This window comes from Mesocricetus auratus, unplaced genomic scaffold, assembly GCF_017639785.1.
Source record: "Mesocricetus auratus isolate SY011 unplaced genomic scaffold, BCM_Maur_2.0 Super-Scaffold_100004, whole genome shotgun sequence".
NCBI classification, from domain to species: Eukaryota; Metazoa; Chordata; class Mammalia; order Rodentia; family Cricetidae; genus Mesocricetus; species Mesocricetus auratus.
The window spans coordinates 77,280,250-77,352,338 of NW_024429189.1; the positions used below are offsets into that span (position 1 = coordinate 77,280,250).

The 72,089-nt window shown below is 38.8% G+C and overlaps 1 protein-coding gene across 2 annotated transcripts; it reads right to left on the reverse strand.

Annotated features, from left to right (window-relative positions):
- Positions 1 to 4,450: 4,450 nt before the first annotated feature.
- Bbox1 (gamma-butyrobetaine hydroxylase 1) lies at positions 4,451 to 55,497 on the reverse strand. Of its 2 annotated transcripts, none has more exons than XM_021231233.2 (8): positions 55,146 to 55,497; positions 47,032 to 47,285; positions 45,526 to 45,640; positions 29,329 to 29,527; positions 15,091 to 15,196; positions 10,038 to 10,234; positions 7,720 to 7,886; positions 4,451 to 5,191 (listed from the first exon to the last, which is right to left on the reverse strand). In XM_021231233.2, exons 2-8 carry the CDS (start codon positions 47,248 to 47,250, stop codon positions 5,031 to 5,033), a joined length of 1,164 nt encoding a protein of 387 aa, XP_021086892.1. In that variant the 5' UTR covers positions 47,251 to 47,285; positions 55,146 to 55,497; the 3' UTR covers positions 4,451 to 5,030. The 2 variants fall into 2 exon arrangements, with proteins under 2 accessions (XP_021086892.1, XP_005064863.1); XM_005064806.4 differs by having other exon boundaries at positions 47,032 to 47,288.
- Positions 55,498 to 72,089: the final 16,592 nt, after the last annotated feature.

Here is a 72,089-nt window from a genome sequence, read left to right on the forward strand (position 1 = left end):
TCTTTTGTCTAATCAGGGCTTGGCCAACAGATCCCTCTGTCAGCCCCAGTAAAATATTTCTTTCTCAGCATCTGGCCTACCTCATGCTTTCTTTATAAACTAAATCTTTCCTGGAAGCACTGGAAATTATTGTGGTAAAACTTTTCTGTATTATTAATTCTCTGGTTTGTTTTCTTTTTTCCTTCATGGGTAAACATATGGGCATTTGCAACATCATAGTCATAGTGCATTGTGTACATGGTACCAAGCTGACATATGTTGAGGAGTTGCCAAATAAACAAGCAAAGCACAATTTTGGGGTACAGATCTGTTTCACTTGGAAATTATCCAAACCTTGCAATTGCTAAATAGAAGAGAATGAATTTTCCTATCTTTTTATTCTTGGAGAAAGTGATGTTTCTAGTGTTCATCCTGTTATGTGGCCAGATGTATACTGGTTATAAATGCTTTCAAATAATTGAAATCAGTATAATGAGAAGACATTAGCAGTGAGTACAAAAATATACTAAGGGTTTATTTTATTTTTTCTCCCATATGTTCCAACCACAGTTTATCCTCCCTCACTCTTCCCAGCCCTCTCACCCCCAGATACACTCCTCCATTTTCCTTAAAAAAAGCAGTCCTCCCAGAGATATCTACTGAATAATGCTATAACAAGTTACAATAAGACTAGGCAAACCCCTCATATTAAGGCTGGATGAGACAACCCAGTAGGAGGAAGAGGGTCTTAAGAGAAGGCAAAATAGTGAGAGACACCCCTTTGACTCCCCCTGATAGGAGTCCTAAAAGAACACTCAGTTACACAATTATAGCATATATGAGAGAGCCTAGCCCAGGCCCATATAGGGTCCATGATTGTTGCTTCAATCTCTGTGATCCCCTATGAGCCCTGCTTAATTGATTCTATGGGCTGCGTTGTTGAGGTGTCCTCAACTCCTCTGGCTCCTACAATCCTTCCTCCCTCTCTGGTTTTGTTTATATATAGGGTAAGTGAAAGTTTGAGTTGAACTTCTCATTCTCAGGGAGTCACACTGAAAATAACCATTGTCACTGATGCTTTGTGAGCTAAATTATCGCTGTGCTTTCCCCAAGAAATGTCAGTGTACTGACCCAGCTGCAGAGGCTTTGTACATACCTGCAGATGTATGTACAAAGATTGGGTGTGTCTTCAGGATAGCTATAGGGTTTTGCTTTGATTTTTGGGAAGAAGAAATATTACTTGCCATCAAGGGTGGCCTTGAACACACAGAGATCTACCTGCCTCTGCCTCCCGAGTGCATCCAACATTTAAATACACAGTCTGACATCGGAAAGCAAATGTACTAGAATGACATTGAAATTCTTGTGACAGCTAGCAGTAACTGATGTCTGAAAAGTCTTGACCTTGTTCCTGATCAAACCCAATAGCTATTCTGAAGACACTACCAATCTGACAGGAATTCCTGTAGGAATTACATACTAAAGAAACAGAATCATTACCCAATTCTAAATTTTCTTAGGTAAGAGAGTTTTGGATATGATTTTCTTTCATTTGTCAGTTACCATTTATTACATAGCTTTTAAAAAGCAGTGAAGCAGTCATGTCACAAATAAGATAGTTTAGGAGACATCATATTTTCTTCACTCCCTTGTGGAAACTTGGATAGGTACCCACAAAAAATGTTTAGGTCTGGAGGATCTGAGGGCTACAGTTAAGAACTTATATTGACACAGTGGATCAAAAGGAAGAGAATAATTCCAGACAGAGGACCACTACAGCACTCAGTTATCAGAGTCTGGAGATGGATTAAAAAACAAAAATGCCAGTGACTAATTTTTGTGATGAATGTAGATGAAACTGATTACTAAAATTCTTGTAAACTGAATTCAAGAACTTCAAAGATCATACATGAAGACGGAATTGGTTTTGTGTGGGATATGAGGATGCTCTCAACATACACAAATTGATAAAATGTTAAAGAAGCACACAAATAAGCTATGGCAGGAAGCCCACCATCAACTTAATGAATTCAGAAAAGAGCCTGTATATTCCTTCATGATCAAAAGCTGGAAGAAACTAGGAAGAGAAGAAACATATCCCCACCTATTAAAGGCCAGCTGTCACAACCTATAGCTAACATCATACTTAATGGAGAAAGACTGGAAGATTTCCTCTAAAATCAGAAATGAGGTGAAGGTTCTCAGTGTTTCCAATCTTACTCAACATAATGCTCAGAACCTTAAACAGCAAGACAGGAATTGAAGCAAGACATCAAGGGAAGCTAATGAAAGTAAGTATGTATTAAGATGATGTTACTACAATGAAACTCTCTACTTTGTATGCTAACTGAAATTAATTTTTAAAAAGATCCTAGAGATTGCTCCAGCTAAGACTCATGGCAGCAGTAGATGCAGTGTGAAACAGCCATCCCCTAGTTGTTGGGTTGTCAGCGGAGAGAGCCTTCATCTAGTGACTGCGGGAGGCAGGTTCAGAGACCAGTGGCCAAACATTGGGCAGAAATCCTGGAGTCCTGCTGAGGAGAGGGAGGAGGAATTGTAGGAGCCAGGATAGGGCTGTGGGAGTGTGTGTGTCAGGGACTTTGGAGGAAAACCCACAGAAATGTCTAGCGTGGCTCATGGGAACTTGCAGAATCTGAACCAACAACCAGGGAGCATGCATGGGACCAACCTAGGTCCTCTGCATATATGTGAGTTGTGTATCTGAGTCTCTTTGTTGGACTCTTGGCATTGGAAGTAGTGCTGTTCTTGGTACTTTGTCTGGCTTTTGAGAACCTATTCCTCATGCTGGATTGCCTTGTCCAGCCTGAAGATGGTGGTGGGAGAGTGCTTGGTCTTACCACAACTTGGTATGCCATGCTTTACTGATACTTAGGGGAGGCCTGCTCCTTTCTGATCGAATATAGAAGAGGGGTGTATGGGGGACTGGGAAGAAGTGGGGAAAGGAATAGGAGGAGAGGAAGGAGGGGAGGTTGCAGTCAGGATATAAAATAAATGAATAAGTTTTAAAAATGTCTAGAAAAAGAACGTTTACAGATTCAAATGCACACAAAATGAAATATGTTGGTGATACCAGAATCTCAGAAATCAGAATGTCAAAGCTGCTTTATCCCCGTGGAATAGGAGGTTTAACAGACTACAACTTTATGCTGCACTATGACATCTGGGTTCCATCACTAGGGTCCTTAGTGGTCATGCAGGAAGCTGAGATCAGTTGGTGGGACTGTCCAGAGGTGAGTAAACATCTTGTCCACTCAAGTAGGATGTCTGCATCTTTCAAGAATTCATGAGTTGAAGGCAAGGAATAAGGAGGAATGATCTATCCTTAGGTGACAGCAATGCTGAAAGTCTATGGGAGGCTCTTCTTTTTTATTTTTTAATCTTTTTTTAAATTTAAATTAGAAACAAGCTTGCTTCATATGTCAATCCCAGCTCCCTCACCCTCCCCTTCTCCCCTGCCCCTCCAATCCACCCCAATCCCCACTCCATTCCCCAGGGAGGGTAAGGCACTCCATGGTAGAACTCCAAAGTCTGTCATATCATCCGGGGCAGGGCCTAGGCCCTTCTCCATGTGTCTAGGCTGAGAGAGCATCCCTTGATGTAGAATGGACACCCAAAGTCCATTTGTATGCCAGGGATAAATAAATACTGATCTACTGTCCAAGGCCCCATAGATTGCTGAGGCCTCCTCACTGACACCCAAATTTAGGGGTTCTAGATTGGTCCCATGCCAGCCTCTTAGCCATCAGTCTCGGGTTCAAGAGCATCCACTTGTTCATGTCAGCTGCCTCTGTGGGTTTCACCAGCCTGTTATTGAACGCCTTTGCTCATCACTCTTCCCTCTCTGCAACTGAGTTCCAGCAGTTTAGTTCAGTCTCTAGCTTCTGCTTCCATTAGCCACTGGATGAAGGCCCTAGGGTGACATATAACGTAGCCATCAATCTCATTATTGGGGAAGGGCATTTAAGGTAGCTTCTCCACTATAGCTTAGTTTGTCAGTTTGGTGTCCTTCTTATAGATCTCTGAAAATCTCCCTAGTGCCAGATTTCTTCTCAAACCTATAATGACTCCCTCTTTTATGGTATCCTTATCCTGCTCTCCTCTATTCTTCCTCTGACTCAACCTTCCTGCTCTCCAATGTCCTCCTCTCCCCTCCTCTTCTCCCTCTCTCTTTTTCCCAGCTCCCTCTCCCCATGCTCAGGAGATCCTGTCTCATTCTGCTATTCTGGGGAACCATGCATATCTCTCTTAGGTCCTTTGCTGTTTCCCAGACTCTCTGGCAGTGGGATTGTAGGCTGGCATTCCCCTGCTTCAGGTCTAAAATCCATATATGAGTAAGTACATACCATGTTTGTCTTTTTGTGACTGGATTACCTCACTCAGGATGGTTTCTTCTAGTGCCATCCATTTGGGGAGGCACTTCTTTAGTCAAGACAAATTTACAGAGACTACATTTTTTTTTAAAATCAGGCATACTTGGGTTTATTATCATAACTCAAGTATTACAAACAATGTCAGGACTACCAGGTGAGTGGGGTCTCTGTTAGCACGGACAACAAAGTCTTTTAAGATGCGGGAATAAAAGAGATCTTTTAAAATATAAAGACTTTTTCAAGCATACTAAGGATCATGATTTGCAGTCACAAAAAATGAGACCATGTAGACAACTGAGCAGGAACATGTTTTAAGACCTTTGATTTAAAACACAAACTTTGTTTACATATACAAAAGCTTTGTTTGTCAGAAAGATTTGTTTGATACAAAACTAACTGTAGGTGTTCTGATGATGCTCACGAAGCAAAGGAAGTCAGAGCACATGCGACACAGAAGGATGCTTTAAGTTGGCCCCTATCATGCCATCCAATACGACATTGAATGTGATCGCAAGGGAGACTACTCTGATGAGAGAAATTGCATGTTTATATTTAAAGAAATTGATACGTAAATGACGTTGATCATCATATGAGAATAACAAGTTTGTAGCTAGTAACTTTCAGTCATTAGACTTGCACTAAGATTTAAGGACAGGAAAGTCAGTTCCCATTCTTGACATTCTGTCTAAGAATACGCAGCCGTGACATCACTACATCCCAGTCAGCATAAGCTCCTTCCAGATGGCGGGATATCTCAGTTCCTGCCTCATAACTACGGCGTCCATGGAGCAAGCGCCAGTTGTCAAAGGTAATCACATCACCTAGTTGGGAGAAAGTTTCAACATGAATAATTTGTGTTAAAGTGATTTACAAAGATAGAGATTATTAGTTACAGGATAGAAATTATACATTCTGGTACAAATAACAAAATCTCCATGTTCAGATCTGTTGCTTACCATAGTGGCTATAGTAAGTACTGTATTCATTAAGAAAGCAAATATCAAGAAAATGTAATATCCGAGATGTCACCCCTACTCAGTTCACACCAAGAAATAGCACGTTTCTCTTGTAAATAAAGTTACAAACTTATGATTTTTTTAAAAAAACGAATTTTGTTACTGGACAGTTTTTACATGTAGATAATGCATTCTAGTTACTCTCCCTCCACTCTCTCATATCTCGTTACCATGTCTGCCAGTGCCTCTCATCACATCCAGTCCCTTTCCTAGATCCTTGACTGGATTTTTTTTGTGACCCCTCTAATTTTTTCAGGGTCGTCCATATGACTATTGGGCTGGAACTGTGCACTGGAACTTGCTAGGATCATTTGTGGTACACAGCTATAGGGAGCAGTTCCCATATGCATCAGGATATTTGAACTTCATAGCTTGATGGGCAATCATGGGCATGGTTATATAAAACATTTTTTTGGAAAAGCTTTTGTATTGTTCTACTTTTGAAAAATCAGTAATATAAAAGCTTCCCAGTTTAAGAGCTTCAAGTAACTATAAGGATAGTGTTGTTTTTGTCAGATAGTCTACATTCTTCATATTTCACATATATTTTTTAAAAAGGGAAATACTGAAAAGAAAGCAGTTACTCTGCCATTAAATGATGAGGCTTGGATCCCAACTCCTACTATTATTTTTTTTTGTTTATTTTTTCTCATGATGTTTGTTTTATATGGTGTTACTCCTAAAATCAAGCTGCTCTGATAGCATGCTGAAGGTTTTATGGAGTTATCAAGATCTATTTATCTACTTTATTATGTCAAAGAGGATTTCTAAAAACAACTCAAGTAGGTGTGGTATGTGTGTGTGCTTGTAGTCCCATCTACTTAGGAGAATAAAGTATGAGTTAGCCCCATCTACTTAGGAGAATAAAGTCTGAGTATTGCTGAAGTCTGTCTTGGGAGCTAAAGATGAGTTTGTGTGTGGGGGAGGGTGGGGGCTTAAGATCTGGAGAGATGGTTCATCAGTGAAGAGTACTGCTTTTCCAGAGGATGCTTGTTCAATATCCAGCACCTACATGTTGGCTCACAGCTGTCTGGAACTCTACCCCCAGGAGATGCAATGCCCCTTTCTGTACTCTTAGGGAATTGTATGTTTGTAGTGCATGGAAAAACATTCAGGCAAACCCTCATACACACAAAAAAGAGAAGTAAGGGGTCAGAGAGATGGTTCAGAGGTTAAGAGCACTGGCTGCTCTCCTAGAAGTCATGAGTTCAATTCCCAGCAACCACATGGTGGCTCACAACCATCTATAATGAGATCCTGGTGTCCTCTTCTGACAATAATAAATAATTAAATTTAAAAAGAGAAGTAAATAAAGTCTCAAAATTAATTCAAATAATAAAAAGAATGTTCAAATAGACCAAAGCAAGAATAAAGAGAAATTATGCCTTTTTATTGCAAATAGCAAGCAAACTTTCATGTTTAAATCTGATGCTCAACATGGCGATTATAATTAATAAGGATGTTCTGTAATTATTAAGAAGGTAGATCTTATGTGTTCCCTTAATGAAAACTGATAGATATGTAAAATAATGTACATTAATAATTAACTCAAATTAGCTATCTCATAATACATACATATCTGAAAATATATACATGACAAACCCAATTTTATTGTTAATTGAAGACAAAATGGCTCAAGTTTGGTGACAATTTAGTCAGTAGAGATTGTCTGGAAACATTATCCATGTTTCCTTATTCTTTTCAAGTCACTGGGATAGACTGAGTCCAGCTTGTTTTAGTATTACTCTTTTTTGTAAGTTTTATCAATAAACATTACTCATGTATTTTGAAGTAGGAATTACAAAGATATTTTTGTTTAGCAAGACAGAAGAATTTAAAATAAACTTCATTTGCACTTCCTATATACCTTTTTAGGACTGTGGGTGATTTTCACATTGTAATTTCTATACTGTTTCTTAGAACCTAACTTGTGCTCATGATACTTAATGTAATACAGAATTTGGTGTAAGAGAAGATAGCATCCTTTCTTGAGTTTGAGCCATGATGGCTTTAATAAAATAAGGAAAACCACACAGATGACAAGAATTTTCAAAAAGCTTATTAAGAAGGTGACTATCAGGACAGAAAATGTAAAACAGTCTTAAGATTAGACATAGGTATCATCTAGTATCTCTTTTAAGTATCCTTAGATTGAAGGCTCTTAAATTTCATAAGCTAGATTTCCAAGATAGCTTGCAAAAAGGACTTTTTTTTAAGTCTGGGGAGTCTACAGCCTAGAAGTGGAGATGGCAGGAATATTCTATTTAGGCAAATCAGCTGCTCATCAATAGTCTATAGTAGTACCAGTCTGGACATCATTTTCCTCTACTCACCTGGATTCATCTTGAAGGTGTACTTGTATTCTTTGCTGTTCATGAGGTCAACAAACTCTTTCAGAGCAGAGTAGAAAGGCTGAACTCTTTCAACGGGGACATCGAAGACTGTGTCTCTGGTTGCATTGTTAAAGTTGATGCGAACCACTTGGCCTTTATCATCCAACCTGTTTTATTCAATAGGCAAAATAAACACCAAATAAGGGTCAATTTCTCTTAGAGGTTTGTTGTAAATACAGCATACATGAAACATATAAATTAAACATAATGGGGTGATGTGATATTTAGATATATGTATAATTATGCATATTGTGCCGAATAACATTTTTTAAAAGTAGTGTTTGAATTTAGCTGTCAGGTTATAACTAAGATACTTGAGTTGCTGTACCTGCTTGTGGGAAGTGTGAGGCATGAGTATCTCATGCCTGAATACAACATGAGTTGTATAAAGGTACCATATCTCCAAATGGGGAAATTTCTCATCTCACAAGTCACCAAAGAAGCACCTTAGAGATTTATTTTTATCTAAAACTTATTTTTGAAACTTATCTTTTCTCCACATTTTCCATCTAACTTCTTCAGAAAATCATCTATTTCTACGCATAAAATATATGTATGTTCGGCAGTTTGCTGAAGTCTGTCAAGAATGTTTGACAATGCAAGTTTCTTCCTTACAAAGTCGGTAGAGCTACAAATCCCTGTTATCACAAAATTGAACTCTGCTTTCCTTTGTTTTTGGAGCATGTGCATTCTATTTAAACACTAATTATAACTTGGCTGAAAAATTTACCCCCCACTATCTAAGTTCTATAAGGCCAGGGATCTTTTTTTTTCTTTCTCCCATTGGTGCTTCCCAAGTACTAAGCAGCAACACACAAGGCAATTTTCAAATGAACAATTTAATCAGTGCCCTTTTTATGTTCAAGAAAATCATGATTAAATAATGTTAAAGGAAAAAATAGGGTGGGGGAGATACCTCAGATGGCAAAGTGCTTTCTGTTTGTGAGGCTCAGTGAAAGACCCTGTCTCAAAAGAACAATTGAAAAACATACTCCAGCCTTCACATGAACACTCACATATATACATCTATATACACAGATACATACCTACACACACACACACACACACACACACACACACAGAGAGAGAGAGAGAGAGAGAGAGAGAGGGAGGGAGGGAGAGAGAGAGAGGGAGGGAGGGAGGGAGGGAGGGAGAATTTAAAAAAGAAAAAGAAAACAGAAGAAAGTATCCTAATTAAGAATTAAGGACCAACCCTGTCAAGGAGAATAATGTTTCTCATCATGTACTCACATTGAAGTTAAAAAAAGTATAAAACTAAATAATCTATGTAGCGCATAATTATGATTTCTGCTGACTTAGCACTCTCTGAGGGATGTTCCATTCTTAGTCCATGTGGCTAAAATGAGACAGATTCTGCTCCAGAGATGCACATGGGATCCAGCTATGGCCAAGCAGCTGGTAGGTCATACTGGTGATTGTCTCATGGACAGACGTAGACAAGACTGGGCAGGGAGTCGTCCAGATGTGCCATAGTTTTTGAAATACAAATACTAGCCTTGTGCTGTGGTTGCTAGCACGAAGGATGATGAAAAACTTGGAGCTTGGGAGATGTATCTTTGAAAATGAAGCCAAAAATAGATGACAAAGCTAAGAAGAAGAAAACAACGGTTCCTGGTTGACAGGGCTTAACTCCTGCATTTATATTCTCTTTTATATTCTTTCACTTCCAGCTGTAAACTTTCTAACAGTTTTAATCAATCTCATTTTCAAGCAGAGTTTATACAAAAAATGAAATATGTATGAATTCTTAGGTACCCAAAAATTTAATATTGATTGAGAAAAAATTTCATGTTGTTTGGTGATTTTTTAAATGGCATTTTTCTTCTAGCAACATATTAAACCAAAGCTTTGGACTTAAAGCTTTCTGCTTTTTAAACCTGTTTCAGCGATAGGGAATTTATAAGACTACTCACTCTATTATCTTGTGTTTAGATTGCACCGAGAAATCACAGTAATCAACCCCAATGTCTGTAAAATCCACAAAGGTGGAGGACAGAGTGTGGAATGCCTGAGGGTTCTTCTCCTTGAGCTTTTTAAAGCTGTTTCAGCGATAGGGAATTTATAAGACTACTCACTCTATTATCTTGTGTTTAGATTGCACCGAGAAATCACAGTAATCCACCCCAATGTCTGTAAAATGCACAAAGGTGGAGGACAGAGTGTGGAACGCCTGAGGTTTCTTCTCCTTGAGCTTTTTAAAGCTGTTTCAGCGATAGGGAATTTATAAGACTACTTACTCTATTATCTTGTGTTTAGATTGCACCGAGAAATCACAGTAATCCACCCCAATGTCTGTAAAATCCACAAAGGTGGAGGACAGAGTGTGGAACGCCTGAGGGTTCTTCTCCTTGAGCTTTTGGCACACATTAAACCCATCCACAATTTCAGAATCTCCTCCTGTGACTGTTTGCTTTATGCAGTGCAGAAACTGAACCTGGAAGGAGAAATGGAGAAATAGGTCAAGATAATGGCACCCACCCACTTCTAAAACTACGATGTTAAATATTTTAAAAAGATGCAAATAGGGAAGAAGTCAATAAACTTAAAAACATCTATTTTCTGATATCAATATTGAGGGGAATTAGGGAGATGAAATGTTGCTTACAATAATGTGGTATAATTCAAGGCTGCTGCAGTTGAGGCATACAAATAAAGTTCACAGATTACACCAGTTGGAGGCAGGGAGCACAGCATGCTGCTATAGGCAGGAAAGGCAACAGTGGAGCCAGGTTTAAGCTGGCCAGAGGACTATGGTTAAGACCTGAGTTGCATAAAAGAATTAGAATGAAAAGAGGTGGCTGTAGTGATGTGTTGTTTGTAATCTAACAAATAAAGCTTGCCTGGTGATCAGAATGCAGAGCTAAGAGCCACTCGCAAGCCACACATCTATTAACAGTTAAGCCACTAGTTAGTTACACACACTAAGCCATTAGTTAGTTACACACCTAAGCCACTAGCTAGCCATAGAGGACAGGCAGTGGTGGTGACACTTTTAATCCCAGGACTCAGGAGACAGAGGCAGATGGCCTACAATCCCACTTGTTTTACCCCCAGAAACAGCTGATTTGACAAGGATTAGCTCTTGAATCCCAGACTGATGGCTGGGAATGCAGCATGGGACTGATCAAGACCCCCTGAATGTGGGTGTCAGTGAGGAGGCCTAGGTAGTCTATTGGGCCTTGGGTAGTAGATCAGTATTTATCCCGGGTATACAAATGGAATTTGGGTGCCCATCCAACGATGAGAGATGCACTCTCAGCCTGGACTCTTGGGGGGATGGTCTTGGCCCTGCCCTGGATGAAATGATAGACTATGGACATTCCCATGGAAGGGCCTCACCCTCTCTAGGGAAATTAGGGGGTACTGGGGGGTTGGTGGGAGGGTGTGGGAGGAGGGGAGAGAAAGGGAGAGGGACCGGGCATTGATATGTGAAGCAACCTTGTTTCTAATTTAAATTTAAATTGAAAAAAAAAAAGAGAAATCCAGTCTTGCTGGGCATTGGTGGCACACACCTTTAATCCCAGCACTGGAGAGGCAGTGGGCAGATCTGAATTCAAGGCCAGCCTGGTCTAAAAAGTGAGTTCCTGAACATCCAAGGCTACACAGAGAAGTCCTGTCTCAAAAAACCAAAAGGAAGAAAATCCAGTCTTACGTGTTTATGTAAATATGCACAATTTCCCAATGTTGGAAGATATCTCAAACAAATAAATAATGATTCAATATTTAAATGGAGGTAAATTTTAACCTTGAAAAAATATATGCATTTCTTGATCAAGCCAGTATAGAAAACTCATTTCAGCAGGTCAAAGAGAGATCAGGCAACGTGATGAAGCAAGAGAGAAATTGACATGTCAGCTGAAAATCTACAGAGTTCCAAAACACACAACAAGGACACAGCTCTGTCCCCAAGAGAATCATAGCAGCTCAATTCTTTTGGATTTTGCTGTCGTGAGCTCGCTGATTCAAATGTTGACTTTAAATAGGCCAGTAGATATCTTTTACATATGACTAGGCCAAACAATGTCTCCTTTGGTCTGGTTATATTTTAATACAATCTTATAAAAGAAAATAGATTATGAAGTCTGACAATATTTCCACCACTAACCCAAAAGCTCAGTATACTCCTGTCATGTATAAAATCCAATTTTGTTTCACATAAATCATTCAGAATAAAAAAATTCCTTTCTAAATCTTTCCTTATGGAAGCATGTGACTTTTGGTCCAGAGACAAAAGTTAGCAAAGTCACATCTGTGTATCATTTATGTTATGCCTCCTCATCCTGATCAAGTTGAACCTTCACTATGAAACTCATTTTCCAGATCATTTCGAACATACTGAAAAGGACATTTACCTATTCTATTTGTTAAAGAAAAGATTAAACTTTGGTATTAAAAACTTTTCATAATTCAAAATGGAGGCTGCTCAATAAGACAGATGGTCTATGTGTGTCCATCTGTTAGAATGAAAGCATGTCAGGGGTCATTATTTAAAGACAACCGAAAATAATTGGCCATTGACACCTCCTTTGCCATACTTCACTCTGTGGCTTCTCTAGAGCAGCTCTCTCCTGCCTCTGTTTGTACAGAAAATGCTTTATGTTTTGAGATATAAAGAAGTACAAGATCCAGTTACTGCCCTTGAAGAGTTTTGTAAAATATGTCAATGTCTACAAATGACTTATCAAATCACAGATTACGGAAATTAGTAACTCAGTTCTGGAGCATGCTGGTGTGTCAAAAATCTAGGCAGAGATGTATGTTCCAGTCCAGGTTCCTCGTTTGTTAGTAGTAATCCTAGAAAAACTTTCTACTTTGTGTCCTCTTCTAAAACTGCAGGGCAAGATCAGGCTTGTCAACCTTAAAGGACTTCTAAGAGAGATCATGTAAATAAATGGAAAACTCTGAGAAAGCATAAAATATTGTATTATATTTTAGGTATATTTAGGGAGGCATTTAATATTTTTCTTAGAGTTTTAGTTTTAACTTAGAAACAAACTTAAATTCTGAAAGAGTAAAACACAATTTAAAACTTCAAGCAGGACTTCAAGTTATTCAACTCCATTTTTTAAGTCGTTCTACATTTGATCTCCAAGCAATTGTTAGCAGGTGGAATGCATTGGGTGGTTTGGTGGCACTGTACCACATTCAGAACAAGCCTCATTGTTTCTCTTCTCTAGCTCCCAACCAAACAGGTGATCACAGGAGTAATCTCTCTGTCATGATTTGGTTCAGAGAAGCAATATGGTGTTTTACAATCAATATAACAGTTTAAAACATATAAAGCCCAACATTAGACCAACTAATTCTGTCAAGCAGGGCACAGAGAAAACACGTTTAGTTAAGATGATGACCAAAAGGAATTAATTCTGATTTTTGGCTCATGACAGGAATCTCTGTATTGTTTTGGAGGCTGTCCTGGAACTCACTCTGTAGACCAGACTGGTCTCGAACTCACAGAGATCTGCCTGCCTCTGCCTCCTGAGTGCTGGGATTAAAGGCGTGTGCCACCAACGCCCGGCTGGCACATTTATTCTTAATTAACTCAAGACTTGTCCAACTTCTGATCTATCTCTGAAGATACAGATTTGTATGTGATTGTTTCAGTTCAGTTCAATTTAGACACTCTTTAGTCTCCTGACCGTCTACTTTTTGGTTTAAGAAAATAATGATTTTGTAAAAATGCATTTGGTTTGAAAGCTGATGATATGTAAAGATGGAGAGACAAAGTCAGGAATCTCCTCGATAAAACTGTTATGCACGATGCATCTTCTTTGGCAAGGAAACTTGTGGGTAGGATAGGAGAGGGCTTCCAATACTAGCATGGTTTTTCTGCTCCTTCTGCCGATACCCCTTTACAATGCATTTTTGCAGTTTTTCATGTGAGCATCCCACTTTATTATCTCCTCATTCTGGGCTAGGCTCATTAATTGCTTTGATCAATGAAACATCACTGAAGAGACCTTATGCTAATTACTGGCCAAAGTCCCAAGGACTCACGTATGCTTTGGCTTCTCCAAGGAAAGTGTTGCCAGCTGCCTGTTGAAAGATGTTGCTAGGCTAGCCTGTTGAAAAATGATAGACTAGGGGGAGCAGAGGAAAACCATCTCAGCATCATCTGAAACGAGCTATTTCCTAGGCAACTTAGCAATTGACAAGAGCCAGATGACCGAAAACAATAACCGCTGGGCTGAGCACAGTCCGATAGTAAAAACATATGTGCTGCATATTTAGTCATCTATTAAAATAATAATAATAAGCATTCAGTATTATTCTTTGTCACTATCAGGGATTGAATACAGAGTCTCATGTATGCAGTGTCATCATTGAGCAACACACACAGGCAGTATTCTGTTAAGTTTTTAATTTCACATGTACTGTCCATCAGTTCAACCTTGTGTTTGTGTGATGCACACGTGTGATGTGAAGGTGTGCACATGCCCATATGTGTGCATGAGTAGACTCAAGCAGGATGCCAAGTGGTCTTCCTCTATTGGCTTTTAAGCTGCTAAATTGGGTAGGTCTCTCCCTCTCCCTCCCTCCCTCCCTCCCTCCCTCCCTCCTCCTCCCTCCCTCCCTCCCTCCCTCCCTCCCTCCCTCCCTCCCTCCCTCCCTCCCCCCTCTCTGTATGTGTGCACCACAAGTCAACACTGGTATCTTCCTCAATTACTCTCCACCTAATTTTAGAGACAGAATCTCTCACTGAACCTGGATCTTACCAGTCAGTCTCACTAGTTGACTGGAATGCCCCAGAACTGGGATTACAGACACATATACTCACCCATACCTTTTTACCTGGGTGACAGGCATCTGAATGCAGGTCTTTTATGTTTGTGCAGAAAATGCTTTTATCAATTGAGTCAGCTCAAAAAACCCCAACTTGCAAAGCTTTAAATTCATCTGCTGATGCCAGTGATGGACATGTGACTTCCCACTGTGTGTCCATATTTCATTCTTTTTCAACTCTCATGGGAGTGATATATGTGCAGAAACATCTCAAGATATATTGCTGTCTTAAAAATCTGTCTTGGCAAAGCAAAATGCTCCAATAATTATTTCCAAGAAGAAACAAAGAACTGATTTTTTAATAAGATGAGTGAAAAAATGTCCCTTTCCCTTTAAAAAGTGAGGATGTTCAGGACTTAGGCATGAGATGTTTGTGAGCTCAGATTTTGTTTCAGAAAAGAAGATGCACATAAGACAAATCCAGTGGTTAGCTACATAATCTAGACAGTTCAGGAGAACATTTTTCCTTGGCCTGGCCTGTGGAAAATGTGTTGAAGCTCACCTTACCCCAGGTGGATGATGGAGGGCTGGGTAGTCAGTGTGGAAGCTGAGCTTCCCAGTTGTATAAGCCACATTGTTGGCATCAATCTTGTCCTGCACTTGCCAAGTGTGTCTGCAAAATACAAGAAACATGTGTTTTAAAAGTTTGACACTAAGCCAGAGGAAATGTGCTATAATGCATTTGCTCTGTGAGGGGAAATGGAAACTTTCCATTTTATGAAACAATTAACATAATGACTAAGAGCCAGAAAAAGGAGTTTAACCTTTCTTTCTCTTAAGTGACTCTTTCAGAACTGGCATTTCTGTATTTCTCCTGTCAGGACACAAAAGAACAATACACATAGTCTGTCCTATAAAATTGGTAGGAGATCACATGACTTGCTACAGAAAATTCATACAGAATAAAGTGAACAATTTAAAAATGAACATGTTTGTGGCACATAGTACGTCCAAATGGTAGCAGCACTACTCAGCATAGCGAATCTAAAATTATTTGGCCATTCATAGCTAAAACTGTTTAGGGGTTTGAATGAGAATGTCCCCCACAGGCACAGATATCAGAACAGCTGGTCTCCAGTTGGTGGTGCTACTTGGGAGGTTTATGAGGTATGGTCTCACTGAAGGAATTATTCTACTGGGGTAGCTTTTGAGAGCTTAAGGTCTTATTCTACTTGCACTTTTCTCTAAGCTCTGAGCTTCCTGTTCATGATACCATGCCTGCTGATGCTGCCACAATGGATTATTATCCCTCTAGAAATGGAAGCCCAAATAAACCACACCTTCTGTAAGTTGCCTTGGTCATGGTGTTTTATCACAGCAATAGAAAAGTGACAGTTTAAAGCTCTCACCTAAGTGTACAGTTTCTTCTCACTCTGTTCTCTTCTAGATCCTTGAGAACCACTGATACACTCTCTGTCTTTATGTATTTACCTATTTTGAATATTTAACACATGAGAGATGGTACAGTGTTTGTCCTTTTGTGCCTGACTTTTTTCAATCTGCGTAATGTTTTCAAAATCCATTCATGGTGTTAGAGAATATCTTATCACAGCACTTTGCTTTATAGTTGGAACATCCTACTGTGTTCTGCTGGGTGACTAAACCCTGTTTTACTTGTATGGAGAGAACACAATGTGCTTATCTAATTTTCCTTGGTGTGTCCATTCGGGCTGCCTCTGCTTTTTGGTTGTTACACGCAGTGCCAGTCTGGACACATGTGTACATGCACTTATTTAAGCATCTGTTTCTAGTTTTTAAAATATATCCATACAGCACAATGGAAGGTATGTAACTGTTCTGTGTTATATTTTTGAGGAATGGTCAAACTATTTTCTGTAACATCTGTACCATTTTCATTCTGAGTAGCAAGGTTTGGGGCTTTTAAGTCACTCTCACCCACACGTAGACTTTATAGTGCCTGGTTTTATTAACATTGTTATCATAGCATACCCAGTTAATGTTGTATTGTTATGTTTTTGATTTATATCTTCCTAATGACTAATTATATTGAATATCTCATAATGTGTTTGCTGGGTATTTTTGCATCTCTGTAGAATTATCTGCCCAAATTCCTTATTTTTAGATTGAGTTATATTTTTTTGTTGAATCTTAGTAGTTCATTATATAGCTAGGATAGCAGACTATTGTCATGAATCTGATTTGTGAAAACTTTCATGTATCGTATAGATTCTTTTTTCATTTTCTTGTAATTGTAAAGAAGATTTATTTATATTATGTATATGTGTGCATTTCTGAGTATGAGCACCATTTGCATGTAGTGCCTTCAGGGCCAGAAGTGGACATCAAGTCACCTGGAACTTGAGTTACAGGTGGTTGAGAACCTCCTAATGTGAGTGTTGGGAACTGAATCTGAGTCCATGGCAAGAGCTGCCAGTATTCTTAACTACTGTCCTGTCTCACCAACCCCATGTGAATGAATGTCTTTTGATGCTTATAGGTTTTTAATTTAATTTTTTGTTTTTGGTTTTTCAAGACAGGATTTCTCTGTGGCTTTGGAGGCTGTCCTGGAATTAGCTCTTGTAGACCAGCCTGGTCTCAAACTCACAGAGATTCTCCTGCCTCTGCCTCCCAAGTGCTGGAATTAAAGGCGTGCACCACCACCATCTGGCAGTTTTTAATATTTGTGGCCTCCAACTTATCTATTTTTCTGTGCTGGGCATACTTTTTGTATAGTAGTTACAAATTCATTTTTCAAACCATGATCATTAAAATTTACCTGCCTTTTTTCTAAGAATTTTATTGATTTTTAGCTTATTGATTCATTTTGGTTAATTTTTGTAAGAGATTCTGAGACAGAGCATCCAATTTCATTTCTTTGCCAGTGGATACCAGTTGCCAAGCACCATTTACTGAATACAGTTATTTTCATAGTAAATGTCCTTGATATCTCTGATGAGAATCATTTGGCCATAAGGAATAGGTTTATTTCTGAACTCAATAATTCATCTGCTTTACCAGTAGCATGCCATATTGATTACCAAAAGTTACCTTTGTCTACTTGTAGCCCCTTGTAATTTATATGAACTTGGTTTTCAATCTATAAAAGAAAAGGGCAATCTTGGTGGAGAATTCACTGACTCTGTAGGCTGGCCTGGGTAGAATTAACATCTTACTACATATTTCTATAACATCTTTAACATCTATTAACATCTTACATATTTATATAAGAACATAAGGCGTTCTTTCATTTATTTAAGACTATTTCAATCATGCTTTATATTTTAATTGTATGCTTTTTACTTTCTTGATTGCATTTATTATTTGATACTTTATTCACCCAGATTCTATTTGAGGTTTCAGTTGTCTTACTTTACTTTTCAGATTGCTCATTGTTGGTATATATAGCTACAGTTAAGTTTTACTTGTTCATCTTGTGCCCTGCATCTTTGCTTATTTGAATTATTAGTTATGGTAGCAGAAAGAAATGAAAGAGGACACAAGAAAACAGAAAGCTCTCCCATGCTCTTGGATAGGTAGGATCAATATAGTAAAAATGGCAATCTTGCCAAAAGCAGTCTACAGATTCAATGCAATCCCCATTGAAACACTGGCAAAATACTTCACAGACCTTGCAAGGATAATAATCAACTTTATATGGAAAAAGAAAACACCCAGGATAGACAAAACAATCTGTATAATAAAGGAACTTCCTGAGACATCATTATCCCTGACTTCAAACTCTATTATAGAGTTATAGTCCTGAAAACAGCTTGGCATTGGCACAAAAATAGATAGGTATACCAATGGGATTGAATTGAAAACCTTGATATTAACCCACACACCTACAAATACCTGATCTTTGACAAAGAAACTAAAACTATACAATGGAAAAAAGAAAGCATCTTCAACAAATGGTGCTGACATAACTGGATGCTGGCATGTAGAAGACTACAGATAGGTCCATATCTATCACCATGAACAAAACTTAAGTCCAAATCCATCAAAGACCTTAACATAAATCCAGCCACACTGAACCTCTTAGAAGAGAAAGTGGGTGGTAGCCTTGAACAAACTGGTACAGGAGACTGCTTCCTGAACATGATACCAGTAACACAGACACTGAGATTGACAGTTCATAAATGGGACCTCCTGAAACTGAGAAGCTTCTGTAAAGCAAAGGACATAGTCAACAAGACAAAACGTCAGCTCACAGAATGGGAAAACATATTCACCAACAACACATATAACAGAGGACTGATCTGTACAAAGCTAGTCTCCAAAACACCAAGGGATCCAATTAAAAAGTGGAGTACAGAACCACAGAATTCTTATTAGAGGAGTCTAAAATGGCAGATAGACACTTGAGAAAGTGCCCAACACCCTTAACCAGGGAAATGGAAATCAAGACAACTCTGGGATACCATCTTACTCCTGTTAGAATGGCTAAAATAAAAAACACCAATGACAGTTTATTCTGGAGGGGATGTGGTGAAAGGGGAATACTTTTGAAGTGCTCATGGGAGTCAACTAGTACAGCCATTTTTAAAATCAGTATCGAGATTCCTCAGGAAGATGGGAATCAGTCTACCACAAGATCCAGCAGTTCCACTCTTACGCATATACCCAAAAGATGCACATTCATACAACAAGGACATCTGTTCAACAATGTTCATAGCAGCATTATTTGTAATAGCCATAACCTGGAAGCAACCTAGATGCCCCTCAACTGAAGAATGGATACAGACAATGTGTTACATTTACACAATGGAGTACTACTCTGTGGAAAAAAACAATGGAATCTTGCAATTGGCAGGCAAAATGAAGAAACCATCCTGAGTGAGGTCACAAAAAGACAAACATGGTATGTACTCACTCATATATGGATTTTAGACATGGAGCAGGTTAATGCCAGCCTACAATCCACACCACCAGAGAGTCTGGGAAACAGGGAACACTCTAAGAGAGACATGTATGGTCCTAGGAGAAAAGAAGGGGACAGGATCTCCTGAGTGGATTGGTAGCATGAGGGGGAGGGGAGAGGAAACTGGGAGCAAGAGAGGGGGAGAAGAGAAGGGGAGATGAGGAAATGGGGGAGCAGGAAGGTTCAGCTGGGGGAAGAATAGAAGAGAGCAGGATGAGAGATGCCATAATAGCAGGAGTTATTATAGGTTTGAGGAAGGATCTGATACTAGGAAGATTTTCAGAGATCTCCAAAGATGACACAACTGGTAATCTAAGCAATATTGGAGAGGCTATCTTAAATGCCCTTCTCCGATAATGAGTTTGATGACTACGTTATACGCCATACAGTTGCTGATGGAAGCAGAGGCAGACACCCACAGCTAAAGACTGAACTGAACTCCTGCAACCCAGGCTGGTGAAACTCAGAGAAACAGCTGACCTGAACAATGAGGTAGCTCATGGACCCCAGACTGATGGCTGGGAGGCCATCATGGTAGTGATCAGACCCCCTTAATATGAATGTCAGTGATGAGACCTTGGCAATCTATGGGACCTCTGGTAGTAGATCAATATTTATCCCTGGTGTACGAATGGACCTTGGGAGCCCATTCCACGTGGAGGGATGCTCTCTCAGCCTGGATAAAGGACAGGGCCTAGGCCCTGCTCCCAATGATGTGACAGACTTTGGGGATCCTCCATGGAGGGCCTTACCCTCCCTGGGGAGCAGAGGGGGTAGGGTGGGAGAGTTGATGGGGGTGGGGAAGGAGTGGAGGGAGAGGGATCTGGGATTGACATGTGAAGCAGGTTTGTTTTTAATTTAAATAAAAGTAAAATTTAAAATGTTAAGTAAAGAGGGCTACAGAGATATCTCTTTGGTGGTTAAGAGTACTTGCTGCTCTTGGAGAGGACCTGAGTTTGACTCCCAACACCCACATCTCATGATTAACAACTCCAGTTCTAGAGGATGGCAGTAAGGAGGGCTGAATGCGTGAATTCATGTTTCATGGGAGTCCCAAAGGAAGCACTCAAGACCAAGGAAGAGAGCAAGTAGAAAAGAAAAAAAAATAACTAGAGATTTTAAAGGAAAAGTTGCCAATGCTCATTGAAGAACTGACCCCAGAACAACACAACAAAATGTGGTATATGAAATGAGCAGACTTCAAAAAAAATCCTCTCTCTATCCAGGTAGAGATATCACATTATTTACAAGGAAACAAAATCTGATTATCAATAAAACTCTCCCGACTTGTTAAACATGCATGAACCAAGAATTTTTTATTTAGCTAGGCCAATTTTCTAACAGAAGGAGAAGCCTTAAGTTGCTGTCAACATTCAAGAATTCAGAGAATATTGTTCCCATGGGTCTTTCCTGAGAAATTTACAAGAGGCTGGGGTTCAGAAAAGCAAAATAAAAACAGGTTCAATGACAAAGATGTTGTGCTAAGCAGCAAATTTATATTTACTTAGACTAATGACATTAGATAAAAAAGATAACAAACAAACAAACAAAACAAGGAAGTTGAGAAAGTGAATAGTAGTGCCAAGGAATGCACACATGGATTGACAACACTAACCCAGGACATCAAGGAAGCAAACATTGTGGTCCCTGAAGTCTGGTTTTGCTGAAGACATATGGATGGGGTTTGAGGTGGTTGCGGTGTTCTATTTTTTGACCTGGACTGTGTCTAAGAACGTTTGCATGGTGATAATTCTTTCAGCTGTGCATAGATTTTATGTGACTTTTCTATGCCTATGTTACACTATACCAAGTGAACTCAGTAATGAGGAGTAGGGCTGGAAGGAAGGGGGAGACGTTGATTAAAAGAACAAAACTGCTGAGCAATGGCTCAGCAGTTAGGAGCATTGGATGCTCTTGTGGAGAACCCAGGTTTGCTTCCTGGCACCCCCTACCTCCCCCACACAGTCTGGCACACATGCAGGCAGAACCTTGCACACATAAAAGCAAACAAATAAATGTAAAAGTTGAGTACAACTTTTCAGTTGTAATAGGTTTGCAGTATTTTCACTACACATGTTCATGTGCTGTGTATATGAAACTTGCTGAGGCATAGACTGTCAAGTATATCCAGCTTGCATGTACACACTGACACCCCCAACTATCTGAAAGGTGGTGAATATGGAAATTAGTTTCTTGTATTAACCATTTCAAAGTGTATACATTTTTCATTACATATGCTAAATTTATACATTTTAAAAGCTGTATTACAATACAGTTGGGAAAAAATAAAATTTCATAGTTTTTTTTTGTTATTTTGAGACAGGGGTTCTCTGTGTAGCCCTGGCTTTTCTGAAACACACTTGTAGCCAGGCTGGCCTTGAACTCACAGAAATCAGCCTGCCTCTGCCTCCTGAATGCTGGAATTAAAGATGTGAGCCACCATCTCCTAGGAGATTTTGTTTGTTTGTTTGTTTAATGAAGATAGGTAGGCATAGAAAGTGACTTGTCACCGCAAAATTTTGTAACTCTACAAACAGGAATTACAAAGACTTATTCCAAAGGAATCCTGAAAGGCCTTCTTTATCAAAGACTAAGAATTCAATGCACTGCAAAACAGAGTAGCTTATGTGTGTGGGTATGTGTGTGTGTGAGAGAGAGAGGGTGTGTGTGAGTGTGTATATATGTGAGTGTGTGTGACAGAAAGTGTGTGTGTATAAATTATGTATGAGTGTTTATGAATATGTGTTTGTGTGAGAGTGTGTGAGTATGTGAGGGTATTTGTGTATATGTGTGTGGGAGTGTATGAGTATGTGAGAGTATGTGTGTGTTTATACATGAGAGTATGTGAGTGTGTGAGAGAATGTGTGTGCATGAATTATGTATGAGTGTTTGTGAATATGTTTGTGGGAGTATGCACGTGAGAGTATGTGTGTGTGTGTTTATGTGTGAATATGTGTGAGTATGTGAAAGGGTGTGTCTGTATGTGTTAATGTGTATGAGAATGTGTATGTGTGTATGTGAGAGTGTGTGTACATGTGTGTGAGTATGTGAGAGGGTGTGTGTGTGTGTGTGTGTGTGTGTGTGTGTGTGTGTGTGTAGGTGTGTGTGGTGGCCAGAGGTCAAAGTCAGGTTATCACCCTAATTACTTTCCTCTATTTTACTGAGACAGGGACCTCCATTAAACCTCCAGCTCAAAGCTACAGTAGGACTGACTAGCAAGCAAGCTTTGGGCATCCTCGTGCCTCTGCCTTTCCAACACAAGCATTACAGGCGTCGCTTTCATTCTTGGGTTTGTTATGTGGGATCTGGGGATCTGAGCTCAGGTCCTCATGCTTGTTCAGCAACAACTTTACCACCTCCCCAGCCCCAGAAACCAGATTTGACAGCCAAAAATTCCAGCAGTGCAAACCATTCAGGAAACCAAACTGCCATGGTAGAATGTTGCAAAGGAAGACATGTGGGCTGTTAAGGCAAGCAACCCTGCGTTTGCAACACAATTTGTATGTCTCAGATTCTTACTTGTAAAACGGTGATAATAATAATTACTAGATTTGCGAGGACTCAAAATACTGATCACACAGAACCGAGTTTAATACTTAAATGATAAAAACACTTAAAACAATCATTTATCTGGCCTCAGCGACAATAGCTTGTCCTGGCTACATAGACAGTAACTGAGGTGGCCATGGGCACCAGAGGACCTATGCAGAAGTGACTGCCTAAACAGACTATCTCACACATTTCCTCAAATGATTTCTAAGGAGCATGAGACACAGAAATTACTTTTCCTTTCATTCATGAGATGACCTCATAGTCAAGTGGTTTTGCTGGCAGCAACATTAATTGCTGTGAAATTTAATACGACAAAGGGAACCCCAGGGACTGGTTTTTGGCAAATAACATAAACTAGGGGTCACAATGGCTGTAGGAACAGAACTCATTGTTATCCTGCCTAAGAAACTCTAGTACTCACTAGAATACTCATTTTCAAGGCTTTCCTCCTACTCAAATGCTATAGTCAGTGCTACAGTTAAAACAACTCATTATAAAGTTCCAGTGGTTCAGTTTTTTTCCAAGTAGGATAGGATTACAACTAAGTTCAGAACTCAGACAAGTATTCTGTTTCTTCTGTAGTCAGAATCACTTCTAGAGTGGTTTCCATATCCCACAAACCATTTTTACTCAAGACAAGCCATGTAGCCACCCCTACCCCTTGCCCAAGTTGTTTCCTGGACAGAAATTTCAACAGAATGGGTTAGCTCTTTTTTCTTTCCCCATTTCATCCCCACACTTCAGAATTTTTTCTGGTAACATGCATGTCAACCAAGTAGCTGCTTCAATGTCAGATTTGGAGGCTGTGCTAATGGTGGGGAAGATGTATAAGGGAATGGATGCCAGGGGCTGGGAATGTCTCACTTATACATCCACAATCCCCGTGTGTGAAATGTTGCTGGGCTGGTTTACAGATGTCTTTTGAAACACCAGCAGAAGTCCAGTGGATGCTGGGAAGGTTCTTCAGTTGTAATCCCCAGATGCCATTTTAGTGTTCTCGTTCTTAGCTGCTCTGACTGGTGTCCTTGATAGCCCACTAGAAACTTTTTTATGCTTGGTTTTATTCATCTGATGAGGTCTGCCTGCAAGGCACTCTTGCAGATGTGAAACTGGGCAGTACTCGCAGTGTTTTATTCTCTTTCCTGCAAACTTTCATCCTAGGATCTCAGACGGCACAGTGGGGATTAAAACACTCAGCAAATAAGAGGCAGAGATGAGAAATTTTATGACAGGCTTAGCTGACTTCCCATTTACAAGTAGCCCTGAGCAAATCCGTGATTAAATTCTCTGTTTGCTCTTGGGAGAGCTCTTTGGGAACTAATTAATATGGATGCTCCCGAGTGTTCGGGCCTTTGTTTGTAAAGTCTTTGGAGAAAGTATTGCAAAGGATTTATGTTTTTTGACTATGAAGGACCATTGTAAGTGTTATTTAGCAATAAGATAACATTTGACAAACATCAAGGTCCTGTTTATTTTACCCCGTTTCTCTCTGTGCCTCATCTTCTTAATCGTATTCCTGAAGTTAACTTCAGAATGTTTTCATTTTCAGGTCATCGGTCATGCAGTCTAGCCCGTTATGTGTGCTATCTGCTCATCCCAGCAAATAGTTTTAGAAAAACAAAAATCAACAACTATAAATCTCCAATTCTGACTCCACTCTGGAAAGAAAGTAGTTTAGATGGCTATGGTTGCAAGCCTTTGCCTTTTCTGCTCTTTCTCACAAAGAGTTACTATGAGGAACTCATAAAGTTAACTTTTGAATAAAGACATACTGATGTCAATAATGCTAAGAAAGAGGTTTTAAAGTCTTGATGAAAGTCTTTAGGATCAAAAACACACTTAGCAGAAGCTTGTGTGTCAGACATTGAATTGTTACTAGTGATGTGACCCTGATCAGGTCACCATTTTGACTAGCAAGGTGTTCAATATGAACAGTGCAGTGACATCTACACCTTTATTTCAGAGGTGACCCTGACTAGTACAGTCACAGCAGGGTGACTGGCTAATTGCTCAAACTGAACCACTTTCCCTTTACTTAATTATTTTCCTCCCTTGCTTTGTGACATACAAATGCATTCATGTAAATAGTGATAACCTGACAGACACAGCCAGTCAGTGTATGTAGTCAAACAATTAGTAAGAAAAGGAATTTAGAGAATTTGATTTTTTCCTTATATGAGATCATTCAGATTTCTCAGTGAATAAAATTATAGTTTTAAACACTGCACAAACTAGCAAATAATCAATAGGGATAGCTTACAAGTGTGTTCATTTTCTTTTATACTGGTCTTGTTATAATTATAATCAGGCTATTCAACAAAAAAGAAAAAATATTTTATGTTACAAATTAATGGAGGAGGGATTTTACATTTTTTATTTTCTCATTAGCCACTGAGGATACAAAATTTGTTTATTTGGGTGAGAAATAAATAGATGCTTTTTTCTATCACAATGCCTGGAGTTGGGAAGAAACTACTAGTAATAATCTCACAGAGCAGAGCTTGGCTGAGGGAGATACCTTCCCTGCAGCTCAAGAGACTTCCAGATCAAGGAGCATGCACCAGGAATAGTTGTTGGAAGGGAGGATGGAAAAGCTTAGTTGACTAAGTTAGGAAGAAAAGAAGAGCAAAATCAATCAAACAATCAAACAGCACCACTAAACCAAGCACACATAATGTAACATAAAACAAAACCAGCCCTAAAGGGCTTGGCACAAGTGTCTGTCAAGAGCATAACAGAGAGGGGATGGAAAAGCAAGGTCCATGTTTCATGTCAAAAGAGTTAAGAAAGAAGGGAAAGAAGCAACTCTGAGCAGAGAACTGGCATGGCTACGGCTGCAGTCATTCCCAGAGGCTATCTGCACGATGGACACTAGGATGCTCCTAAAAACCAGACCTTAATTACCCACCATTTTCGTGGTCAGGAGCTCCGAATGACAGTGGCAATAAGATACATATGACTTAGTTTAGTCTGTGGCAGGCATGAGCAGGAATGGGATGTGTCTGAATCAGAATAACGTGGGGTGAGGAAGGGATGACACATATCATCAAGTGGTCAGTTAAATAGGTACTTATGAAAGCCATACATATGTATATATGGTAGCATACATAAATTAAATTAGGAGTATTTGTGCGTCTGTGTGTGGGCTTGTGCACATGAGTACAGGTTTCCATGGAGCCCAGAAGTGACTGTTGGATTTCCTGAGCTGGAGTTACAGGTGGTTGCGAGCTGCCCAACAATGTAGGTGATGGGAACCAATTTCTGGTACTGTTCAAGAATAGTAACCATTAAGCCATCTTACCACCCCTTAAATTTAGTTTCTTTAAAGGCTATTTTGTTTCTATTTTGATTCTACTTTGGATTACTTTGTACTATGTTGAAAGAGCATTCATTCCCCTTGGAATATCAATTGAAATTGAAGTCTGATCTTTGGGATCAGTAGGATTTTTATTTGTTTAGATTATTTAGACAAAGATAGCTGAAGTGCTTATATTAACCTATGTATAATAACCAGCATACATCATTTTCTATAAGATAGAACGTCAAGCCCAGTTTAGAAAAAAATGCCTAACCTAGTTTCTTACACACACTGATATTCAAGACATTCTGTTTCACTGGCAGCAATTGTTTCTTTTGGATTTACCATGTAGGATACATTCTTCACATTCTAATTTGTAATCATGGAAGATGGCACTATTCAGGAAACATATAGCTTAGAATGACTGGGTAAAATTACATCATAAAGTGAAAATAATTTCTTCATATATCTCAAAAGGGCTTCTGTGAGTTCAATATTTTGTTTTTGTTGGTATGGGAGGAGTAAGAATCTTTGTTTCTATTCCCTATAAAATGAATTGCTTTTAATCAAGATTTAAATTTGAAAAGATAACATCCTTATTCTTTATTCCAGGAAAGCTTTCATCATTGGGGCATTAGTGCTGTTGAATATTGCACATGGTTGCACGAAAACTATAATGTCTAGAAGATGGGCTGGCAGACTGACTGACAGAATAATGACAAGCAGATGAGAAAATGCAGATGTAGAAACTGACATGTGCTTTGTCCTCAAATTGATTACAATTTTGATTTAGTTCAATGTAAGTTTATGATTATAAAATGCTACAACAATTACTGTATTCCTCTGCTATTCAGTAGCTCTTTAAAACATCTAGGCATGTATTTGTCCATTAAGCATTTATCTCCACCTACTATATATGAAGAATGCATAAAAAGCTGTAATCTATTGCTTTTTATCTTACAAACCTAGAGCTAAAACTAGTTATTCTCAACATTCTCTAAAATAGCTATTCTAAGTGTTTCTTAAGCATTTAAAATTCTCCATGCTAGTAACTTACTTTTAATGGAAAAAAAACCAGGTGGGTACTTATTTCAGAAGAATATAATAAGGGACTTCTGTTACATAAGGCTGTGAGAGTTCAGAGGCTGCATGGTACTCAAAGTTATACTGTGTATGTCTAGAAGAGTCTTTTCCTCTCATCCAGAAGTTCCCAATTTGATTGCACATGGGAATCATTTGCTGAGTTCTTAAAGACCCAATGCAGAGGTCAGATATCACTAATCTTAAAGAAAATCTCTGAAGATAGGACCCAGATGTCTGTAGTCTTAAAATGACCTACCCCAATACGTTGCTCAGGCTGAACAATACTATTTTAGGTGCCCTTTAGAATGCTAATGAAAGACTCATGTCACCCAAACTTCAATATCTCTTTCCCACATTCCTGAGAAAGGAAGCAGAAAAGAGGATAACGTCAAAGAAAATACTCAATTTATCCTGTTCTCTTAACACCAATAATAACATCCAAGTCCCAAATAGGCAAGTAAAACAAAACCAGCATGACAACAAAACCCCGTGAGAGTTATTGAGTTTAGAGATTTAAAAATTTCAGAAAATGTGGAGGAAAATCTGTGGGGACAGTTGTAGAGTGGCAAGAAAGGGATGTGGTGAAATATATGTATTACGAGAGATCTTGGGAAGATTTGGTCATCCTGGGAGGCTGTGGTTGGATAGTATAAACCACTCTTACTGGGTGGGAAGGTCTTGGTAAAATGGAATCAGGTGGTGTACCAGGTCTGATTTGTTTTGACAACGGACCTTTATTATTTATTCCAAAAAATTTCACAATATTAGATCAGTGGCCAAGTTATTAAGTCCCTTTATAGGATCTGTAGAAACAAAACAAAACAAATGTCAAACCATAAATCAGGATTAAGATTCTGACCGCCAGTTAGATGGGTGAGTGGTTTGGGTGGAGCTAGAAACCTCTGAAAAGAGCATCCAAACTGATCAGTATTATGAAATTGTGACGTTCATTGGAAAAGACTCAAATATTTGTTGTTCATGAATGAGAACTAAGAAAAATGACTTGCAAGAGATTTATTTTGAGATGTTCTGTTTAGCTCAGTCTCAGCACCTTTTCATGTATTTTCTTCATGTCATTAATAGCGAAGAGGAAAGCCTACATTTATACTTTGTCTCATGTGAATTTGGATGACAAATTATTTTTCTGAGCTTCATACCTCCTTCCTACAACCTGGAGGATAATCTCTATTTCAGAAACGTTAAAGAAATTAAAGAAAAATTTACCAGAGGCTCTTAGTAATTTCAAATATTTCTTCTCATTCATTGGTCTATGGTTATTGCACTCTCCACAGCAGCATAAACTTTGAAGATGAAAAGACTATATACATTTATATAAAGCAAATCTACTAATAGTGTAAGTAAACACATATGCTAAGGAATGGGAATAGGTTGTCTATGTACAAACATGACATAATGTTTTGCTATGATAAAGTCACTAAAATGATTGAGGGTAGATGGTTAAATGTCCCTGATTATCTGTGCATCTTATTCTCCATTAGAGACAACATAATTCTGTGATATCACAGCACTGTAGGTCTGCAGAGGGAGAAGTCTTCAGCAAATGATGCAAGGTGCAGTCTGTTTATGCTCAGTAGATTTGTGGAGATAGGTTTGGGCTGTAGTGTTGTTAGATCAGGCTTTTCAAGAAAAGATAAGTCTACATAAATTTCAGGCTTCTTAGTTTTAAAGTGTTGATAGCTAATTCTATTTTCTTTCTACATCTTACAGGCCAAACCAAACACAACTGAGTAAGACTGTGTGCTACTGGTGTGTAAATGTTGGCTTATGAAGGTCTCTTTCACTTCTCAGGCTCTTTACAATGTAAGCACAAGAACGGTTGCATTTATCCTATAATCAAAGCCTACCCCTATCTTGGAAATAGATCGAACTGTATTTGTGATGGCAGAAGCCAATCCATCTGAAGACTCACCCATAGAATGTGAGGTACAAGAAGCCAATCCTTTTCCCAAGTTTTGTGATCTCTCCGCATTTGTCAGCTGCTCCAGTGAGTCTCACGATGCCTACTTTCTTGAGGCTGGAGAGCCATTTGTATGTGTGCTCATCTTCTTTTAACACATCTTCAAAATTCAGAGTAGGTATCTGGAGCTCCGAGCCCCAGTACTGACACTCTGTGTATTAAGAAAATAAAAAATCTAGATGATCTCATTTTCAGAGAAGATACCAATCTAAAGGAAAATGCAGTTCATCAGAGTTGATCTTTGATTTACTAAATGTCGGGCATATCATAAATTCTGGTCACTGGGCCCTTCTACCTTGGGTTGTTCCTATTATATGCCTCTTGTTTATAATATGTCTGGCCTAAAAATGGTATTCAGTATTCCCTATCTATTCAAAGAATGTTGGTTAGACAGGAGGGCCCTTGATATCTATATCCTTAAGACTTCTTAACCCAGGCACTGCTTAGAAACAACCATGAAATACTGTGCGCATAACAGGCAGCTTACATCATCTGATTCCTAACAGTGATAAAATTGGGTTTCTGCACTAGAACATTATGACTACTCTGGAGGGAGGATAAGTACAGATTATTCTTCCTCTTATTTCTTCTGCTTTAAAGCTGTCTTGTAACCAAGTGTGTCCCTGGAATTCATAGAGCCTTCGGTGGCAGTGCCAAAGGAGTGAAGGCCAGATGAAATGCTTGTAAATATGTTTTCTTGAGAAAGCAGAAAGGAAAACACATAAAAAATTATAGGCTTGCAAACCACAATTTCCTAAAGGAAGTAGAACTCAGAGGGATTGCTCGCTGACCCATTCATGATCTTTATTTTAAAATTAATATTTATTTAAATTAAAAACAACCTTCTTTTACATACCAATCCCAGTTTCCTCTCTCTACCTTCCTCCCATCTCCTCCTACCAGTCCTCCATCCCAACCCCATCCACTCCTCCTCATAGAGGGTGAGGCCTCCCATGGGGGAGTCATCCAAGTCTGTCACATCATTTGGGGCAGGACCTAGGCCCTCCCTGCCACCCCTATGCTTTTTCTTTACTGGGAAGAAAATAGCCGTGGCAGAGCAACCCTTCCTAACAAGTAAAAAGATGAGAACTCAGAGTCTCATTGTCTTCATGAGCAATGCCAAGTCTCTAACTAGGGAATGTGTTATATATGGAAGCCATCCTCAAAGCTTCCAGTTTAAGAATGGAGAAAGGGTCAGTGGTTGTTTCTTACCGTAGGTCTAGACTAGCAGTCGTTTCCTCTTTGAGGTCAACATGGCTATTTCTATTGTGATAGCAAACTTTTTAGAAGATAGTAGCTCTAGCTGTGAGAAGGCATACACAGATGCAGAGACACTTGATGCTCCTCCAGAATTTACAGGAGAGTATTTGCAAGAATGGGCCACCTGCATATTTAGGAAGACCAAATGATGCTGCTAATGTGTTCATTGTCCAAATTTCTGGTTATTAAGCACAGCAGCATATATATTGAACCAGAATTTCTTTTTGTTTTGTTTTCCTTCCTTTTTTAAATTTAAGTTAGAAACAAACTTGTTTCACATGTAAATCACAGCTCCCTCTCCCTCCCCTCCTCCACATCCCTCCTCACCAGACCCCCCCAACCTACAACCAATTTCTACTCTGATCCTCAGGGACAGTGAGACCCTCCATGGTGGATCTCCAGAGACAGTCATGTCATTCAGGGTAGGGTCTAGGACCTCCTCAAGAGTCCAGGCTGAGAGAGCATCTCACATTGTGGGATTGGCTCTCAAAGTCTATTGGTATGCCAGGGATAAATACTACCCAAGGCCCCATAGATTACCTAGGCCTCCTCACTGGCACCCACATTCAGGGGCTCTGGGTTAGTCCCATACTTTCCATACAGCCATTATTCTGGGGACCAAGAGCTCCCCCTTGTTCAGGTCAACTGTTTCTGTGGGTTAAACCGTCCAGTCTTAACTCCTTTGCCCATCAGTTCTCCCTGTCTGACACTGGATTCCAGGAGTTCAATTCAGTGTTTATCTGTGGGTATCTGCCTCTGCTTTCATCAGTTGCTGGCAAACCAGAATTTCTAAGAACTAAATTAAAATTATGAATTGGATGTGCCTAGTGGCTGTATTAATTCTATTAGACCATGTAAGTATTATTTAGTATGAGTAGGTTGTGGTGGTGTATGCCTTTGATCCCAGTTCTCAGGAGGGATGTCGACACAGGTAGATTGTGTAAACAGAAGGCTAGCCTGGTCTGTATAGTGAGCCCCATTATGTGGCTACACATAGAGAGACCCTGTCTTGAAAAAACAAGTAGAAATATTTGACAAGTACTCTACCACTGAAATATTTTCCTGGTCCTCCCCTTTCTCTTATCTATTTATTTGTTTGTATTTATTTATGTTTGAGGCAGTGAATCATTCTACTGAATCTGTTGCTCTCCAATTTCAGTTTCTGGTGTAGCTGGACTTATAGGCCTAAGCAATCAGACAGTCTTTAGGATCAGATGGTATTTCTTGAGTGTATTACATTCCCAGTAGCTATTTGTTAGTTTTTTTTCTTTTCTTGTGATATTTTAGAATATCACAAGATACTTTCAAAGATCTCAGAGTCTATGGAGAACTTGGATACTGGTGATTTAACACAGTGTAGTTGAAGTGTGTTCAAGATACTGCAAAGGATCTGATCTCATCTCTGTCTGATACTTTCTATGATTCCTAATGATGTTTCCCAGCTCGATTTCTTATGCGCCAAATATTCTAAAACCAAAGTTGGCTCTGTGTGAAAGAGACTATTTGCAAATAAGCAATCTACTTGGTTTTGTTTTGAATATTGAATTATGTAGCTATTTGTTTGGCCATTATCATTGTTTATTGCATTTTAAATTTCCAGACTATAGTAACTGAGAAGTCTCTGGAAAGAGAGTGATGTCTGTCATTAGTATTGCACAGAAAGACCATTTGGTTTTCAGTTAGAAGGAAATTTTCCAAGGTAAAATAATCAGTGTTATGGGCATAGATAATGAAACTCACCTGGATTATGTACAGAAACTGAGAATAAACACTGAAAACTCTTTAAAGCTTGTTGAGCCTCAGAGGGAAATCAGGGAACTGTAGAAATATCAGCAGTTGGTGAAAGTAGAGACTCATTGGATATTTTCATATTGATTTGATATTACTATTACTACTCAACTATTTCTATCATTACCTCAACTACAAGGAATGATTCTTCTAGTTTCAAACTCTGTGGAAATTCCCACAGAGGTTAAGTAATTTATATATGAAGATGTATTTTAATGTTTAGAAAAAATGTTTCGTATTGTAACTGGAGCAGCACAGGCAGATGCTACAGCATGACACTGTTCAGTAGAATGTTCTGAGTGATGGAAGTATCTGTGTGCTCCAGTACCAGAGCTACATGTTCACCCTTGATATGTGGGTGATAGAATAGGAAACTAGGTTTTCATTTATCTGCTTTTAATTTTTAGCTAAAAGTTGAACCCTTGTATGAAACTTGTATTAGACAGGGCATGAGGGGGAGGAAATGGAGGCAGAATGGTCTGCTTTGAATCATTGTTCTTTCTTTTATCAGCTCGTTCCTAGGAGTCTGAGTTTCAGCTTAATTTGTTAAACAAAACTGTTAAACTTTCTCTGCAGGTTATTTACAACTGTCATGAGAATGTACAGAGACTCTAACTCATGGTACACAGTAATTTCTAATGATAATGTGGCAACTATTTGCTAATAATTTCCAGGAGTTATACAGAAGGCTTGAAGCTTTACAATTTTATTTCTTATAATCTTCACAACAAACATGTGGGATAGATGATTTTAGTACTAACAAATTCTAAAGAAAGGGAACTATAGCCCAAGGCATGCAGCTAACAGTTACAGTTAGTAAGATCCAGGTGACTGATCCCAATGGTTATGAACATATAACTTGATGATTTGAAGTACTATCACTGTGAACATTTTTTGAGGTTATAATTACATTTCTGACATCTTTTTCCTCCCTCCAAGATTTCCCATTAAGCCCTCCCTGCTCTCCTTCAAATTAATGGCCTATTTTTTAGTAATTATTATTGCCTGCATTTGCATATATATCTACATACATATATATTCTTAAATATAATTTGTTCATTCCATATAACGTTACTTGTATATGTGGTTTCAGGGTTAACATTTGGCACTGGACAATCAATTGGTATGTTTTTTCTTGCGGATGACCACCTCTTCTATTCCCAGCTTTCTTTAGTTGCCTATAATTCTTTGTGTAAGGTTGAGACCTCATGAGCATTTTTATGTTGTCTATTGGAATGTCCATAGACTATCCTGTTCTTTACAAGGTAAATCTAATAGGTAAAAAGGGAAGCAGTGTAAGTTATACTAAGGAACAACTTTGTTTGAACTTGTTTAAGCTTGGGCATTTAAAGATAAACCTTGGCAACTAGTCAGGATTTTAGATGCAGAGAAAACATTAGAAGTAGGGCTCAGTTTCACAATATATAATGTCATTCTTCACTTTGGAGGAAATCAACAGAAGTTTTTCATGTTTAAAAATAGTTTCCCAGAAGTAGGGATAGGATGGGAGGTTGGGAGGGATGATGGGGATGTGGGAGGAGGGGAGGGAGAGGGAACTGGCATTGACATGTGAAACAAGCTGTTTTCTAAAAAATGTAATAAAAAATGGAAAAAATAACTTCTTTCCTGTAACTCCTACCAGTAGATTCAGGCCTTTTTTATTGTAGTAAACGTTAATATCATGCTCAGAAAATTTCAGTTATTATGTGAAAAGAAAATAAAACTGAAATTAAAATAATTTTTACAACTCTGCATTTTGATTGGTGTTGTTTTCTGTAATGGTCTATGTGCTGCAAATAGAAATTTCTTCAATGGAAAGGAATGAGGTTGACACTTATTTGTGGGTATAAGAACAAATATTTAGAAAGTACTTAGGGATTATGCTGTTAGTAAAGTAGCAGTTGTAGCAAGCTCCATGACTTTATTAGCCCTAGTGAGTTGGCTAGGTTTCAATACCTGGCATGATTTCCCTCTTTTTGAATAGGTCATAAATCCAATTAGAGAGCTGTTGGTTACTGCCAAGGTATCCATGCCACTACTGCACTCTTAGGATTATTGTGTTATATTGGTTATTGTTGTAGTTCATCTATAAAACATCTCCCACACCTAGGGCTCAGGGATCATTGCAGAAAATGGGGTGGAAAGGCAAGAGCCAGAGGATAACTGAGTTTGCTACAAGATTGTGTCTCCTAGTAGTATTAGAAGCTATATAACTTCTCATCAATAAGAGCTAAACAAGGACAATAACAATAGACATACTGAAGTGGAAGGGGAGAAAGACCATGAGGCCTCAGAACTTCAGATAACTAAGAGATGCTGAGGGCAGGAAGAACAATCTTCCCTGGGAAAAGCAGATCAATTTGTTACCCAGTACCTAGTGGTTATCCCTGAAAACATCCAAGTAGCATTATACAGACTGAGCAGGTAATTTTTTTTCTTCCCTCCCCTATTTCAAGTTGTTCTGCTATGCACTCTGATGCAAAGCTCTCGACTGAAACTACCATCTTTTGCCAGTTAGATCTAGTTCCTGGTAATGTTCCTTCATCCCCTTTCTGCCATTCAGTTATTTGATTGGGTTTAACCCAGGGGATAGCAGACTGTATCCCCGGGACCCCTTCTGCCTGTTGCCTGTTTTTGTATTACATGTGAATAAAGAATAGTGTTTCTATCTTCAGGAGTTATGAAGATTATATGAACTTTGAATTTCAGTGTCTGCAAAAAAAGCCGTATTGGAATATTACAGATCATTGCCATTTACTTCTGCATCATCTGTGGCTGCTTTCATGTTAGGGCAGTGGAACCGAGTATCCACAGTGAAAACCAAAGGTTAAAGTGACTGTGGCCTGCCCTTCATATATAAGGGTTGCTAGAGCAGGTAATTTTTATATGTGCATAAATATGCATATGAAAATACAGTTGTGTATATAACAACAATGAATAAAAAAGGCTATGAATTTGAAAGTGAGCCAAGAAGTATATATGGAAAAGTTTGGAGGGAGGAAAGGGAAGGGGGAAATGATGCAATTACATTGTGATCTCAATAAATAAATACTTGAAAAATTTTCCATAGATATAAATTGTACCCAAGAAAGATTTATTTAGGATACATTCTATATATATTTAAAGGATGTTTTAATTCGAATTTATTTTTATGAGTCATTTTCCCATTATAAACATGTACACTGCACTGCTGGTAAGCAATACAGAAAGCTGTAGATTCTTGTAGTGTTATTCTTGATAAGTGCAAAATTAACTATATTTACATAGAGGCTGTAATAAAAGCCCATTGTCAGGACAACACCCAACACAGCCAAAGCTACAAAGAATTTCTAGTTTCAAATTTTTATTATCATAGTGTGACAATTATTTTTCTTCATTTTCTGTGGTGCTGAGATTGAGCCCAGAGCTCTTGTAGGATAGGCAAATGCTCTATCTAACATTTAAGTTCTACAGATTTAAAAATTTTTAAATCAGATCTCTCATTTTGGAGTGCCTACAATGCCTTCCTGAAAACAGAGACCAAAGACCAAAAACCATTGCAGAATGGGCAGCAGAATATAAACCATTAACATACTTCACTGTTCAAAAAGTGACTTGTAGCCGGGTGGTGGTGGCACATGCCTTTAATTGGGAGGCAGAGGCAGGCAGATCTCTGTGCGTTTGAGGCCAGCCTGGTCTACACAGTTTCAGGACAGGTTCCAAAGCTACACAGAGAAACTCTGTCTAAAACCACCAAAAACTAATGTGACTTGCAAAGATAGTTCTTTGAATAGCTGATTGCCAGATCCAGCCTGTGATCTTGAATATAAATTACTCTAATTATCAGTGAGAATTAATACTGTGTTTCACTAAACTGGCCTTACAAAGAATTCTGTGATGTCTGCAGAGAATATTAAATATCAACATCCAAAGAGTGATTTCAAAACATGTTCCCATTTTCCTTCAACTGCAAAAAGTAACTATCAGGGGATGCAAAAGAAAATACATTTGACTAGAGTAAAACATTTGTCAGGAGAATACATTAAGAACAAATTTAAGCTTCACACTTCGGTCTGGATACATAAACAAAATGGAAATGATGGAATATGTAAGGTATGGCCACCCTTTCTTATTTAACTTATGGCCTTACTAATGAATACTTCCTCAAACATGTGCTTCACACATCATAAAATTTATGATCAGGCTACATGCCAGATTTCAAGGAACTGTTTGTGTAAGGGTTCCTACTGAGGGCTAAACATCACATTCCTGGGCCCTGAGTTATATTTCAGAAAGGAAAAAGACACAAAGAAGGTCTGTAGTTAAAGATTCATGAGCACAGAAAGCTGGTTTTCAAAGTGTTGTTTAAAAAATTTAGGTCCTCGCGTCTACCTGTATCATGCTGGGCTCTGGCTCTGAAATGGCTTATCTAATATACCCGGCATCAGTTAAATTTTTACTCTTTTCTTAATATCTTCATAGTATATTAATTAAATTTCCTTTTATAGTAATTAAATATGATTACCATTTTATTATATTTAAGTTTTTTATTATGAATGACTTTAAGGTCTCCACTAAAACCTAATTCTGATCCCTACTAGAGGAGAGAACCCAGAGGAAAGAAACAGGGCTTTGAGTCTCCTTTCTTCATTGGATGGATGTTGTACTCTTTTATCTCTTGTCTGGTGAACTCTACATGTCTTTTAAGATTTTAGTCACTTGTCCTCTCTTAATGTTCAGATGAGATGAGGATTTGAAGACAAGACATGTGTATTGGAAACCCTGGAAGCAGGAAGAGGGCAGAAAGTCTCTGGAAGAACTGTTGGTGTATGGCTCACTGCTGTAGGTAATGGTGTTGTTCACCAGTGTGGGACCTTTTGAGATACTCCAGTACACATTTTAGTGTCTTGATATGGATCAAAGAATTAGAGGGCATCATACAACTCTTCATTGAAGGCTGCTTTTTCTGGCATCCACTACTGAGTCTTTCTAGTTAAGACTATTCCTTCACATAGGAAGGGAGACTTGCAGTTTCTTGGTTCTGGGTTGAAATGTGGCAATAACCTCTGAAATGACCTTCTTCTGGAAACATGTTGGGTCTGTTAAGCAAGGGGGAGGTGTCTCTCTTCTTGACCCAGCCTTGACAAAACCACAGTGCTTATCTCTTCATGTTGACATCTTCTTCAACATGTATTTGTTGAAAAAGACTACATTCATGAATAAAGATAGGCATTATGATTGAATCCCCTATTTGGAAATTTTGGTAGATAGGTAAAGAAACAAGCACAAATACATGATAGTAAATTCTTGTGTCAAGTGCTTGTGAAGCTTGTGGCAGTGATAAACAGCTGCTGGGAATGGAGAGGGAACTAGTTCAGACTCAGCACCTTATCTCTGCCTCTCCCACTAGATAGCAACAAACAATGGGTTTCATGCTATTTGTTTTTATCTCCCTACTAATAATGACTTTTTATCCCTCTCTCCCCCTAATAGAAATGCCAGGGATAGCACAAAGTAGATTTTACAGAACAAATTGCGCTTTACATCTTAAATATCTCCTTATTTACTTTAACTCACATCTAAGTATTTATTTTCAAGACTTATTTTTATGTGTAGAAATGTTTTATCTCCATATATGTAAGTATACCATGTATATGCCGTGCCTGCAGAAGCCAGTTGAGGGCATTAGAGCCCCTAGAATTGGAGTTACAGAAGCTTGTGAGCCACCATGTGGGTTATCAGAATCGAACCCTGGTTCTGTGGAAGAGCAGTCAGACCTTTTAAGCACCAAGCCATCTTTCCAGCCCAACTCTGAAGTCTAGAATGAATTGTATATGAATGTATAATTGAGGCTTCCAAGCAAGTTTAAGCTTCTTAGAAGAGAAACACATTTTCATTTTTATGATGCTGGAATATTCTATGTTAATAGACCTTTGACAAGAATGGCTACTCATATGGAGAATGCAACACAGAAAGCAGTAAGATGGCATGTGTAAGATGTTGCACTTAGGATTCCAGGGACTCTTCTAAGTTCTAGACACTGATAATTCATGGAACCCTTATAACAACTCCATTATGTATGTCCTATCATTGCTCCTGTTTACAAATATGAACATGGGAAATCAGAGCCTAGATAAGTGCCCAACATCACACAGCTAACCTGTATCTGAACTGGAACACCCAGTCTCTGACCACAGACACAGAGGAGAGGAGTTGTATACGAAAGAGAAATCAACTCCAAAGGATGTAATTCCACCTCACTCTTGACTCATGATGCTGTGACTATCCTAGAAGATACTCACAATAAAGTTACTGAACACTGTCTTGTTCTCAATTTCCTGATACGCATATATACACATATATCTATGGAGCAGCTAACTGCAGATAAACACTAAATTTCTCAAGCTTCCTCCTTTCCTCCTTATGTGGAAGCATAGTTAGTTTGTCACCTTTCTTTTAAAGATGTGTGTGTGTGTGTGTGTGTGTATGTGTGTGTGTGTGTGTGTGTGTGCCACATGTGTATGGCGACCCGCAGAAGTCTGAAGCAGGTATTTGATTCCCGTGAGCTGGAGTTACAGCTGTGAACCGTTCAGCTTGGGAGCTGGGAACTGAACTTAGGTTCTCTGGGAGAGCAGGAAGCACACTTGACTGCTAAGCCATCTCCCTAGCATTGCCACCTTTCTTTTAAAACTCCAGTTGTACACTTAGAATTACAAAGAATACATACATCCTAGAGATGTCATAAAGACAGCTGTTACGCTCTTTCTCTAAGGTGACTAAGCCCCTTTCTCTCCATGCTGCTATGTGGTTTGTGAGACCCCCACTCACGACCTTCTCTGTTTTCCTTTGGATATGGTGTTTCAGTGTGTGAAAGTCCCCTGATTTCCTCAGTGGAATAGAATTGTAACTGGTCTGATCCATGCCTCCTTAGTTAGCTCACTGCTGTATTTTTTTTTTTTTTTTACTAATGAGCTCATATCTCTTTTGGCAGCTTTAACTTCATGGCTCATATTAGCTCTCCTGTTAACCAGAAAGATAAGAATTGAATGTTATCTGAGTTTTCTCCCCCTGTTACTCACATGCTGCATTTATGAAACTGGTTCGTTGCAAAATTCATGAGTTTTCCTAGAGATAAGGATGCATGTCTCATCTGATAGGGACCTTTTGTCCTTATGTCAAAGCTAATGACTTGAGATTTGAATGGTCAATTTGGGTTCAACGCTTTCCAACTGCATGGGCTTTGGAAAGCAAGAAACTCTCTGTTCAGCCTCTACCTGGATAACAGGGCATGAAAATAACCTACCCAGCTATGAAAACAGAATGCGGTAACGTCAGTGAAGAACACAATGGCTCTGCTGGTTTTACTGAATCTGCCTTTGAGCTGTTCATACTGAATGGGTCTCGACGAAAACAGACCAGAGTGATGACTTTCAGTCAATGGCCATGAATCTATAGTTAAAAAAATGCACAAACTCTTCTAGCCATTTCTCACATTCTCTAGTCTCGCTTCCACACTTCCTCCTCTATTTTCATCTCAGATGATTTTCCTCATTTTAGTTTAAAAAATACAAGAACTCAGAAAAGAAATCTCATCTACTGTCACCGCCACACTCACCAACTTGCTTGTGTCTGTGTGCTTATTACTATTTGAGGAAATACAGATAAGTCTGCACAATTTTTATTTGGTCTCTTTCACCACAAAAATTTAAATGCCTAAGGTCCAAAGCCTTTTCCCATTTTGTTCCCTATTGTGTTTTCAACCCCAGGGTATGACTGTGTTATTCAACAGTCACCTATCAGGATGATGAATGAATAAATGTACAATGTTTGGTAGTATTTAGTCAGCTAAGTCAGTGACTGAGATGGCTATTTCTCTAGATTTAATTATCTGGTGGAGCAGATAATGACTATTTAATGTAACATGGGTAGTGTCAGATGGGTGCACACACAGAGATCACTGTGAGTACAGAAATCAGGGTGTCTATTAGTACAGATGCTCTTTACTCAGTTCTTGGCTTTCCTACTCTTTGGACTAGATTTAATTTTTTATTAGCCTCATTTATTGCTGGGATTACATAGGCCAACACTTAATCTCACTGATTTGCATAGTAAATGATTAAACAAGTGACTATTAGGAGGTGTGGCCTTGCTGAAGTGGATGTGGTCTTGTTGGAGGAAGTGTGTCACTCTGGAGGTGGGCTTTGAGGTCTCATATGCTGAAGCCATGCCCAGTGAGACAGTCTACTTCGTTTTGCCTGCACATTAACATATAGCAGCTCCTTCTCCAGCACCACGCCTGGCAGAACGCTGCCTTGCTCCCCACCATGACGATAATGGACTAAATCTCTGAATTGCAAGCCCCCAGTTCAATTAAATGCTTTCCTTTATGAGAGCTGCTGAGGTCATGGTGTTTCTTCACATAAATAGAAACCTTACGACAGAAACAAGTAATAAGAATGAGAAATACACAGGTTCCTATATATGCTGATACTATGTAGCATTTCTTTTTCTCATTTTATGTCTGTCAGTTAAGTCTTGAAAATTTCACAGCTCACAAAATAAGAAAGAATAATTATGTCAAATTTTATGTGGAAGTTAAAGTATTATTACATAAAAGCTTTATTTTTTAAAATTAATCTTAAATTTATTATTATTTTGTGTGTACATGCTATACATGTCATGTGTGTACCACAGTGCCCTGTGAAGGTCAGAGGACAGGCTATAATAAAAGAAGAGTCAAAGAGTAGGAGGTGTTCACGGACTTGGAGACACTTATGATAATATATTAATGTAATCAAAAGCAGGCAGACAAACCCAAATGTATACAGTACAGAGGAAAAACTTGCAGCAGTCATCTGAAACCTGTAAAGGTCTTGAATTAATTTGTTTGGTTTGCCAACAGAGAATCAGCTGAGAGATGACTGGAATGGTATACTTGAACTCTGTGTTGGAAAAAACTCATCCTTGTCTTCAGTCTGTGGACAAAGCAGTGTATGCAAACTAATTCTTACTTTGGCCTTTGACATCTCCTCTGTTGCTTAGCAATTTTAACTTTATCAACATCTAGCACACTGTACTTTCCTGGATTTCTACTTCTATTTCCTACTTTGTGGTTTTTTGCATGCCCTTTTCTCTGTGAGGATTTTCCTTTTTCTGCCTCTGCCTGACAAACTATTCCTTAAAAAACTCAGTGAGATCTCTGCTTCTATTTCCACGAGCTTCTGGGTGAAGGCTCTAGCATGGCATTTAAGGTAGTCCTCATTATAGGGGAAGGGAATTTAGGGTAGCCTCTCCACTATTGTTTAGATTCTTAGTGGGGTCATCCTTGTGGGTCCCTGGACATTTCTCTAATGCCAGATTTCTCTTTAAACCTTTAAAGGATCCCTCTATTGATTTGTTTCTTTTCTTGCTCTCCTTCTTTATTCTTCCCTTGCCTTTCCCCTTCTCCAGGGGACCATCTATGTCTCTCTTAGGGTCCTCCATGTTTTCTAGCTTCTCTGGGGTTGTGAATTATAGGGTGGTACTCCTTTGCGCTATGTCTAATATCCACTTATGAGTGAGTACAAACCATGTTTGTCTTTCTGGGTCTGGGTTACCTCACTCAGGATAGTTTCTTCTAGTTCCATCTATTTGCCTGTGAATTTCAAGATTTCATTGTTTTTTCCCCTTCCTGAGTAGTACTCCATTGTGTAAATGTACCACATTTTCTCTATCCACTCTTCAGTTGAGGGGTATCTGGGTTGCTTCCAGGTTCTGGCTACTACAAATAATGCTACTATGAATATAACTGAGCAGATGTCCTTTTTGTATGAATGTGCATCCTTTGAGTATATGCCTAAGAATGGAATTGCTGTATCTTGAGGTAGACTGATTCCCATTTTCCTGAGGAACTGCCATACTGATTTCCAAAGTGGCTGTACAAGTTTGCATTCCCACCAGTAATGGAGAAGCATTCCCTTCTCCACATCCTCCCCAGCATTAACTGTCATTGGTGTTTTTTATTTTAGCCATTCTGACAAGTGCAAGATGGTATCTCAGGATTGTTTTGATTTGCAATTTCCTTATGGCTAAGAACGTTGAGCAATTTCTTAAGAGCCTTTCAGTCATTTCAGACACCTCTATTGAGAATTCTCCATTTAGTTCTGTAGCCCACTTTTTTTTTGTAGCCCACTTTTTAATTGGATCCTTTGGTATTTTGGAGACTTGCTTCTTGAGTTCTTTGTATATTCTGGAGATCAGCCCTCTGTCAAATGTGGGGTTAGTGAATATCTTTTCCCATTCTGTGGGCTGCTGTTTTGTCTTGTTGACTTTGTCCTTTTCCTTACAGAAGCTTCTTAGTTTCAGGAGGTTCCATTTATTAATTGTCAATATCAGTGTGGTGCTGCTGGTATTATGTTCAGGAAGTCGTCTCCTGTGCTAATTTGTTCAAGGGTACCTTTCCTTTCTTTTCCCTATGGAGGGATACTCTCTCAGCATAGATATACAGAGGAGGGCCTAGTCCCTGTCCCAAATGATGTGACAGACTTTGATGATCCCCCATGGGAGGCCTCACCTTTACTGGGGAGTGGATGGGGGGTGAGATGCAGGTTTGGTGGGGGGTATGGGAGGAGGAGAGGAAACTGGGATTGGTAGGTAAAATAAGATTTTTTAAAATTTAAATAAAAATTTATAATAAAAAAGAAAACTCCGTGTGAATATTATCTTCTCATTTTTATATATTCTTTGATTCATGTCATCGTTAACTTTCAGCACATGGTCTTAATGAACTCAGTGTATGTCCAGGCTTCCCTTTTCACCTTGGTATTTCCTTATACCTTGGTATTCCCTACACAAAATAGATGCCAAATGTCTGTGCATCTGAATGTACATCAATGGGAGAAAAGGTCATTCTCTACATCTTTCTTTCAGCTTGGAGGACAGCTGTCATTTATCGTTTCATTTTGTGTTTGGCCACCTGTGCCAAGAGAAGGAAAGTGGTATGCATCTGGACACCAGGTTTTCTAAGCACCGTAGCCCTCATTCCAAGGGAGAAGCAGTGGAGGGACATTGCTATTGGGGCTGAAATATTGGGGCTAAAGAGCAAAGTGCTTTCACCAATGGAGCTCACTTTGTTTACATGCTTTGGAGTAGTAATGTTTGAAAACACACATTGGAACAGGCAAAAAGCCATCTAACCATTACTGTAGAAATGGCCTATCAATTTATTCTTTACCCATCAACTGTACAACTTGGGAATATATTTTAGAAATGAATTTTAAAGCATTAAAGTATTTTCCAGTGTCTACCTAGCAGCCAGTTTTCTTAGGTCATTCATGCTCACAAGCTGTCATTGTGACCAGCTTTTTCCACTACTTAATGGAAGGTACTATCATTTCCATTTTGCTACTGCCTGATAGTACTGAGGAATGTAAGTTATAAAAACTTCACTTTTCAGGATATGTTAATGGTGAGGTGTGGCTGTTCCTCTTCCAGCATTTAAAAGCTTAAGCTGTGATAATAAAAAAGTTGACTTTTGCTTCCTGAAATGACACAGAGAAGAACTTGAAGGTAATGAAAGCCAAATCCAAATGGATTACAAAACTAGGGGAGAATTAAAGAAAAAAAAGAATATCAGAAAACACATTCAAGATACTGCCACTTGACCCAGACAATGTCTGTGAAATTATGTTATTGAAGACAATGCAAGGAATCCAGAAATACATTCTTTGAAGGAAAGTAGAAAGAATAATTTCTCCTGTATACTCATCTATCTTCGACCACCTACCAGAGCTAGATAAAGGGGAATGAATTTTTGGTTCAGACACAGCAGTGGAACAAATCCATGTCAGCTGTCACAGTGGTGAAACCAAGCACTTAGAGGAATTTAATTCTTAACAAGTCTAGTCTGTGCTTAAAGAGAAAGGGAAACTATGGTACTTTGTTATTGACGTCCACAGGAAAATGGAAAGCTGCCCAGCAAGTTGATTAATAAGTAACATCTCCACTTCCAGTGATCTGTTGTAAGACTAGTTTTAAAATCCTAGACAGTTACCGTATGTGAGGTTTGGAAGGAATAAAGAAGAACCACTTTTAGTAAAAGACTTTAAGTTCTCCAAAGAGGTGGCACAGATTCACCCAGGTGGCCACTTCCTCAAAGGGGTGGTGGTCTGATAAAGGTTGACAGTGGAAAAGAAGATTCAGGGAAATGTTCCAGGCTAGTATGCTTGTGGAAGTCAGGGTTCCAACAGACAGGCAAAACTCATGTATAGTAGAGTTTGCCTTTGACCTGCACAATCATATATAATGATCTGTAAAACAATATAAAAGAAATCTCTGACCTTCCCACCCTCATCAACATTTCTGCTTGGTCTGTGTTATTATACATTTCTTAGAAGTTTTATTTTAAATTACCTATTTGTTTTCCACATTTATTTTACTTATTATCTGAGAGACAAGGTTCCCCTTTGCCACTGAATCCATCTTTTGCTATCTCTAAACATTTTCCTACTCACAGATTCTTTGGGGATCCATGTAAATGCTCTCTAGGGAAACAGGATTGCATTCACACTCATGGGCAAGTTCATCTCTGGGCTCATTGTTTCACAACTTCACTCACACAATCTTTCAATGGACACCAGGATAGGAATTTGTGATTTATTGATTTCGTGCTGTTCTGACTTCAGATGTTGTTAAGAAGGACAAGCTGTCTCTGGTTTAATCTGCTTCTTTGTAAAGCGCATGGGGGGAACTTCTTGAACTCCAGCCCTAACTTCAGAGGAGAAAGATTCAAGCCTACTGTCCTTTTTCCTGCTAGTGCTTTAGAGTGTTGACATCTGCTCTGATATTCTTTCCAGTTTTGCCCAAATGATCTGTGTCACTAACATGGTAAGTATTCCTTATAAATTACAATATTATTTTAACCAAGATATAAGGGTTTGAATTTTCTCCTTCACAAATCATAAGAAAGTGAGAAAGAGATATGAATACTGATTACATTGGTTTCATCATTTTGTAATACATGTGTGTATAGTCAGATCATTAAATAGTGTCCTGTAGATACATCCAATTCAAATAACAGCATTTCTTTTCTAGAAATTCTTTCTATAAGATTTTAGTGTAGATGGAAGATGATGAAAATGTTACCTGGTAAAAACAGTTCTCCTTGGAGTCTTGATCTGGCTTGTTGGGAAAAGCATCTTTTCTTCAGCCAATTAGCTTCGAATTCACTGTAATGCTCATTGGGCCACGTGATATAAACCTTATAACACAGAAAGCAATTATCATTTATTTGCACATTGCACAGCTCTACACTTCTGCCTTCTGCAGTTGCTTTTCTTTTGAATGTTATTTAAAATGACCAGATAATTCAATTAAACATTACTCTCCCTTTCCCCCACAAGCCAAAGGTCTACTTCTGGTGCCTAAGGCTGATGAGATGATATGTAAGAAATAGAATTTTGCTAACCTGACATTTCTGCTTTACATACTCTAAAAATGTGATCCTCAAACGTCCTATGAAAGGGCATGACTACCAAGACTGAGAATTGGGAACAGAGAACTCAAGCTGAGAGAAGGACAGAATAACTGGGAAAGATGGGATTTCTGATCACATTTGTTAATCTGATGAGAATTTGAAAATAAGGAAGACAGAAAGATGATTGATGCCACATCTGGTTGATTTTGAGAGTGACGCTCTTAGGACATGGCTTCTTATAGACCTGCACACTAGTTTGGGCAAATAACAATTATCAGCATAATTTCTGAGTGAGTACTCTATGCCAAGCACTATGAGAAACATTTCCACCCAGATTATCTCACCGAATTCTGACATTTGTGTGAACAACTTCTGTACTTTTTTAGCTTGATGGAGGAGTAAACTAAGTACCAGATGCACTACTTTTTTTTCAGATGCACTAATTTTATGATACAAACTATATGATTGTGTTTCAAGGCTGCTAGCCACTAAAAGCAAAAAGGCAAATTTGCATATTTCATTAAATGGTAGTAGCAATAAGCAAAAAATTTGTACAAAACCTTGAAGAGAAACCAGAATATATCAAAAGGCAGTATTTCTATATTTATATGTACATAAGTAAATGTAACAATACTAAAGAAAAATAGACCAACAGTTTGAGAGAGAGGGAGGGGAAAATGGGAGGGGTTGGAGGAAGGAAAAGGGACGACACAGGTGACATAATTACATTTCAGTTAAAATAAGCACTATGCTCCTGGATGAAATAACAGTTACTGGAGATCCACCATGGAGGGCCTCACCCTCCTTGAAGATGAGAGTGGAGATTGGGTGGGGGACTGGGGGACGTGGTAGGGAGGGTGGGGGAGGAGGGGAGGGAAAGGGAGTTGGGATTGACATGTGAAACAAGATTGTTTCTAACCTAAATAAGAAAATGTAAAAAAAAATAAGCACTATGCATATTAAAAAGAAAAAGGAAAAGGAAAACCCTGAAGCCATGTTAGCAACAGCAGATTCTTCCACTGAGTAAGCCTGCTCTGAACCAAACATGCTACAAACATGTCCATGGAGATGGTTTGTTATATATATGATAAATTTAAAGAAAATTGATTCCATTATTATAAAGTAAGCCTTGATTTAACTCAAAATAGAAGGGAAAGACTGCTAGAGATAATTACCTTCTTCCTGTCAAATGACAAGTCTTTGATTCGAATGTTCACATCGAGAGCTTCCAGGAGAAGTTTCCGAGCTTTTGCAGAATGCAAGTAGCATTCAGAACACTGGCAGTTGTCTCTCAGCCACACTGCTGGGTAGAGGGATTCTGTCCCATCGTGCCAAAAGATCTGCATAAGATGAGCGCCATCCACCGCTTCTGCCTTTAGCATGGCACAGTGCATGTTTCTGGTCTTTGAAGATAAATCTTACCAGCTACCTGCTATGACAAGTCAATGTTAAAAGTATTAGGAAGGCAGATTTTACCTGAGCCTGACCTCTGCAATAATGCAAGTGGACTCTGGCCTCTGCTATCCGTTCAGCAGTGTAAGCCTGTGGTGGTTTGAATAATGCTGGGACCTTTGTTCTGATTAGAGTATTTCACATGTTGTAAACAGAAACAGAGTGACTAGCTTTAAGATAAAAATGCTACATCAGAATCCAATGGAAAGAATTTCTTGTTCTTTTAACAGAAACTTTAGATGATAAAGTGAGAACCAATGATACACCCATTTGTATAACCATGTTTACAGAAAAGCTGTGGAAAAACTGCTCCACAAATAGAAAAGGTAATGTTTACCTCCTCGTTTGGCTTTGTGGGGCTGAAGATTGAGCCCAGGGCTTTGCACAGGCAGATAGGTTCTCTACTTGTGTGCCTTAGTCCTGGCTCACATCTCTGCTGTTTTAACTGGCGACAGCTGCACCAGGCTCTGGAAACCAAACATGCTTCTATGATTCTCAATGACCACCAAGGGACTAAGATGCAATTAGTTTGCTTAAAGGGCAGTGTGACTATGAATATAGTGATATTTCTCATCACTATATTTTTGCTTTTTACTTGCACCGCATATTTTCTCACTGGAACATCAAAATACTGAAGTCCTTCAAAAAACTTACCTGCTTTGTTTACTGACATTTTCTTCCTTTGCCTATTTGGGATGTCTTACTTTATCCTGAGTGTTTATGGGGTAGTTTTGCATATCTACATTTTGACTGGGAATGTATGACTTCTTTTCATTACAAAATCCCCCAAGTTTCTAGCAATGCAATAATTACAGGAGAAGAAATCTAGCAAAGAAAGGAGCCTCGCTGCTTGCACTTGGCAACTCAGTGTCAACCCTTATTTCATGAGTGAGTCCATGCCCAACCTTTAGAAATGATACAACGTTATAGACCTAACTTTCTGCAAATATTTTTCTGAGATTCTCAGCATGTGTACAAAGAGTAGAGTTTAGTAAAATAAATAGATTTTACATGAAAGATTCAGAATGCTTTAAGTGTTTTCGTAGGAGCAATGACACTTTATCCCAACAGAAGGTGACAGGGCAGCAGAAATGACACTGCTACCTTGTGATGAAAGGAACAAGATCAACACACAGCACAGTGTCTGCCTATGCAGCCTCTTCAGTGTGTCAGGAACCAAGAGCACCAGGGACTTATGGCCCAAGACAAAGACACTTACTGAGATTTTTTTGAAATTAAAGGATGGTTTTATACCATATTAAAATAAATTTACAGTCTTTTCATGGTATTTAAGTAATCAACTTGTAGGTGACTGTGTTGCGTGTTATTTCACAAATCAAATAGCTCTGATTATTTCTTCTGACTATAGAGTTGAGTCCAGACAGGAAAGTTTGCTTTCTCTGTTTAATTCAAATACACTGGATTTACCTAAGTCACAAAACAGAACTCACTGTACCTCAAGTGGATGTGTTTGCTTGAATACTCATGCCCAAACTTTTCTTAAATGCTAATGACAGGGTAGCATTTCTATGTAAACTATTCATTAAAATTATAATTTAGTTTAAACTTGGAAATTTAGCACTTGAGTTTGAAGAGAGCTGTAGCAAGCCTGGAATCAGCTCCTCTGTGGAGTAGATTGCACACTAGGATTCCAGATGGGTGAAGTCTGCAGGGGTTCCTATAGGCACAGTTTCAAAGAACAGTGGTGATTACAGTCAGCAACTCAGAGATAGCACAATTAGACCTTTAAGTAACATATAAGATAAGGAGGGAGGTGCTAATAGAGAGAGATAGACCCACATTAGATGTTTCATAACAACTTGTAACTCCAGTTCCAGGGAATCCAACAGCATTGGCCTCCTCAGTAACTTGCACTCACCTACACATACCCATTCATAGCTATACACACATAATTAAAAATAAAATAAACTCTTTTACAAAAGAGACAAATGTCACAAATTTTTATCTATATCAGGAGGCATCAACTAGTTTCTACAAAATGACTGAAAGACTGCTAGGTTGTTAAGGTACATATAATTTCTCTTTTGTATTCTTAATTTTTAAATCCCATTCAAAATAGAGCAGCTATTCTGAGCTCAAGACATGCATAAAAGTGGCCTGTGGGACATTTCTGGCCAAGAGCATTAGTGTAGTTTTCATTTCTCAGTTCACTCTTTCTTCCAGCCAGTGGGATGCTGTGTTGTGTTGATGCAGAAACAATACTCTTTTACTTCTTTGGGTATTGAGAAAAATTAGCATTCATGTGTAATAATATCTTCTTTGTACACATGGTATTAGAAGATATGAAGATAGCCACGAAGTTTTATACCACAAGGTAAACAGACCGGATCACAAAGTAAACAAAACAAATATGGTGTCAAATGGTCTCAATATTCATTAGAGAACACCATTTAACTTACTCTGTACAGATCTGTGACTGATACTGCTTTACATGTCTCAATTCCACCTTATTTTGCTTCTTCACTAATATAATACCGATTTTTCAGTATAAACTTGGGACATATTTACATTTCCAGCTCCCTCCATAGCTGAGATTAGTGTGTGTTATATAAATGTGACCAGGGAAATATTTTGGCTGTTTCCATATAGGCAACAATTGTTAAAAGGAGATAGGAAGATTTCAGGATACAAAACCAGCATATGAATGTCTTACTTACAATACCATCAATGAAAAGACTTGAGATTTATTTAATCACAGAGATGTAATCTATATACTGGAACTGTAAGACACCTATGAAATTATTTGAAGACTATTATAGAAAGTGGAAAGAAATAGTATGGATTCATAAGTAGGGAGAAAAAATATTTTTTAAATGCACATGGTATTAAAATGATTTATAAATTCAGTGAAATGTATGCAATCATTCCAATAACATGATTCAGACCAATAGAAAAGTTACTCTTGACATTTGTATGGCAGCAGAACAGTTTCTAAATAGTTAAAGCAACGGAACAGGAAAGAATTACAAAACTGGAGGCATCATACCACATGATCTCAAGATACATTGGAAATCTATAGTGACAAAAGTAACAGCACTGATATGAAAGCTTAAAAACTGGCAAGACCAGAAGTAGACCTATGTGTCTAATGTCGATATAGTTTTAACAACATTTCCAAGACACTCAATGAAGAAAAGATGGTCTCTTCAATAGTGTTGGGAGCACAGGTTGTCCATAATTGGAAGAATGAAATTGGACTCTTCTCCTAGAACACTGACAAAAGTCATCTCAAAACTGATAAGTCTGACTCCATAAGATCCAGGAGCTAATAAATTCAACCTGTATATATAATAAAAAAGAGACTGAAGCATAAGACTCAAAACTATAAAGTTACTAGAATGGCAGAAAGTATTAGCAAACCACACAAAAAAGTTTAAGAAGGCACACAATGCAGCAGGAGGAAATCAAGTTCCCTTAATAATAGGAGGACCTGCATAGACACTTCTCAAAAAGAAGACAAAAAATGGACAAATGGGCAATTATGTTTAGAGACCACAAACCCAAACCACCATGAGAAATCTCTTGCTCTTGTTACAATCAGTATTAAAGAATGTCTTTAAGTGTTGGCAAAGATAAAGAGATGAAGAACACTGAGGGATATAACTTGGTACATCTATTAAGCAAAATAGTGTAGAATCTGCTTTTTAAAAAATTAAGAATTGAACTACCTATGATTCAGTTATCCCACTGGTAGGCATACATCTAGATAGTGTTCTCCTCTGATTTTGATTGCTGTGAAAAAGACCATGACCAAAAGTAACTTGAAGAGGAAAGGGTTTATTTCATCTTATAGTCCATCATGAAGGGATTTAAGTTGCAAAAATCAAGGCAGAACTTGGAGGCAGGAACCGAAGCATAGGCAATAGAGGAACACTGCTTGTTTTCCATGACTTGCTCAGCTTACTCCTTTAAAAATCTCTCTCTCTCTCTCTCTCTCTCTCTCTCTCTCTCTCTCTCTCTCTCTCTCTCTCTCTCTCTCTCTCTCTCTCTCTCTCTCTCTCTCTCTCTCTCTCTCTCCATTTATCTGTAGCTCAGAACTATATAACTAGGTAGTCTGGTAGTCTGGACCCTCCCACATCAACCACTAATCAAGAAAATTATCCATTTACTTACCCATAGGCATTTTCTCAATTGAAGTTCCCAGGTGACTCTAGCTTGTGTTAAGTTAGCAAACAACTAGTCAGCAGATTGTGTCACAATGTCAAAAGTTTGGATACTCTTGCATGATAGTAGAGTCTACCTTATGAAAAATATTTTCTCATTTTGTTTTATCATCCACGTTTCATGGGCTCTAAGCTTAGGTCCTCTCAATTACATATTTATCAATATACTCATTTAAAATGATTTGTCTTATATGGATATTCCTATTTTTTTAATTTTTATTTTTAAATTTAAATTTATTTAAGTGTGTGCTGATGCTCATTGAGACCAGAAGGGGGTTTTAGATCCCTTGGTGCTGGAATACAGGTATTTATGAGTTGTCTGATGTCTAGGTCCTGGGATATAATTTCTGTCCTCAGATAAAGAAGTAATCCCTTCTATGTGCCAAGTCATGTCTGGAGCTCCTGTTTAAGATTTTCTGATTGAAATGATAGTATTCCATTTGGCATATGAAGCATTGTTACTTAATGGATACTCTTGTAGGACAAATTTTTCCATCATGATGAACATGGTTTCTATACTTAGAGATGGCATTATGCCTTCCTGTCAACGTCTAATGAAACCTGAGAAAATCCACTAAAGTGATCAGAACTGCAGACATCTGCCCCAACATGTAGTAATCTCATTCCAGCCTATTTTGAAATTTTCATCTCTCTCTTCTAAATTCTTTTTCCTTTTCCTCTATTTCGATCATTTGGACTACAGAGATAAAACTGTGTTTCCAGTCATTAAAGAAACCTGAGCCATGTACAGAACCTATCTGGTTAAAAAGTACATAACCTGGGAAAAGAAGAAGAGCCCCAGACACCCGTATTGTGAGAAGTGGAGGATACATGGGGGTGGGCATGGAAGAACCACTAGGACTTAGGTTTTACTAATATAAAGCATTTTGGAGGTCTATGTAGGAACTTGGTGGGACATTTCTACAATTCATAGTTTTCTTAGCTTCATGATGAATGTAAATGATAATTCAAACGAAAACATGGTGAGGTAGGCAGCTCATTCCCTATTTTAACTTTTCTTAGCTAACTTCCAATTTTTACTGAGGTAAAAATGAAAAATTAAAAAAAACAGGCTGTTAACGATCATAAATATTTAAAAGAAATTTCCTGAAAAGCCATGCAGGATTTGCTGACTTCTGTTTCTAACTCACCCAACTTCCAATTGAACTTAGTAAAAAATCATGGGAATTTGGTTAGTGACACATAATTATGTTTCCAAGAAGAAAAGAAAAACAGTAGACATTCCACTTGTAAAACAAAAATATTTATCTTATGCTTATTATTATTATTATTATGGTTTTCTAAAAAAGAATTGTTAGCTTATGAAACATTATATCGGGTGTGGTGGGAAAGAGCAGTTCCTGCCTGGCCTGTAAAACAGCCCTTGGGTCCTGGCATCATCTTATCTGTTGGAGGAGTTTTCTTTTCACTCCACACTGTTACCGTGTGTATGTTCCCTTATTAGTTATCTGCCACTCTCTTTACCTGGGAACTCTGTGTATTACAACTAACTTGTTTTTGATGTGATCCTACTTCAGAAATAGGTGTGAGTGTTGTCACTTTTTAAAATTTCATATGTTGATATTTATCCCCAATTTCTCTTGCTCTTTTTGGGAAGAAAAAGAAAACAGCTGTAAAACTTAGTTCTTCTACTGCTCTTAAAAATAAAATAAATGCTAGAATTAGAGTTCTTAGAGCCAGGAAGAAACAGTCAGTGATGTTACTGCTTTCAGTGTCCTTGTTAGATACACAGCCAGACAGGAAAATGGAGGCAAACAGATATCCATGTGGTTTATCCACACTCACTCTCTTAATGGGAGAGATTACTCAAGCCTATGTTCATTAGTCTGGATTAGATGCACTTGGTGAAAAATGTCTATTCTAATAAAAGAGAATGCAAAAATCAAATAACTAATTTGAGTAATAGTCTCTGAAGAGAATTGACAACATGATGCTGGAACTTCATAGTAACTATGCACAAAGTTAGAACTGCAGGGTAATAATGCAGATCACTGATTCCACAGGCTATTTTAGTAGTATCAGACAAGAACACCATGGACACATCAGATGGCAATGTCTGTGAGTTTCCATTTGGTCATCCGCCGGGTTAGTTTTGACATACAATTACATCATGGAAAATTTATGTTCATATCATTTTCCAGGGAATAACTTCAGCTTATTAACACGATACTATTAAAACAGTGGCTCATTCTCAAGGTCTTTGCTTAGTGAACTTCACTATCAGATATTTTATTTTTGGAGAAAAGAGTAGAGAAAAGGTTTTTAGTTTTTAACAAACTTTATATCACTGAGGCTTAAAATATATTCACTTATATTTCAACCTCTAAGTCATACAGTTTGTATTTGGAAAAGTTGCTGCTGACAGGGTTGTACTCATGGTGCCTAAATAATATTAAAGCTCAAAAACATTGGAATACATACTCTAACTCATGATGTCAGCCACCTTATAGACTTTCAATTTGGGGACTTCAAATTTGTTAAAATTTATTTCTAATCTTAACTTGTTTGGATAAGTGGCTGAGGCATATAATCATTCCTGACTGCACCCTCACACAATAATGAATGCTATGGAACCATTAGAAAAACTACTTGGTTTTAAAACTACTTTTAAGAAGTTCATTGCTCTCTTGTTAAAATACCAGCCTTTATTAAAATGTCCTTCATACTTGGTAAAAAGGAAACATTAACTTCATCACAGTGGAGTTACAATAATTCAGTTAGAACTGAGGTCATGAAGCCTCTTGCTTACTGATGGGGTGAGAGTACAAAAGAGAGTTTCTAAATTCTTTGAGCCTCATCATACGTTGATTATGAGAAGTCTTATGTTTTTAATTAAATCTTTTCTTGAGCTGCATCAAGGGAACAAAACAACACTGTGGGCTGGCCTTAATTGACCAGACTTTTAGAGAAATGTGCTACGTGTGGCTCTTTCAGCTCAACAGAGGGCCAAGGAATAGTATGCATTGCCTACCTTTTGGCTGGATTGTGGATTATTCAGAGAACATTTCAAAAAATTTCATTAGAACTTTCCTTCTATCACAGACAATCAGCTTTGTAGACAGAGCTGTCTCTGTCCCTTCTATGGACATCTTGGATCAGTTTGGGGATTGCGAAGTAATTTGACAATCAGACTAAGCCAAACATAATTGGAAGAGACTAGCTGCCAAGAAGCAATCAGATCTACTACATTCCAGAAATCGAGCCTATTTCAAATTCCTGATGGTTCAACAGGGCTGTGAATGACATGTTCCTGGAGTTTGTTATAGATGTTCTTTCTTTCCCCTGTACACAAAGCTTAATCTAGGGACGCTCGGTCATCAGCTTTGGTCCTAGATATCCTTTGGAGCAGAAACCTTGCTGCTCCAGACACATCTACCTCTAGTTTCCACTCTGTTGAGTGACAAAAGAGGAAGGGTAGCTTGATATGAAGGTGCAGCCATTTCTTTGATTGGACATTTAACAACAATAGCAGAAACACTAAAAGAAAGTAGAGAGCTTTCTTTGTCCACAGGGGAAGCAGTTAGCAAGAGAAAGTACTGTAACAGGTTTCCAGAAGCCACAAACTCAAACAGCTCAAGCAAAGCTTTGCGCCAATTCAACAATAAACAGAAAGGAAGAAATGCATTTCTCACCTGTCTTGTCTCCTGTGTCTGAGCCAGTTGCAGCAACAGGAACAAGCAGACAGTTTCCACCTGTCTGCAGTGACAGCTCTTCTATTGCAAAATCACTTGGACAAGAAGCCTATGCATTGGGCAGGGAGGAGCTGTCGGCTCTCACCTGAGAACAGACGCAGTAGCGGCTACGTGGTCATTGAATATTGCAACCGAAATACTTTTAGAGAGATCTTTGTACAAGTCTGCTCAGAAGGCTGGGATTGGCCTCCCTTCACTAGATACTCTCCTTTTCTCCAGTTTTGTCTGGAGTAAACAGTAGCTGCTAGAGAGCCTCAGGCTTTTCTGAAGATACTTGGTTGCCCAGTGATTTGACTCACAACACAGAGCCCTTGGGGCAACAAGAGAGAAAGGCCAGGGTGGGCCATAGGCCAGGGATCCAGAGTTTGGCTGACAAGCTTTTTACTTGCAGGACAGCCTAGTACACAGAGGATTTGTTGGACAGCTCCCAAGACCTAGTTCTTTACACTGGATTCATTATGTTAAAACAGAGTCTTTGGGTGGTTACTAAAATCTAGAAAGTGATTAGGAGTCGTCTGGCCTCCTCCGACCAACGTCAGGCTTCCCAAGAAGATACAGTACATCCCAGACTGCAACTTGTTGCTTCTTGCCTCAAGGACTCAGCACTGGGAGACGAGACAAGAATAAACGAAACCCTTAACCGAAGAGGGAAGTCATGCTTGCCCAGCTCCCAGATGACCTCCAGAGTCGTAATGTCCCCCATGTCCCCTAATGATGATTTGTCAGTTGATTTCATAGTAAAATGTCAACCATAACCCTGTATCACTTCCTCCATTTTAGGCCCTTCTTAGAGTCTGCAAGTTAGGTAACTAACACCCAGTGTCTTGGAAAGTAAGAGCAGGTTCAGTTTTCGCCCATAGAAGGAGGGTGTAGATGTGGGTACACTCCTGAATGCTGTCAGCATTGAAAACCTGTGGGAGCAGAAGTTATAGAGATGCCAGAAAGAATCAACTAGCTATGCCTTAATAATTTGGGAGACAAATGAAACAGAAAGCAGGGATTTTTGTTTCATCTGTTGTGCTGTGGTAACTAGCAGTGGAATACTTTAAGTAAACCCAGCTCCAGCTTAAAAAAAAACTGGTTAATAAAAAAGAGGTCAAAAATTTGAAAAGAAGCAAGAAAGAGTATATAGGAAGGGCTAGAGGGAGGATAGGGAAGGGGGAAATGATGTAATTATAGTTTCAAAGCATAAACAGATTAAAAATATGATAATAAAAGTACTTATATATTAAGAAAACTGTTGAAAAACCATGTCACACAACCATGGCTTTTAATGTTATGAGTAAACAAAAGAAACAACAAATTTGCCAATAGGTAAAGCTTAAAATGTTTTAAATAAGGCTGGGCAGTGGTGGCGTACACCTTTAATCCCAGCATTTGGGAAGCAGAGACTAGTCTTCAGAGCTAGTTCTAGGACAGCCAAGACTATACAAAGAAACCCTGTCTTGAAAAACAACAATAACAACAAAAGAAAAAACAAAAACAAAGCCTGAAAAATTTAAACAAAGAATTAATTCTCACAAGATAGGCAGATAAGTAACACAAGCAGGCAAATACAACATCAATCTTCCTGGAAGGGTTCTCTCAAAGTAACCCTTGGACTTAATGATTTCCTATTAGTTCACTTTACACCTAGTAATGTTGTTGCTGAGTCATGTAGCAGCTCTTCATTTAATTTTTAAATCACCTCTTTCCTGTTTTCCATAATAGTTGAAATTATTCATATCCTGCCTCCCCAAAGTGTTCAACAAATTCCTTTTACCCACATCTTTTCAAAACCTTTTTTTTTTAGATCTTCTGGACAAACACCTCTAGGAGCATGAAACTGCATATCTTTTGTGGCTTAATTTTTACATCTTTAATTATTAGGCATTTTTGAAACAATGTTCACTTGTCTATTTTTCATTTGTGTGTCTTTTTTGATAAATTTCTATTCAAGTTGTTTCTCTCTGTGTTTAATCAGACTATTGAGTTGATGTCAATATATACTTCAGATATTAACCCTTAATTAGATATATGTTGGTCTAGTTTTCTTTTTTGTTGTTGAGATAAATGCCATAACCAAAAGTAACTTGGTTTATTTCTACATATACTTGGAAGAAAAATTCATTATTGAGAGAAGTTAAGGTAGGAGCTCAAGCAGAAATTACAGAAGAATGCTGCCTGCTGGCTCATTCTGTGGCTAATGCTAAGCTAAGTTTCTTATATAGCCCAGGCCCACCTGCCATGAGTTGGAACCATCTCATGGTTGGTTCGGTTTTTGCATATCACTTGTAATCTGGATAATCTCTCAAAGCCATGGTGTTCTAGTTTGCTTTCTATTGCTTTGGTAAAATACTAACCAAAAGCAACTTAGGGAAGAAATGGTTTATTTCACCTTATTCTTATAGGTAACAGCAGTCGGTCACTGATAGAAACCAGGGCAGAAACTCCAGCAGGCAGGCACCTGCAAGCAGACACTGATGCAGAGACCACTGAGGAACACATCTTACTGACTTGCTTTAATGGCTTGTTCAATCTGCTTTCTTATAAAACCAAGAGCAACCTGCCTAGAGGTAGTGCCTCCCACAGTGAGCTGGATATTCCCATATCAACCATTAATCAAGAAAATTCAGACTTGTCTAGAGAGACCATTGTGATAGAAGATTTTCTCAACTGAGATTCCCCTTTCTAGATGACTAGCTTCTGTGAAGTTGACTGAATATTAACGGGAACACCAAGAAACAGGCCAGTTCTATCAAAAACTGTTATTTAATTGAGACTCCCTCTTCCCAGGGTCCCTTTGCTTAGGTTTTATTAAACTTACACATAAAAATGAACCAGGCCCTGCTTATAATTATTTTATCTTGTTCTATTTGTCATCTCTTTACTTTTCAAAATTGCGTTTTTGGCCATGAAGAAAAAAGCTTAGTTTGATATATTCCCAATTGTATATTATTGGTTTTATGGACTATTTTCTGTGTTATATCAAGAAATTATTGTCAGAACAAATGGCATTGCAGCACTATTTAAAATGACTAAGATAGATCAGCCCTTCCAAGACCCCAACCCGAGCGAGTCCAGCTTCAGGTGAGATTGGGTCTCTGGCAGGGACCCCCCGCCCAACACCCATCCCCTTGATCTTCCGGGGCCACTCCTGGCATCCAGAAGACCCGCCCACACAGGAAAGACATCAGCCCTTTCAAGCCCCCAACCCCAACGAGTCCAGCTTCAGGAAAGACATCAGCCTTTCCAGGCCCCAAACTCCAGAGAGCCCAGCTTCAGGAAAGACATCAGCCCTTCCAGGCCCCAAACTCTGTGTCAGCATCCCCAGCTTCAGCTTCAGGAAGGAAGGAGACCAGTAGAGAAGAAAAGACCCCACCAGCACCCACTGGAAGAAGAGATGGGAAGAAGACAGAATAAGAGCTCACACAGCAATAGAAAGACCAACATGACCCCACCAGAATCTAGGGATCCAACACCAGGAAGACCCGAAAAGCACTACATAGATGAAGAAGAGGAGACAGCCCTTAAAAATTATTTCATGAAGATGATGGAGACCCTCAAAGAAGAAATGAGGAAATCCTTTAAAGAAATAGAAGAAAAAACAAACAAAAAGTCTATGAAATGGGGGAAAATTCAAGAAATAAACAAATCTCTCAAAGAATCTAAAGAGCACCAAGAAAAAACAACCAAAAAATGAAGGAAACAACTCAAACAGTTGAAGGATTGAAACCTGAAATAGAAACCATAAAGAAAACACAGAATGAAGGGATGCTGGAAATAGAAAAGCTGGGTAAACGATCAGGAACTACAGATGCAAGTATCACCAATAGAATACAAGAGATAGAAGAGAGAATCTTAGGTGTTGAAGACTCATTAGAGGATATACAGTCGTCAACCAAAGACCAACAAATCATTAACACAAAATATCCAGGAAATATGGGACACCGTGAAGAAGCCAAACCTGAGAATAATAGGTATAGAAGAAGGAGAAGAAATACAACTCAAAGGTACAGAAAACATATTCAACAAAATCATAGAAGAAAACTTCCCTAACCTAAAGAAAGATATGCCTATGAAAATACAAGAATCTTACAGAACACCAAATAGGATGGACCAGAAAAAGAAGTCACCTTGCCATATAATAATCAAAACATCAAACCTACAGAGTAAAGAGAAAATATTAATAGCAGCTAAAGAAAAAGGCCAAGTAACATACAAAGGTAGACCTATTCGAATTACACCTGACTTCTCAATGGAAACGATGAAAGCCAGAAGATCCTGGACAGATGTCCTACAAACGCTAAGGGAACAAGGATGCCAGCCCAGACTATTATATCCAGCAAAGTTTTCAATTACCATAGATGGAGAAAACAAAATATTCCATGACAAAGCCAGATTTAAATAATACATATCCATGAATCCAGCTCTACAGAAAGTGCTAGAAGGAAAACCTAGATCCAAGGAAGATAACTACATTAAAAAAGACAAAGGCAATATATAATCCCACTTTACAAAACACCAAAAGAGGGAGGAGAAACTACACAAAATAACTTCACTAACAATAAATCAAGCACAAACAAGAATCATCAATCAATGGTCATTAATATCCCTCAATGTCAATGGCCTCAACTTGCCTATAAAAAGACACAGACTAGCAGAATGGATACGAAGACAGAACCCTTCCTTCTGCTGCATACAAGAAACACATCTCAACATGAAAGACAGATGTTATCTCAGAGTAAAGGGTTAGGAAAAGATCTTCCAATCAAATGGTCCCAAGAAACAAGCGGGTGTAGCAATCCTAATATCTAACAAATTAGACTTCAAATTAAAATCAATCAAAAGAGATGAAGAAGGACACTTCATATTCATCAAAGGTAAAGTACATCAAGATGAAGTCTCAATTTTAAACATCTATGCCCCAAATACAAAGGCACCTACATTCGTGAAAGAAACATTACTAAAGCTCAAAATGCACATAAAATCTCACACACTAATAGTAGGAGACTTCAACACTCCACTCTCACTGCTAGACAGGACCTCCAGACAGAAACTTAACAAAGAAACAAAAGAACTAATAGAAGTTATGACCCAACTGGGTTTAACAGACATCTATAGAACATTCCACCCAAATACAAAGGGATATACCTTCTTCTCGACACCACATGGAACCTTCTCTAAAATTGACCACATAATAGGAAACATAGCAAATCTCCACAGATACAAAAAAATCAGAATAACCCCCTGTATCTTATCAGACCACCATGCATTAACATTAGAATTCAACAATAATACAAATCGCAGAAACCCTACAAACTCATGGAGATTGAACAATGCACAGTTGCACCATCCCTGGGTAAAGGAAGAAATAAAAAAAGAAATTAAAGACTTCCTTGATTTCAATGAGAATGAAGACACAACACACACAAACTTATGGGACACTTTGAAAGCAGTGCTGAGAGGAAAGTTTATAGCACTAAGTGCCCACATGAAAAAACTGAAGAACAGTCATACTAGAGAATTAATAGAACAGCTGAATGTTCTATAACAAAAAAAAGCAAACTCACCCAGGAGGAGCAGACGCCAGGAAATAATCAAACTGAGGGCTGAAATCAATCAAGTAGAAACCAGGAAAACACTGAGAAGAATCAATGAAACAAAGAGTTGGTTCTTTGAGAAAGTCAACAAAACAGACAAACCTCTGTCCAAACTAACCAAAAGACAGAGAGAGAGCATGCTAATTAACAAAATCAGGAATGAAAAAGGGGACATAACAATGGACTCTGAGGAAATCCAGAGAATCATCAGGGCATACTTTGAAAATCTGTACTCCACAAAATTTGAAAATTTAAAGGAAATGGACAATTTCCTGGATAGATATCACTTGCCAAAACTAAATCAAGAGCAGATAAACAATCTAAACAGACCTATAACCCCTAATGAAATAGAAACAGTCATCAAAAGTCTCCCAAACAAAAAAAGCCCAGGCCCAGATGGCTTCAGTGCAGAATTCTACCAGAAATTCTAAGAAGAGTTAATTCCAATACTCCTCAAAGTATTCCACACAACAGAAGCGGGAGGCTCACTGTCAAACTCTTTTTACGAGGCTACAATTATCATGATACCCAAGCCACACAAAGACACAACTAAGAAAGAGAACTATAGACCAATTTCCCCCATGAACATCGATGCAAAAATACTACCACTAGACCCAGCAATTCCACTTTTAGGCATTTATCCAAATGAGGCAGGTTCATACAACAAGGGCATCTGCTCTACTATGTTCATAGCAGCATTATGTGTAATAGCCAGAACCTGGAAGCAACCTAGATGCCCCTCAACTGAAGAGTGAATAGAGAAAATGTGGTACATTTACACAAAGGAGTATTACTCAGCAGAAAAAAACAATGGAATCTTGAAATTCGCAGGTAAATGGATAGCACTGGAAGAAACCATCCTGAGTGATGTAACCCATTTGCAAAAAGACAAACATGGTATGTACTCACTCATATATGGATTTTAGACATTGATCAGGATAGTGCCAGTCTGCACTTCCACTGATAGAGAGTCTGGGAAACAGGAAAGAACCTAAAAGATATACATATATGCATAGTACCCAAGAGAAGAGGATTGAGACAAGATCCTCTGAATGGATGGGGAACACGGCGAGGGGTTGCGGGGAGTCGGAGCTGGGATGAAGAGAGGGAGGGAAGAGGAGGAGAGAGTAGGTCATGGGAGAACAGGAAGTTGATTGGGTGGGGGTAGAATAGGGGGAAGAGGGAATCATAGGTTAGAAGACAGATCAGGCACCAGAGTGACCTCTAGTGATCTAAAGGGATAACACCAATTGGCAAGCTAAGCAATAATGAAGAGACCACCTCGAATGCCCATTCCTGATAATGAACTTGATGTCTATAACCATCCGGGAGCCTTCATCCAGTGATTAATGGAAGCAGAGGCAAACACACAATTAAGCACTTAACTGAACCCAAGGAAGCCAGTGATAGAGAGAGAGGAGTGATGAGCAAATTGGCAAAGAATGGGCTGGCAAAACCAGCAGAGACAGCTAATCTGAACATGGGAGAGCTCTTGGACCCCAGACAGTGGGGAGGACAGCATGGGACTGATCTGGACCCCCCAAATGTGAGTGTCACTGAGAATGCCTGGGCAACCTATGGGCCTCTGAGCACTGGATCACTGTCTATCCCTGGAATACAAACAGTCATCGTGTGCCCATAGCACAAAGAGGGATGCTCTCTCAGCCTAGACTCTTAGAGGAGTGCCTGGACCCTACCCGGAGTGAAATGACAGACTCTAGATATCCCCTATGTGGAAGGAATTGGCAGTAGGGTGGGAGGCTGGGGAGGAAGGGGAGTGCAGGAGGAGGGGAGGAAGAGGGAACTGGGATTGACATGTAAAACAAGCTATTTAAAATTAAAATAAAAAATGATAAAAAATAAAATGACTAAGATAAAGAGTCAGTCTAAATGTCCATCAACAGATGCCTAGATTAAGAAAATGTGTCACACACAGCATAGAATACTACAAAAGGAGATCTGTGTAAATGCATTTCTAGAACTTTGTGTTAAATGAAATCAGTCAGTAACACAGAAATAATGCACAGTCTCACTTATATGGGGGGCCTACAATGACCAAAATTTTAGAAACATAGATTAAAGAATAAATGTTGCCCTTAGAAGGATATTGTGATAGGGAATTTACCAAAGGTAGTTAGTCATATTTAGGAGGAGTGGGTGAGTTCAGGAGATTTATCACTCAGGTAACTCTAGTTAATAAAGGGCTATCTACTTGAAGAGTAGATCTTAAGTGTTCTCACAACAAAAAGTAACATCAAGAGGTGGTTAATAACATAATTTAACAATTTCATAACATGTACATAAATCAAAACAAAACAATATTCCAAACAACATACATACACATACATATATACACACACTTATACTCTAACCAATGTCTTACTAAAATAAATAATTTAGGACTACTTATGATTAAAAAATATATTTTCTAAGGGCTTGGTTCTTTCTGCATTAACCCCTTCAAGTTCTTAGCTTGATTTCCTATGTGTCTTTTAATTACTCTCCTGCTATTAGTGCTGTGGATTTCAGGAGGAGGAACTTAGCACAATGACTTGTGATCTAAAGGATGAACAAAAACACATAAGCGCTGCCATTGGCATCAGAGCAGCACTGCCGCCATGTTGTCCACGAGTTTCTACCAGGAAATAGGGGAATGCTCTCAGTAGCTATGGTGACATGAATAAAGAGTAAGGCCAGTCCAGAATTTGTTACAGCATTCTGCTTGAACAGTGGAAGAGACACTTCTAACACCCTCGAGTCTTTCCAGTAATATTTTCTTTGTGATCAGTAACTATTAGCAGTTATTTTGTGAATTAAAATGATAAAAAGCGGTCCCTCTGGCATCATCAGGTAAACAGGCCAGCTTCCGGCCTGTGTTCCAGAGCCTGCAGATCGCCTGGGAACTGCACAGAGCTCCCAATCCCGGCGGGAGCCAAGCACCCCAGACTCCAGATCTTCTCTCCCACCAACGATTCCAGGAAAGGAGAGGAGGCTGGGAGTACAGGGAAGTAGCTGTCCCTCTGGCATCATCAGGTAAACAGGCCAGCTTCCCGGCCTGTGTTCCAGAGCCTGCAGATTGCCTGGGAACTGCACAGAGCTCCCAATCCCGGCGGGAGCATCAGGTAAACAGGCCAGCTTCCCGGCCTGTGTTCCAGAGCCTGTAGATCGCCTGGGAACTGCACAGAGCTCCCAATCCCGGCGGGAGCCAAGCACCCCAGACTCCAGATCTTCTCTCCCACCAAAGAGACCAGGAAACTACAGGAGTCAGGGAGACCAGGGGAGTAGCAGTTCCGGATCAGGTACAACAGGACCCAGCATAGGGTCCAGGGGACCAGGTAGGAGGCTAAGCGCCCCAGATTCCTGTTCTTCTTCTCTACCCACGGACCAGCATTTGGACAAGGCATAGAAGAACCACCAGATTACTGGACTTACTAGCACCCACCAAAAGGGAACTCTGGTCCCCAGACCAGGAAGGGGCTCTTTCTGCACCCACTAGAAGAAGAGATGGGAAAGAGACAATACAGAACACAGTCAGCAACAGAAAAACAAATATGACACTGCCAGATTCTAGAGACTCCACACCAGCAAGACCCCAATATTCCAACGCGAAGGAAGCAGAAGAGAACGACCTTAAAAGCACTTTCATGAAAATGATAGAGGCCCTAAAAGAGGATATTGGAAAATCCCTCAAAGAAATGGAAGAAAAAACAAACCAAAAAATGCAAGAAATGGAAGAAAAAACAAACCAAAAAATGCAAGAATTGGAAGAAAAAACAAACCAAAAAAGGCACGAAATGGAAGAAGAAATTAAGCAAAAAATGCAAGAAATGGAAGAAAAAGCAAAGCAAAAAATGCAAGAATTAGAAGAAGAAACATACCAAATAAGGCAGGAAATGGAAGAAGAAACAAAGCAAAAAATGCAAGAAATGGTAGAAAAAACAAAGCAAAAAATGAAAAAAATGGAGGAAGAAACAAACCAAAAAAGGCAGGAAATGGAAGAAGAAACAAAGCACAAAATCCAAGAAATGGAACAAAAAGCAAACCAAAAAATGCAAGAAATGGAAGAAAGAACAAACCAAAAAATTCATAAAAGGCAACAAACGGACGAACAGATAAACAGAAAATTGCAAGAAGCAATGCAAACGCTGCAAGGGTTGAAAACTGAAATAGAGTCACTAAAAAAAACACAATCTGAAGAAAGGCAGAAAATAGAAAAGCTGGACAAACAGTCAGGCACTACCAATACAAGCATTACCAACAGAATAGAAGAGATGGAAGAGAGAATCTCAAGTGTTGAAGATACATTAGGAGAAATGGATTTATCAACCAAAGAAAACCTTAAATCCAACAAATCCTTAACACAAAACATCCAGGAATTATGGGACACCATGAAAAGACCAAACCCAAGAATAATAGGTATAGAAGAAGGAGAAGAAATCCACCTCAAAGGGGCAGAAGGCATATTCAACAAAATCATAGAAGAAAACTTTCCCAACCTTAAGAAAGACATGCCAATGAAGGTACAAGAAGCCTACAGAACACCAAATAGAGTGGACCACAAGAAAAAATCCCTCGCCACATAATAATCAAGACCCCAAACATACAGAATAAAGAAAGAATATTAAGAGCAGCTAAGGAAAAAGGTCAAGTAACATATAAAGGCAGACCTATCAGAATTACACCTGATATCTCCATGGAAACTCTGAAAGCCAGAAGGTCCTGGATAGATATTCTACCTACACTAAGAGACCATGGATGCCAGCCCAGACTACTATACCCGGCAAAGCTCTCAATCACTATAGACGGAGAAAACAAGATATTCCATGACAAAACTAGATTCAACCAATATGTGTCCACTATCCCAGCCCTACAGAAAATTTTGGAAGGAAAACTCCAACCCAAGGAAGCTAACTACAACCAGAAAAACATAAGCATTAGAGAATCCCTCTCTACCAACAGCCAAAAGAACAAAGGGGTGAAATTCCACCCATAATTCCACCAACAACAACCATCGCAAATCGAAGAAGGATGAGCAATCAATGGTCATTAATATCCCTCAATATTAACGGCCTTAACTCACCCATAAAAAGACACAGACTAGCAGAATGGATTCGAAGACAGAACCCTTCCTTCTGCTGCATATAAGAAACACACCTCACCCTCAAAGACAGACATTACTTGAGAGTTAAAGGTTGGGAAAAAATTTTTCAATCAAATGGACCCAAGAAACAAGCAGGGGTAGCAATCCTAATATCTAACAAACTAGACTTTAAAATAAAATCAATCAAAAGAGATGAAGGAGGTCATTACATACTCATCACAGGTGAAACCCACCAAGATGAAGTGTCTATCCTGAACATCTATGCCCCCAATACAAAGGCATCCACATTCGTTAAAGAAACATTATTAGAACTTAAATCTCATCTAAAGCCCCACACAGTTATAGTGGGAGATTTCAACACACCACTCTCACCACTAGACAAGAATACCAGACAGAAACTCAACAAAGAACAAAGGGTCTAATAGAAGTAATGACCCAACTGGGATTAACAGATATCTATAGAACATTTCATCCACATAAAAAAGAATATACCTTCTTCTCACCACCACATGGAACCTTCTCAAAAATCGACCACATACTTGGCAACATATCAAACCTCAGCAGCTACAAAAAAATTGGAATAACTCCATGCATCTTATCAGACCACCATGCCTTAAAATTAGAATTCAACAACAACACAAATTACAGAAAACCTACAAACTCATGGAAATTGAATAATGCTCAACTGCACCATCCCTGGGTCAAAGAGGAAATAAAAAAGAAATTAAAGACTTCCTCGAATTCAATGAGAATGAAGACACAGCATACCCAAACCTATGGGACACTTTGAAAGCAGTGCTACGGGGGAAGTTCATAGCACTAAGTGCTCACATGAAGAAACAGGAAAACAGTTATACCAGAGAATTAACATCACAGCTAAAAGCTCTAGAACACAAAGAAGCAAACTCCCCAGGAGGAGTAGACGCCAGGAAATAATCAAATTGAGGGCTGAAATCAACAAAGTAGAAACCAGGAAAACAATACAAAGAATCAATGCAACGAAGAGTTGGTTCTTTGAGAAAATCAACAAGATAGACAAACCTTTGTCCAAACTTACCAAACAGCAGAGAGTGAACACGCAAATTAACAAAATCAGAAATGAAAAGGGGGACATAACAACAGACTCTGAGGAAATCCAGAGAATCATTAGGTCATACTTTGAAAACCTGTACTCCACAAAATTCGAAAATTTAAAGGAAATGGATGACTTCCTGGACAGCTATCATTTGCCAAAACTAAATCAAGAACAGATAAGCAATTTAAATAGACCTATAACCCCTATGGAAATAGAAGCTGTCATCAAAAGTCTCCCAACCAAAAAAAGTCCAGGTCCAGATGGCCTCAGTGCAGAATTCTACCACAAATTCAAAGAACAGCTTATACCAATTCTTCTCAAAGTGTTCCACACAATAGAAGCAGAAGGGTCTTTGCCAAACTCTTTCTATGAGGCTTCAATAACCTTGATCCCCAAGCCACACAAAGATACAACCAAGAAAGACAACTTCAGACCAATATCCCTCATGAACATTGATGCAAAAATACTCAATAAAATACTGGCAAATCGGATCCAAGAACACATCAAAACAATCATTCACCACGATCAAGTAGGTTTCATCCCAGGGATGCAGGGATGGTTCAACATACGAAAATCCATCAACGTAATCCACCATATAAACAAGCTGAAAAACAAAAATCACATGATCATCTCACTAGATGCTGAAAAAGCCTTTGACAAAATCCAACACCCCTTCATGATAAAGGTCTTGGAGAGATCCAGGATAACAGGGACATACTTAAACATAATAAAAGCCATATACAGTAAACCAACAGCCAACATCAAACTAAATGGACAGAATCTCAATGCAATTCCTCTAAAATCAGGAACAAAACAAGGCTGTCCACTCTCTCCATACCTTTTCAACATGGTACTTGAAGTTCTAGCTATAGCCATACGACAACAAAGGGGGATCAAGGGGATACAAATTGGGAAGGAAGAAGTCAAACTTTTACTGTTTGCAGACGATATGATAGTTTACATCAATGACCCAAAGAACTCTACCAGGGAACTCTTACAGCTGATTAACACCTTCAGCAAAGTGGCAGGTTACGAGATCAACTCAAGAAAGTCAGTAGCCCTACTATATACAGATGATAAAAGGGCTGAAAGAGAAATCAGAGAAACATCACCCTTTACAATTGCCACAAACAACATAAAATACCTTGGGGTAACGCTAACCAAACAAGTGAAAGACCTGTATCGTAAGAACTTTGAATCTTTAAAGAAAGAAATTAAAGAAGCCCTCAGAAAATGGAAAGATCTCCCATGCTCTTGGATAGGTAGGATCAATGTAGTAAAAATGGCAATCCTGCCAAAAGCAATCTACAGATTCAATGCTATCCCCATTAAAATCCCAGCACAATTCTTCACAGACCTTGAAAGAACAATAATCAATTTTGTATGGAAAAACAAAAGACCCAGGATAGCCAAAACAACCCTGTTCAACAAGGCAACGTCCGGAGGCATCACTATCCCTGACCTCAAGCTCTATTATAGAGCTATAGTCCTGAAAACAGCTTGGTATTGGCACAAAAATAGACAGGCAGACCAATGGAATCGAATTGAAAATCCGGGTATTAACCCACACACGTACGAACATCTGATCTTTGACAAAGAAGCTAAAAATATACAATGGAATAAAGAAAGCATCTTCAACAAATGGTGCTGGCATAATTGGAGACTGGCATGTAGAAAAATGCGGATCGATCCATGTTTATCGCCATGCACAAAACTTAAGTCCAAATGGATCAAAGACCTCAACATAAATCCAGCCACACTGAACCTCTTAGAAGAGAAAGTGGGTGGTACCCTTGAACGAATTGGTACAGGAGACAGCTTCCTGAACATAACACCAGTAGCACAGACAGTGAGATCAACAATTAATAAATGGGACCTACTGAAACTGAGAAGCTTCTGTAAGGCAAAGGACACAGTCAGCAAGACAAAAAGGCAGCCCACAGAATGGGAAAAAATATTCACTAATCCCACATCTGACAGAGGGTTGATCTCCAAAATTTACAAAGAACTCAAGAAGCAAGTCTCCAAAACAGCAAAGGACCCAATTAAGAAGTGGGCTGCAGAACTAAATAGAGAGTTTTCAATAGAGGAGTCTAAAATGGCTGAGAGGCACTTGAGAAAGTGCTCAACATCCTTAGCCATCCGGGAAATGCAAATCAAAGCAACTCTGAGATACCATCTCACTCCTGTCAGAATGGCTAAAATCAAAAACACCAATGACAATTTATGCTGGAGAGGATGTGGTGAAAGGGGACACTCCTCCATTGCTGGTGGGAGTGCCAACTGGTTCAGCCACTTTGGAAAGCAGTATGGAGATTCCTCAGAAAAATGGGAATAAACCTACCACAAGACCCAGCAACTGCACTCTTAGGCATATATCCAAAAGATGCCCATTCATATAACAAAGATGTCTGTTCCACTATGTTCATAGCAGCTTTATTTGTAATAGCCAGAACTTGGAAGCAACCTAGATGTCCCTCACCCGAAGAATGGATAGAGAAAATGTGGTACATCTACACAATGGAGTACTATTCAGCAGAAAAAAATAATGGAATCCTGAGATTCGCAGGCAAATGGATGACACTAGAAGAAACCATCCTGAGTGAGGTAACCCAGTCACAAAAAGAGAAACATGGCATGTACTCTCTCATATATGGATTTTAGACATAGATCTGGGGAGTGCCAGCCTACAATCCTATTGTCAGAGAGTCTGGGAAACAGAAACTTCATTTACTGGCTGGTTAAGTACTGAGCTGAACTCAAGAAAGCCAGTAGCAGAGAGGGAGGACTGATGATCAAAGGGATTAAGACTGGGCTGGTTGAACCCCCAGAAACAGTTGACCAGACAAAGGTTAACTCTTGATTCCCAGGCATCAGCCTGGGAATCCAGCATGGGACTGATCAAGACCCCCTGAATCTGGGTGTCAGTGAGGAGGCCTAGGTAATCTATTGAGCCTTGGACAGCAGATCAGTACCCATCCCAAGTATACACACGGTCTCTGGACTCCCATAGAACAATGTGAGGTGCACTCTCACCCTGAACTCTTGGGGAAGGGTCTAGGCCCTGCCCTATATGAAATGACAGACTATGGACACCCCCATGGAGGGCCTCACCCTCCCTGGGGGAATGAGGGGATAACGGGGGGGGTTGGGGGGAGGGCATGGGAGGAGGGGAGGGAAAGGGAGAGGGACCTCGTACTGACTTGTGAAGCAACCTTGTTTCTTATCTAAATTTAAACTGGAAAATAAAATAAAAAAGCAAGCTTACGATAAATGAAAATTATTAATATTATGGTTAGCATAGACAGTTTGATGTTTAAAATAATGTGTTTCTTTGTATGTAAAAAATGTTTGCTTATATCATCTCAGTGGACCAGGACTTCCATAAGGACTTTGGAAGTTCTGCCTCTGGCGCCATTCTTAGATCAGCTACTAGGTATCAATACCCTGGGCCTTGTGCTTTAGCGGACCTCCATCATACCATGAACCGAAGTCTGGTTTATCTATGGGACCACAGAACCTAGCCAGAGTCTACACCATTCCTCTATTCTATGTAATGTTATAGAATCCTGAAGAAGATATATTCAGTTTCTAAAGAATTAGGTCTGCTTCTCAGGTCTGAGTGTATCCATCCCCTTCTTCCTCTTCACTGAAGTTGTTCTGTACCTCTACTAGATGGGTCCAAGTTTATGGTGTATAGATCAATGAAATTAGAGGAATATACTAATATAACATCCATATATGAAAATTAGGATATGAGGAGAAGTAGAAGAGTAAAGAGTTTCAGGTTGCAGTCTGGAGATTGGGATCTAAAAGTTGCTTCTTCCTCACTTTGTAAAATTTTGTCCTGGAATAAAAAAGAATCTGGGAATAAATTTAAACTTTTCATTCTTGGTTATAGTGAAGATACTTTGCAAGGTTAGGGGGCAGAACTCAATGGTCAGATTTTATATACAATGTCAAACTAGTAAACGCTTAACTAGAATCTCTTAGAAAGCAAATGTCCTGTCCACCATAATGTTTGGTGTTAATTGTAGTCATAGGTCAGAATGAGGTTAGCCTGACTATATCAGTCTACTAACGCAATGTTACTAAGTAGAATGGGAATTTGGGAAGTTTGATATACAGTCAACTTTCTCAAGCACATGAGAATTGACTCCAGAACATTAATATTTATGTTTGCAAGCTTTTGTCCATTTGGTATAATCACCTTAATTAGCACTACTACCCTGGGCTTCTTATGGTCTACCCTAGTGTACCAGCATACAGCACACTCTTAAATGCCTCTTGTACAAAGGGATTTGTTAATTGTGTGGCTCCAGGCACATAAACAATCTACAAATTAATCTGTACTTCACATCATGCTTGACTAAAGAAGACAGTTCATCTGAAAGCATCTAACACAATTCTTGGCGCTTTATTTACAACCAATAAATGTTGCTGAAAGAATGAATCATAGGCATTCAATAAATTTTAATTTTTATTATCATCTTTGGGGTAAACACAAGTTTTTCAGTTTAAGCTGTTCTTAGATGTCTGTAATTTTCTGCATTTGCCTTTAAATCAGGGCTTTTGCTTAGAGTACCCTAGTGGTAGACATCTCATTTTCATCAAGTTCCCAGGGGAACAGAACAGCACTCACACCATGTTACTCATTTTAGAAGACTTGGTTAAATGCCATTTGGCTTCATGTCTGTTATCTGAGCTCAGGGAAGGAGAGTTTGTTTTTATGCTCTGACTTTGTTCTCAGCTGTATTTTGTATCCTGGGGCAGTAACAGAAAAATGACTCTGAATTAAAACTTGAGACTTAGTTACTCCATATGGTGTCCTCAGTGAGGAAAGTTTTGAGTTATGAATATGAACATGTACAGAACAAGGAAGTCCAAAAGATCCAGTATTTGTATAATTACAAAAAGTTATTTGGTGAGGAGTAATTTCTATATGTAAAAGAAATTTTATAAAATCATTGCTATTTTCTCAGTAGTTTGAAGTGGCAGGTATATAACTCTCAAGATGATTTTTTTCTCTCCGAAACTATATGTTTCATTGGTTCTTTTACATCCTGTCTGAACAGCTTCTTCATTCTTGATGTTTTAGTTGAAGCATAGGAGAAGAATGGCTTCTA

What these genes read in the sequence shown, in the direction of transcription:
- Bbox1 (XM_021231233.2), bottom strand. Translation starts at nt 47,250, where the DNA reads ATGCACTGTGCCATGCTAAAGGCAGAAGCGGTGGATGGCGCTCATCTT. An exon ending in AGGAGAACTGTTTTTACCAG is followed by an intron (nt 29,528 to 45,525) that starts GTAACATTTTCA and finishes CTTAATACACAG; the next exon opens with AGTGTCAGTACTGGGGCTCG. An exon ending in CACCTTCAAGATGAATCCAG is followed by an intron (nt 5,192 to 7,719) that starts GTGAGTAGAGGA and finishes TCTCCCAACTAG; the next exon opens with GTGATGTGATTACCTTTGAC.